We start from the raw sequence: 72089 nt of genomic DNA, 5'->3' as shown, positions 1-72089 counted from the left end.
GCCGCAATAACATATTTCTGTCCCCCTGATCAAATATCAATACCTTCTAGATATTAATTGCTATTGATCAATGGTATTAATTAATCTGCATACCATCAATTACCACCTTCTACAGTCAAGTCGTTATTGTCAAAGCCTCACATTTTGCAGCTGTAATATTAGACGTTAGAACGTATTTCATTTTGTTGTAACATTACAATCAAACTTGCATTGATGCTATGGCACCTGTACCGCGCTGCACGGGTCACTTTCACGATAAAACATTCAGGAAATGTAGCTTTGAGTGAAGACGGAGATTGAAGACGGAGAGTGAAGACTGAGAGTGAAGACTGAGAGTGAAGACTGAGAGTGAAGACTGAGAGTGAAGACGGAGAGTGAAGACTGAGAGTGAAAACTGAGTGAAGACTGAGAGTGAAGACTGAGAGTGGAGACTGAGAGTGAAGACTGAGAGTGAAGACTGAGAGTGAAGACTGAGAGTGAAGACTGAGAGTGAAGACTGAGAGTGGCTCACTGAAGAAGAAAGTGAGAGAGATGCTGAAGTTTTGCTTGAACATGTATTGTGATTTGTTTAATAGTGTCATTTTTTATTGAAGGCTCATTGGTGGGTTCCCATTTAGAATATCCTGTATTGAACATAGAGAAGTGTCATGAACAGATCTTCCTCAAGAAAAAGTTTTAAGCAGGACTTAAACCCTACTTACATTGTACCACCAATAGACCATAGAATGTTGTTGTAAATGTATGAATTCATTAATAACATCTAAAGCATATTACCTGTATCCATACTCAGATTTGATGAAGGCTGTGAAATATATGTTTTTTCTCAATAGCCTTCTTCAACTTGAACAGATAGGAAAGTGAATGGAGGACAAATAGACCCCTTAGCCTTTAGATGAGAACCAGAGAATGTCTGTTTCTATTGACTAATACAGATATTTATTGAAACAGTGCATTGTGTAGAGGAGTTGAGGGCCATGTTTCTGAAGGCCTTCTAGAGTGGGGGCCCTTGTCTCTGATGCACACGACGACCCTGGAGAGAGAAGCCGCTTGACATTGAGAGGTGTTGTCGGGGTGGGCACATGTTTGGGCTTCGATTTTACTGAAGTGGACACTGGAGAATCAGACACTCGTATCCAATAGCGTGCTGCCCTTGGGCTCGGGTTATCTTGTAAATACTCTGCTCCAAGTCTATCAAAGCAGCGTCCTTTAAAGTGGCCAAGGCCAGTCATTCACTTTAAAATAAAAAAGCACTCCGTCTCCGAGCACGGTGGGGGAGAGAGAGTAGGGGTGTGTGTTGTGTCATCCATTATTTGGTGGCTCTGGTCTCCCAGGTTCCACTGTGTGATGGTTTGAATAGTATGAGCAAAAATGGAGAGACAATTTGAACAAGTTGATGTGAAAATATCTCTCTCCCTATCTCAACCTCTCTCTTTTCTCCAGTCCCCTCAGCAGCCCCCGCGCTAGTCATTCTGCTCCTCATCTCCGGATGTGTGAGGACTTTTTCCTTGTTTTCTCCAAAAGCAAAACACAATAATAATAACAATAATAACGAAACAATTAAAAGCAGTATGATAGACAGGAAATAATAACAGACCCCACTTACCGGCAACCATGGCATTAAAATGGCAGTGGTAATGCTGTTTTGATGAAATGCTGTGTTTCGGTAATTTGTGTGTGTGTGTATTTTTTGTTTGAGGGGATATGAGTGGGATTAATCTATTGATTTGATTAAAGTAAAACGAAATACAGTGGGGTCACAGGGAACCACTAATATGTAATCATGTTTCAACAGACTTCAGTGTATTGTTATGACTGGAAGGAGTTCATGTGATGGTGAAGGGAACAGGGAGAAGGCCTACATTTAGATTGAAATAAATCAGTTTGACTGTAGCCTTGTTTCCGTGCTCCGTGAGTGGGGACAAAGTTGTGTAGGCGCGCTGAGTGACCCTGACACCTGCTTTGACCTCTCTTGACCCCTTCCCACTGCAACGGCACATCCGGGCCATCTGACAGGTAAACAAAATGGCCGAAGTGCCCTCAGCGGCCCCATTCAACCGAACGGCCCCACACACCCCGCAAGGCGCCACACATCCCGCACGGCCCCACACAACCCGCACGGCCCCACACAACCCGCACGGCCCCACACACCCCGCACGGCCCCACACACCCCGCACGGCCCCACACAACCCGCACGGCCCCACACACCCCGCACGGCCCCCACACCCCGCACGGCCCCACACACCCCGCACGGCCCCACACACCCCGCACCGCCCCACAAACCCCGCAAGGCGCCACACACCCCGCACGGCCCCACACACCCCGCACCGCCCCACAAAACACGCAAGGCGCCACACACCCCGCACGGCCCCACACAACCCGCGCGGCCCCACACACCCCGCGCGGCCCCACACACTCCGCAAGGCGCCACACACCCCACACGGCCCCACACACCCCGCGAGGCCCCACACACCCCGCGAGGCCCCACACACCCCGCGAGGCCCCACACACCCCGCACGGCCCCACACACCCCGCAAGGCCCCACAAACCCCGCACGGCCCCACACACCCCGCACGGCCCCACACACCCCGCACGGCCCCACACACCCCGCACGGCCCCACAAACCCCGCGAGGCCCCACACACCCCGCGCGGCCCCACAAACCCCGCAAGGCGCCACACACCCCGCACGGCCCCACACACCCCGCACGGCCCCACACACCCCGCACGGCCCCCACACCCCGCACGGCCCCACACACCCCGCACGGCCCCACACACCCCGCACCGCCCCACAAACCCCGCAAGGCGCCACACACCCCGCACGGCCCCACACACCCCGCACCGCCCCACAAAACACGCAAGGCGCCACACACCCCGCACGGCCCCACACAACCCGCGCGGCCCCACACACCCCGCGCGGCCCCACACACTCCGCAAGGCGCCACACACCCCACACGGCCCCACACACCCCGCGAGGCCCCACACACCCCGCGAGGCCCCACACACCCCGCGAGGCCCCACACACCCCGCACGGCCCCACACACCCCGCACGGCCCCACACACCCCGCACGGCCCCACACACCCCGCACGGCCCCACAAACCCCGCGAGGCCCCACACACCCCGCACGGCCCCACAAACCCCGCGAGGCCCCACACACCCCGCGCGGCCCCACAAACCCCGCAAGGCGCCACACACCCCGCACGGCCCCACACACCCCGCACGGCCCCACACACCCCGCACGGCCCCACAAACCCCGCACGGCCCCACACACCCCGCAAGGCGCCACACACCCCGCACGGCCCCACAAACCCTGCACGGGAGATAAACTAATAAGAGCCCCTATCAGGAGCGGAAATCCGATCGTCTAACAAGCAGGACACAGAAAGCTATTCCCCACCTCTGATCTATGCAATAGATAGTTTCCACAAACACTGTCAGATATTGTTACAGCACAGCCGCCCATCACTTCAACATCCAAAATGGATAGAATGAGCTTCGATTACCTTTGAAAAGACTAAAAAATACTATGTGCACACTCAATTGTGTTTAATTGTTTTTACCAGAAATAATTTAACATGATAAAACGGGTGCTTATAGTCCCTGTACTTGCAGAATATTAAATGAGAGTTTGATATTTTATTATCCTGATTTTCAGGATAATATCTTGTTTTGTAAAGTTCCTGTCGATTTAAATGTCACGTCTAGGGGAATTATTAAGCTTTTTAAATGTACGAAATTAAATCAATTTGTTCCAAAACTATCGAAAACATTAGATGTGCCGTGCCTCACAGACTAGACTGAATATAATACACATTTGTACATGTGTGGAATAGGACAAATATCAGCACCCACCAAAGTATTATTATAATAATAGCTATGTATTTCGGTAATAAATTTAGCAAAGGTACAGTGCATTCGAAAAGTATTCAGACCCCTTCACTTTTTCCACATTCTGTTGCGTTACACACAAAATGGATTACATTTAATTTTTTTCCTCATCAATTTACAAACAATACCTCATATGGACAAAGCAAAAACATGTTTTTAGTAATGTTTTATTTTAACTGAAATATCACATATACGTAAGTATTCAGGCCCTTTACTCAGTACTTTGTTCAAGCACATTTGGCAGCGATTACATCCTCAAGTCTTTTTGGGTATGATGCTACAGTTTATCCCATTCTCTGCCGATCCTCTCAAGCTCTGTCAGGTTGGATGGGGAGTGTCACGGCACAGCTATTTTTAGGTCTCTCCAGAGATGTTCGATCGTGTTCAAGTCCAGGCCCTGTCTGAGCCACTCAAGGACATTCAGAGACTTGTCCCCAAGCCACTCCTGCATTGTCTTGGCTGTGTGCTTGGCTGTGTCTTCGATCCTGACTAGTCTCCCAGTCCCTGCCTGTCCCTGTAGGGATGGTATTGGCCAGGTTTTGGGCGGTGCCAGGTTTCCTCCAGACGTGGCGCTTGGCGTTCAGGCCAAAAGTTCAATCTTGGTTTCATCAGACCAGAGAATCTTGTTTCTCATGATCTGAGAGTCCTTTAGGTGCCTTTTGGCAAACTCCAAGTGGGCTGTCGTGTGCCTTTTACTGAGGAGTGGCTTCTGTCTGGCCACTCTACCATAAAGGCCTGATTGGTGGAGTGCTGCAGAGATGGTTGTCCTTCTGGAAGGTTCTCCCATCTCCACAGACGAACTCTGGTTCTTGGTCACCTCCCTGACCAAGGCCCTTCTCCCCGATTGCTCTGTTTGGCCGGGCGGCCAGCTCTAGGAAAGGTTTTGGTGGTTCCAAACTTCTTACATTTAAGAATGATGGAGGCCACTGTGTTCTTGGGGACCTTCAATGCTGCAGAAATGTTTTGATATCCTTCCCCAGATCTGTGTCTCGACACAATCATGTCTCGGATCTCTACGGACAATTCCTTCGACCTCATGGCTTGGTTTTTGCTCTGACATGCACTGTCAACTGTGGGACCTTATATAGACAGGTATTTGCCATTCCAAATCATGTCCAATCAATTGAATTGTCCACAGGTGTTCTCCAATCAAGTTGTAGAAACATCTCAAGGATGATGAATGGAAACAGGATGCACCTGAGCTCAATTTCGAGTCTCATGTCAAATAAAATTTCTTTTTTTTATTTTTAACGTTTTTAAAAACGATTGATGAGGATTTTTTTTTAAATCCATTTTAGAATAAGGCTTTAACTTAACAAAATGTGGAATGAGTGAAGGGGTCTGAATACTTTCCGAATGCACTGTATATGGCCCTTCATGCTCACATCAATGTATCAATGTATTTAGGAATTATGAAAAGAAAGTTTGATTCAAAAATAGGCCATTAGTACACAAGCAATTAAGTGTTGGGGCTTTAAATAATGTACCACAGATGAAAACTAATTATAGCCAGCTTGTTTCTTTGATTCAGTCTTTCTCTCTTACAGTCATTCGAGGTATTACTTTGGCTCTTCAATCAACTACCGTTTGTTTTGAACTATCACAGTACATGACCACTTGTGACAGCATAGAACATTCAGCGACTGGTGAAGGGAAGAACGCATGGTCCACAGCTGCAGAGCAGGTCATTTTCCCCTCAAACACCTTTCGTTCTCTTACCTCATCCCACACCACTGATAACAATAGTGTGCGTGTGTGTGTGTGACTCGCGACCGTGTAAGTCACACAGAGATCAAACAGCCAGTCAATTCCCCTGTGAGGAATCCAGTGGCTGTGACAGGGGAGACAAAGAATCTAGGATCAAATGGACTGCATCTGTTGGCGCTGTCTGTCACTGTCCATCATGAGAGAGGAGAACATAGAACAACCAATAGAGAGGCTTGGAGAGGTGAGAAAACACAGGTTAACCAATAGAGATGCTTGGCGTGATGAGAAAACACAGGTTAACCAATAGAGATGCTTGGCGTGATGAGGTAACACAGGTTACCCAATATAGATGCTTAGAGGGGTGAGAAAACACAGGTTAACCAATAGAGATGCTTGGAGGGGTGAGGAAACACAGGTTAACCAATAGAGATGCTTGGAGGGGTGAGGGAACACAGGTTAACCAATAGAGATGCTTGGAGGGGTGAAGGAACACAGGTTAACCAATAGAGATGCTTGGAGGGGTGAGGGAACACAGGTTAACCAATAGAGATGCTTGGAGGGGTGAGGGAACACAGGTTAACCAATAGAGATGCTTGGAGGGGTGAGGGAACACAGGTTAACCAATAGAGAGGTCTTACAGTGGGGTTATGGGGTCCATTCCTTGATTTGTGGAAATTAGGAGGGTGACCCCTGAATCTTACAAAACTTTAAATTTGAAAAATATGTGGTGTACACAGGTGTTTGATTCATGTACACATTATGATGGTTGCTTTATTGGCAGGAAACAGATGACATTAAAGTTATATCTAATTTTATACAATGAATTCCTACCTGAGATAATGATTCATAAAATAAACATACACATTACGCATTATAACAATAGTCCAGAAATATATATTTGATCTCATTATGTGTTTACTGTATTTAGGTGAAGAGAATATATAATATATTAAGGTATCATATTCAAGCGTTATAAAAACAGCACATCTTAAGAAGTATACAAAAGTGAGCCTTCGAGACACATTTTAATTTGCATACATTATCACAGTGACACCATGACCTGATCACTGGCTCATCATTGGCTCATGAAAAAGATTTCTATTAATTCCCCAACTTTTACTTAAGAGACTGAGGGAGGAAGGGTGATGCCCAATCCACTCAGACTGTTTATAGGAGAGACTGGGGGAGGAAGAGTGATGCCCAATCCACTCAGACTGTTTATAGGAGAGACTGGGGGAGGAAGAGTGATGCCCAATCCACTCAGACTGTTTATAGGAGAGACTGGGGGAGGAAGGGTGATGCCCAATCCACTCAGACTGTTTATAGGAGAGACTGGGGGAGGAAGGGTGATGCCCAATCCACTCAGACTGTTTATAGGAGAGACTGGGGGAGGAAGGGGGATGCCCAATCCACTCAGACTGTTTATAGGAGAGACTGGGGGAGGAAGGGTGATGCCCAATCCACTCAGACTGTTTATAGGAGAGACTGGGGGAGGAAGAGTGATGCCCAATCCACTCAGACTGTTTATAGGAGAGACTGGGGGAGGAAGGGTGATGCCCAATCCACTCAGACTGTTTATAGGAGAGACTGGGGGAAGAAGGGGGATGCCCAATCCACTCAGACTGTTTATAGGAGAGACTGGGGGAGGAAGGGGGATGCCCAATCCACTCAGACTGTTTATAGGAGAGACTGGGGGAGGAAGGGGGATGCCCAATCCACTCAGACTGTTTATAGGAGAGACTGGGGGAGGAAGGGTGATGCCCAATCCACTCAGACTGTTTATAGGAGAGACTGGGGGAGGAAGGGGGATGCCCAATCCACTCAGACTGTTTATAGGAGAGACTGGGGGAGGAAGGGGGATGCCCAATCCACTCAGACTGTTTATAGGAGAGACTGGGGGAGGAAGGGGGATGCCCAATCCACTCAGACTGTTTATAGGAGAGACTGGGGGAGGAAGGGTGATGCCCAATCCACTCAGACTGTTTATAGGAGAGACTGGGGGAGGAAGGGTGATGCCCAATCCACTCAGACTGTTTATAGGAGAGACTGGGGGAGGAAGGGTGATGCCCAATCCACTCAGACTGTTTATAGGAGAGACTGGGGGAGGAAGGGGGATGCCCAATCCACTCAGACTGTTTATAGGAGAGACTGGGGGAGGAAGGGTGATGCCCAATCCACTCAGACTGTTTATAGGAGAGACTGGGGGAGGAAGGGGGATGCCCAATCCACTCAGACTGTTTATAGGAGAGACTGGGGGAGGAAGGGGGATGCCCAATCCACTCAGACTGTTTATAGGAGAGACTGGGGGAGGAAGGGGGATGCCCAATCCACTCAGACTGTTTATAGGAGAGACTGGGGGAGGAAGGGTGATGCCCAATCCACTCAGACTGTTTATAGGAGAGACTGGGGGAGGAAGGGGGATGCCCAATCCACTCAGACTGTTTATAGGAGAGACTGGGGGAGGAAGGGTGATGCCCAATCCACTCAGACTGTTTATAGGAGAGACTGGGGGAGGAAGAGTGATGCCCAATCCACTCAGACTGTTTATAGGAGAGACTGGGGGAGGAAAGGGGATGCCTAATCCACTCAGACTGTTTATAGGACAGACTGGGGGAGGAAGGGTGATGCCCAATCCACTCAGACTGTTTATAGGAGAGACTGGGGGAGGAAGGGGGATGCCCAATCCACTCAGACTGTTTATAGGAGAGACTGGGGGAGGAAGGGTGATGCCCAATCCACTCAGACTGTTTATAGGAGAGACTGGGGGAGGAAGGGTGATGCCCAATCCACTCAGACTGTTTATAGGAGAGACTGGGGGAGGAAGGGGGATGCCCCATCCACTCAGACTGTTTATAGGAGAGACTGGGGGAGGAAGGGTGATGCCCAATCCACTCAGACTGTTTATAGGAGAGACTGGGGGAGGAAGGGGGATGCCCAATCCACAGACTGTTTATAGGAGAGACTGGGGGAGGAAGAGTGATGCCCAATCCACTCAGACTGTTTATAGGAGAGACTGGGGGAGGAAGGGGGATGCCCAATCCACTCAGACTGTTTATAGGAGAGACTGGGGGAGGAAGAGTGATGCCCAATCCACTCAGACTGTTTATAGGACAGATTTCACTTTCCACACAGCACTGTGGCATTTAATCCATCCCTACATCTTTTAAGGATATTACTTTGATTTGTAGCATGAGTGAGCTAACTGTCCTCTCTCCCTCTGCTCACCCTGCGAGTCTGGCGGTCAGGTTAGCTCTGAGAGAAGCCAGTAGGCTGGTGAGGCTCCTTCTCTAAATCAGCGTTCAGAATACACCACTGACAACAATCCATTAGCGTTCACACAGTCTGCCTATTAAAGAAGGAGTGGGCGAGGGCAGTAAAAGGCTGTTAGTAAGCGAGGCCCGGACGCCGGTAGACATCAGCCGCAGAGTGGGCGGAGCTCATACGGGAGTCACCGGAGTGGCCTGGCTCATCAGCATATCGGCACGGAGACACATTCCCGCTGACCCCGGCTCTGGGATCGGGCATTGCAGCTTGCGGCACTCCAGAGTTCAGTGCCGGTTTGAGGTGAAGAAAGGAGAGCCTTGGAATCGATCGCTCCTGAAGAAAGAAAGAAAACAACTTGTTAAGGAGCGATGAGATGGAAAAAAGAAGAGGAGAGATTCCTGTGCTTCAAATTGGATATAAATGATAGATGTGAGGTGCGAGCATGGCTGACTTTGTTTTCCAGGGGAGTGTGTTGTTGTGTTAAGCCCTACACAGGTAACACACTGTGGGTCTGGGGGTTGTTGACTCACTGATTGCTAGGCTAGTCAATCTGTCCTGAGGCAGTGATCATAGACTAGTCTGGTAAACCATGTACAGTGACCGCCCAGCCCAGAACAAACCAGACCAGACCAGACCAGACCAGACCAGCCTGGGCCCTCACCCCTCCATCTCCATTATCACAGCCAGCCAGGTGGTCATTCTAATAAACTTGGGGTCAATATAGCGGCCATCAGAGGACCCTCTTTGGAGGAGACCTTAAAGGTTATTTTTAATTGTATCCCTCCGGCCTGGTGCATGTAGAAGCGAGGAGAGGAGAGAACAGGATGAGAAGAGGAGGAGAGGGCTCTCACTGAACTGGTATCCTGACCCATCAACAAAGTAGCAAGGGCCCCATGAACTGATCTTGTGAAGCTCTATTGGAAACAGGTACATAAGCCTGCTGATCTGGGACTACACGGTGTCCAAAGCATTCCATACCCCTTTCAAAGGCAATCACATTTTTGGTCTTGCCCATTCACGCTCTGAATGGCGCACATACACAAGCCATGTCTCAATTGTCTCAAGGCAAAATCCTTCTTTAACCTGTCTCCTCCCCTTCATCTACACAGATTGAAGTGGATTTAACAAGTGGCAATAAGGGATCATATCTTTCACCTGGTCAGTCTGTCATGGAGCAGGTGTTCTTAATGTTTTGTCCACTCAGTGTATACCCCCAAATGCATAAACCAACAAGCAGTCCCTAAGCATCAACCTGTCTCTCCCTACTACGTGTTCACTACCTCAAACTGTGTATCTATGCTATAATAGAGTATAACACCATTGTATCACACTCTATACCGGTTTCTCGGAGATGGTGTCTGGGTACTGCTTCACAACACATTACAGTATGTTTCTAAGCAGCCTAGCCACCTGCTAGTAGGGAAATAAGTAGAGGTAGGGAGAAAAATTGATAGTTACATATTGGGATATTGTTTTTGACAATATATCGCAATATTATTTTTGCGCTAATCAGCTGTGCCTGCATGAAAACGCAACTATTTTTCCTTCTTATCTTGTTGTCCATCTTTTTTAAATAGTGAGCAATGTTCATAATTTCTCATGCTCTCTTGTCCCTCTGCAGCCGACATATAGTTACCAATATGTTTGGAACATCGAACCATTAAAAAAATTGCAGTATCGAATCAAAATACTTATAAAATTGTTGAGAATCACAATACATATCGTATCAGGAACTAAGTATTGAGATATCATATTGTGAGGTCCCTGGAAATTCCCAGTCCTAGAAATAAGCCATTAGCCACTGGTTGTGATTGGTTGGTGAGGAGCTGGCGGTGGAGCAGCTGCAATAACAGAGGTGTTGTGTAGCAGCTTTCGCATCGACACAGCGAACCCCTGACCTCGGAGAGCCGAGAGGAACCCGAGGCGTGTGTACCAGATTTCAGGCTCCCCATGACCCCAACATGGGAACTGGCTCACCAGGAGAGGGGAAACTGAGCCCCCCCTCAGATCACCTGATACGCTGGCTACCTTAGTGCCTTCTCACCACTGCCTCTTTCAAGCAGCCCTGAGAATGAATGAATATCGGTCCACTGGTTTCGCTTAGTGCATCCATTGTGCATAACTCGCATTAAATTAAGAGACAGACACGGGAGAGTATGGGGTGTGCACTATCAAGAATCAAGTTGGATCAAATTTTAAGACTATCCCGTTGGACTGCTGGGTCAGAAGTTAAAATGGATGTAATGTCCAATAAGCTTGTTGCTTGCAGTGGATACACGCTTAGCCACAGTATCCAGGTTTAGAGGGGAATTACGTTCTCTATTTACAAAATGATTTCTCTCTAGCCTGTTAGGTGTGTGTGGTGTAACAGTAGTGTATATTATACTTTATGTGACTATCCTCCCTCTGTTGTTTCACGGTGGATGGCCTGAGTGTTAAACCTGTCTCTTTGTGCCTATGTATTGTGCAGGTACAGAGCGACACGGGCTGACATCATGGAGGAGTTTCAACTCCATCTTCCAGTTCTTCAGCAAGGCTCTACAGACTGGGGATGAGTACGAGGAGTTCTCCAACACGGTCCCCACACGCAGCTCCCACAGGACCAAACATGACCACAACCACGACGACTAGAACTACACCAACAGGAGGGAAACACGGGGGGGGGGGGGGGGGGGGGGGGGGTCAAATCCTCTCTATTTACCCTCCTTCCTTCCTTCCTTCCTTCCTCCCTCATCTTTGTGTGATCTCTCCCTTCCAGCTGAGCCCATCTCCCGGCTCGCAGATGCATTGTTTTACTGGCCGAGTGCAGGTTGGCAGTGGTGGTGTATACATCCCAATAGCGCTTTGCATTATTTCTAGATGAGTGCAACTGTCAAAGCAATATGGGCTGAGTGTTTGCGCTTACTGTGGGCTGTGGCGCTTGGCTGTGGTCTGGGCCACGGAGCGGCGGCAGCGGCTCAGATTAAGGCTGACAGGCGCTCTGCACAGTGCGCCGTGGTGCACCTCCAACTGTCCTGACATCGCCCTGAATGGGCTAATGCCCCAGCAGCCCTCTCCACCACTCCCCGAGGTCCTAAAACCTGCCTGACCCACGGGTCTCACAGTCCTCCTCAACAAACACCACTCATACACTTAGAATATCTCCCTCCCTCAACCCAACCTCCCACCCTCAACCCAAACCCCCTTCCTCACCTCAACCCAACCCCCCACCCTCAACCCAAACCCCCTCCCTCACTTCAACCCAACCCTCAACCCAACCCCCCTCCTTCACCTCAACCCAACCCCCCACCCTCAACCCAACCCCCCTCCCTCTCTCAACCCAACCCCCCACCCTCAACCCAAACCCCCTCCCTCACCTCAACCCAACCCCCCTCCCTCTCTCAACCCAACCCCCCACCCTCAACCCAAACCCCCTCCCTCACTTCAGCCCAACCCTCAACCCAAACCCCCTCCTTCACCTCAACCCAACCCCCCCACCCTCAACCCAACCCCCCCTTCACCTCAACCCAACCCCCCTCTTTCGCCTCAACCCAACCCAACCCCCCCACCCTCAACCCAACCCCCCTCCTTCACCTCAACCCAACCCCCCCACCCTCAACCCAACCCCCCTCCTTCACCTCAACCCAACCCCCCTCTTTCACCCCAACCCAACCCCCCCACCCTCAACCCAACCCCCCTCCTTCACCTCAACCCAACCCAACCCCCCCACCCTTAACCCCACCCTCAACCCAACACACACCCTCACCACAAACAATGGTTTTAACAGTTATAAACATGTTCCATTAACATTATCATTTTAATGTAAAGCAAATGTGTTGTTTTTATGTCTCCTTCACTTACCCTTACCTTCCCCAAACACACACACTTTTTATAAAGCTACATTTTCCATCAAGTATGGCCCTGTTTATACCTTACTTCGAAGGTTGCACTGCACTGTTTGTGACAGCTAATATACTGTTGGGGTTCGGTTTTCTTTCGCTTGGTTTTTTATCTTACTTTCTCTCAATGTTTAGCTGGATTTCAATGCCCCCTAATAACTTTTTGTATCAGACCAAATAAGGTCCCAGAGTGATTGTCTGTGATTTTTAATTTGTAAAAATGACATTTTTTTACTGTACCTTTTATTCCTGTTTGATATCCATGAAATTGATGTCCCTGGATGATTGCATTTGATTAAACAAATAAAACAACCTTAACCTGTGCTAGAAATGAAGAATTCAAGACACTGAGCAGATTTAAAATCATTTAAAGCCCAGCATCAAAATGAGTTTTAGGTACATCTCATTTTAATAGAAACAAGAAGTCAACTTCAATATATCCCCTTGCACGTGTGGGGAAAACCAAGATTCCAATATTCTCCTACACCTAGATGATATATGTGTTTAGATGTTGGAAGAAATGTAACACATTTATTTTCCAGAACACTTTCCTCACGTGCAAACGGAAAAGTGACAAAGAAATCAGCACTGGCTCAGCCTTGCGTAATCTCAGTCTCCTGGGACATAAACAAGATCAAAAATACAGTATATTTCCACGACGTTTTGGTGAGTTATAAATCACTCAAAGCTTAATAGAATAGCCTTCTAATATGCCCAGATATTAGTCTAAACGAGACAGAAATCTTGTCATACACCTCCCGACACACCCACTGTCTACCCAGACCTGCTTTACCTTTTCACAGCTTCATGTGTTGAGGTATTTATGAGGGGACGATAAGAAATGTTTTGGTATACATTTTACCTTTTTTATTTCGGTGTGAATAACAGCCACTGGTGACATGTTGAGGCTTTTGTGAGTTATTAAACACTTAAATGCTTTTGTTAGTAATGAGAGCGCAGTCTGGGCAGTTGTAATTTTCATATAATTTGTATTAATGACTCTTTGGATGTCACTCAAGAAGTTAACGTGTTTGATTTGGGGAATCTGCATATTAACGGAGTAGTTTAATTTCAGGATACTGTTGACATGTGTGTTCCCTTCACGGGAAGGAAAAAACTGTTGCTATTTTACTTCATTATGCATATATTGTTGCCTTAGGAATAAAGAAGACACTATGTTGACTGGTATTTTTAATAACGACCAACAAGCCATATATGAATGGATCAAAAGTAATGGGAGCAGCCTTAAACCAAATCTAAAGCACAGTGGATATGAAAATTGTGACTAATTCTAACAATTGCTCTTGAATATGTTATTGTTTCAGATTGTATCCGTTTTATTGATCCAATAAGTCATGCTCACTATAAAGACATCCATGCTTTGTGAATCGATTAAATATAGCGTTTGAAAAACATTTTGTACCTTTTGTTTTTCCAATTTTTACATTGACTTTGATGTAACTTAGTTTCAACTATTGCCTATTAAAATGTAATTATTTCTATGTAAAGTTAACTTTAATCATCCACCAATCGTCATGTGTTTCCCATGCACCATTCCCATCGATGACATCTTTTTTGTGAATATTTCAGTTGCTAAAATGTTATTAAAATGTTGTAGTGTCGATGAAGTTTCCAACTACCACGTGGCCCATGGGGATATTTTTCAAATACCCTAATTCATATTTATAATTTTACATTTACGTCGTTTAGCAGACGCTCTGATCCAGAAACAATTAACGTTAAGTGCCTTGCTCAAGGGCACGTTGACTCATTTTTCACCTAGTAGGCTCGGGGATTCGAACCAGAGACTTTTCGGTTACTGGCCCAACGCTCCGCTAGGCTACCTGACCCTGCTTTTTCTAATACCATGGTCAATCTAACAGTTCTATTTGTTCTTCATTTAGGCTATGTTATATATCTCTTTAGAAACCAACAAAAGGCATCGGCGAAGTAACCCATAGATTAGATTACATAATTCGGTAATAGAATAGTTTTTTCTTTATTTTACCACACATAACATGTTCATATAGGCTACGGGGCAGGACCGTAGCCTATATGAGGGGCAGGTTTACTCAAGAGGGAAGTCAAAGAAAGTGAACGTTGAGAGAAGGTCGACCTTGGGAACTCTTTGTAGTCTGTTGAGCTGCCGCATCGGCTCACGAACTTTCACTGCGAAGTGCGCGGGGAAGTTGAGCCTCGAGGAAAAGTGATCCGAGTCATCGTCTCACATAACAACAGCTATGAAACCTGACGGAGGAAGACGGTCCATCACTCAGGACGGATGAAACTAGTCCTCAACAATTGGACTAGTGTTAGCCAAAGTAAATTCCTTCTTAAAAAGTTTCATGATTTTTTTAGTATTAATAACAGTGTCGCTTCAAGGAACGCTGATAGGACTGCAAAATAACATTCCTTGCCCCTATAGCTATATTAAGTGAAGCTTTTTGGTTTCAAGTTTTGGCTGCATAATGTTTATTAGCCTGCACATCTCGCGGAGAAAATATGCTTTTAAACTACAATCTCCAATTACAACAGGTTAAACGTGTTTTAAACATGACGACGGTTAAACATCAATTGGGCTAAAACTCCTCAAAATTGCGATTCATCTTTGCAAAGAGAGAGCTGTATGCCAGCACGGTTTACAGGATAATTTGTTTTCACATGGTGAAAACCGATAAGGTCATTAAACGCCCCCTCAATAAATCTTTAGAAATCTTTCCATTAACCTCCGAAAAAGCAAGTGCCAGCGAGTGGAACCAGCCAAGATCTCTCACACCATGTCAGGTTCCTCGTCAAAAAAATAAAAACATCCAATCCCCCATCTCTATTTGAGAGTTGGTCTCACTTTTCTGACACGTAAAATGTCTTAACACACTTAAATTCAACAGGCAAGTATAGGCGAGGGTTGGCACATAATAACATGATAGCCTTGAAACTTTTCAACAACAAACAAATCTAGTTTCCCAGTTACAGTATATCGATGTAGCCCCATGTTACATTATTCACCATAATGAAGATACATTTTTAACATTGGGGATAAGTTTAACATAACATTGATTAGCACGCGTCAGAAATATCTGCCTAGACCAATTGCATATTTTTTTATCAGTCCTGTCACACTTAACAACATTAAATTGAATTCCAGTTCCCACTCCTGTTTAATTATTTTAAGTATACATGCCTACATATTCATGAGTACATTATCATTCCCTCACATAGGCTACTAGAGTGTCTTCGCTCTTGAAACTTCAAAAGCCTGGTCTCTCATGTCAAATAGCAATGAGATCCCAAAATGATATTTCAATTTTCCAGGAGACTAGTATTGTCACGCTTAGCCTACTCTCACCATCCTCTCCCATGCTCGCCAGCACTGCTAAATATGAACTATTTCCAAAGACGGATAGGCATTAAGCAAAGTTGGAATGTCACCCCCACCAGCTCCTTGTCTTCTTGAGCACTCCACCAGATCACTGTCAGATCTCTATTTGCATAATTATATGCTCCGCTCTGAAGAGAAAACTAACCCCCACATTTTACGGGTCAACAAACTGCAACAATCAATGTTTTATCGTGTAGGTCTATACTAAAAAACGGTCTTAACAGCCATTCAAGTCTCTCTATTTCTCTCTCTCTCTCCCTCTAAGTAGGAGAGCAAATAGTTTCTCATCTATTGACGGAAGAGGAATGTGTAGCTTAAGCTTGTTTGTTCCCCCTCCTTTCCTCGTGTTTTTTTTCCAGAGTATACTTTGTATTTTCTATGCAAAATAAGTCTCCCACCCAAAGAAAGCACTACCCAGTATTGGGTTCGAATGTAACGTCGTCATTACATATTCATTGATTAACCAAACCATGATCCAGTGGAAACCACATCATCACCAACCATCTCTATCCAGCGAAGCCCTTCATATTCAGAAAGCACAGGAATACGGCTCGGGGGAATCATTCAGAAGCCTGCCATACATGCGTCCTACTGCACAACCAGTGAATAGGCCTAAACCCAATGAGGTTATAGTTTTACATGCCGCTGGAAGTTGCACGTTGCCTATCCAATATGATATTACTTAATTATAGATACAATGTAGGCCATTTTCCCAACAGGCTGTTCAAAATATCGACAGGTGTTTGCCATATCCAGCTGAGAGAAAGCCTGGCAGGCGGTATATTCTGGGCTACGTGTAGGACATGTAGTGTACACTCTTAAGGGAAAAAAGGTTCTGTATAGAACACAAAAGGGTTATATGGGTGCTTCATGTTTGACACCCCTTAAGGTTCGAAAATTGGTTCCATATAGAACCCAATATGGAACCCAAGAGTTCTATATGGAACCGTTTTTGGTTCAGCGAAGAAGAACCCCTGGGGTTCTGACCAAATAACCCTATAAAAGGGTTCTATATCGGATATTTAGGGGAGTAATCTATGAAGCAAGCAATAGAACCCTTCTTGGTTCTATCCAGAACTTTTTTTCTAAAAGTGTAGAACTCCCAAAATTCACGGGACCGGTTCTCAAAAATCTTTGGCCAAACATAGCCGTACTCACATCCCGGTGACAAACAGATCAACTATGTTACCAATACAGGTCCCAGGTTGATAATAGGTATAGGCATCACACGCATGCGCGCGCGCGCACACACACACACACACACACACGCACACACACACACACACACACACACACACACTGGCCTCTCGTTGCGATTAATTGGGCCTCACCTGTCTGATAATCTGACAATGTGACATAACCATGGTCACCATAGCCTATGTGTGCGTTGTGTTTGTATGAGCCTGGCACATAGTACACCGATCGTGCCCAGCTGTTGGCAGGCAGAGCCGTTTTATGGTTTGCAGTCCATTTGGCTTTAATAGTATAGCTTTCAGGCGGACGCTACTCCATACCATTACCGCCCCCTCAATTACAGCCCCTCTGATAGTCTCGGGTCGCACAGACTCCGCTAGTAAAAGCCCGCCTCTGAAATGGAATACATTTGAAGAATGGGCTCCGAATTTTAACATTATACTTTCTAACACTTTAGTGACGACACTGTATATTATTCGAGTAGAGATCAAGTAAAGAAAGAGTCAATTTGCGTAGTGCTTATGAGCCCACCGACTGCCTGTTGGAGGAAATTGGCCATTTCGATGTGATGAATGATTGACAATGTGAATGTTTGAAGTGGGTCTGTAATTTGGGCTATTCCTAGGTTATGAGTTGTGATTTTAACGTTCTGTTAAATCATGTGGAAATGCAGTCTAATAGTTGTTTTTTCAGAACCCATTTCATCTACAACATTTGTATTGAAATCCAAATAAGGAACAAATAACGAGCATATAAAAGGGGATTTTGGTCCTTCGTCCAACTTTACTCTATCAAAAAGAACTCCAAATATTTCACAACCAGCTGACTTGGAACACTAAATTCACATCCCACAATTCTAAGTTGAAAAATCAATGCCACTTCAAAATGCATGGCAGTCAACAGGAGACGGTGGTGGAAATGAATGGTGCAATGGTTGGGTTGTGCATAAAGACACATTTCCATTCTCTGTATGTTAATGGGCAATAAATGACATCTTATCTTATATATGACTATACAACTTAATAGTTAATTTTATGATCTTACACTCGATGATGGGCAGTTACCATGTAACTAGGTTGTCTGAAAGGTATACAGTGACTTCAGAAAGTATTCACACCCCTTGACTTTTCTACGTTTCGTTGTGTTACAGCCCACATTTTAAATGGATTAAATGTAGATTTTGTGTCACTGGCCTACACACAATACCCCATCATGTCAAAGTGGAACTATGTTTTTAGAAATTTTTACAAATTAATTTTAAATGAAAAGCTGAAATGTCTTGAATCAATAATTATTCAACCCCTTTGTCATGGCAAGGCTAAATAAGTTCAGGAGTAAAAATGTGCTTAACAAGTCACATAATTAGTTGCATGGACTCAATCTGTGTAGCATTTCGCTACACTCGCAATGACATCGGCTAAACACGTGCATGTGACCAATACATTTGATTTGATTTGATAATCGTTATTAACATAATTTTTGAACGACTACCTCATCACTGTTCCCCACACATCTGTGAGGGCCCTCAGTCGAGCAGTGAATTTCAAACATAGATCCAACCGCAAAGACTAAGGTTTTCCAATGCCTCACAAATAATGGCACTTGGTAGATCGGTAAAAAAAAAAGCAGACATTTAATATTTGAGCCTGGTGATGTTATTAATTACACTTTGGATGGTGTATCAATACACCCAGTCACTACAAAGATACAGGCGTCCTTCCTAACTCAGTTGCCAGAGAGGAAGGAAACCATTCAGAGATTTCAATATAAGGCCAATGGCGACTTTACAACAGTTACAGAGTTTAATGGCTGTGATAGGAAAAAACTGAGGATGGATCAACAACATTGTAGTTACTCCACAATACTAACCTAAATGACAGCGTGAAGAGAAGGAAGATTGTACAGAATAAAAATATTCCAAAACATGCATCCTATTTGTAAAAAGGCACTAAAGTAATACTGCAAAAAATGTGACAAAGCAATTAACTTTTTGTCCTGAATACAAAGTGTTATTAAATTTGGGGAAAATCCAATGCAACACGTTACTGAGTACCACTCTCCATATTGTCAAGCATAGTGGTGGCTGCATCATGTTATGGATATGCTTGTCATCGGCAAAGACTACAGAGTTTTTCAGGATAAAAAGAATGGAATAGATCTAAGCACAGGCAAATCCTAGAGGAAAACCTGGTTCAGTCTGCTTTCCAACAGACACTGGGAGACAAATTCAGCTTTCAGCAGGACACTAACCTAAAACACAAGGCCAAATATACACTGGAGTTGCTTACCAAGACGACATTGGATGTTTCTGAGTGTCCTTTTGACTTAAATCAGCTTGAAAATCTATGGCAAGACTTGAATATAAGCTGTCTACAATCTTAGAGTAAAAGGGTTGCAAAAGGGTTCTTCGGTTGTGTCCCCATAGGATAACCCTTTTGGTTCCAGTTAGAACCCTTTTTGGTTCCAGATAGAACCCTTTTTGGTCCCAGGTAGAACTATTTTGGGTCCCATGTAGAACCCTCTGTGCAAAGGGTTTTACATGGAACCCAAAAGGGTTCTACCTGGAACCCAAAAGGGTTCTACCTGGAACCAAATATTGTTCTTCAAAGGGTTCTCCTATGGGGACAGCCGAAGAACCCTTTTAGGTTCTCCATAGCACCTTATTTTCAAAGAGTGTACCAATGATCAACAACCAACTTAACAGAGCTTGAAGAATGTGCCAATATTGTACAATCCAGGAGTGCAAAGCTCTTAGAGACTTACCCAGAAAGACTCACTGCTGTAATCCCTGCAAAAGGTGATTTTAACCTGCATTTACTCAGGGGGTTGAATACATATGTAACCACGATATATTTGTGTTTTATTTTTCATTATTATTATTTATTTTTTTACAAAATGATAAAATGTTTCTTCCACTTTGATATTACAGAGTGTTTTGTATAGATCATTGACAAATAAAATGAATTACATCGATTTGAATCCCACCTTGTAAAACAACAAAATGTGGTCAAAGTCCAGGGGTGTGAATAGTTTCTGAAGGCACGGTACCTAGTTTCATCTAACAGTGGACTAATTATTTAAACGTGATAAAAATTGTAAACCGCAATATGCACGAATCAGACTAGCTAGGTTTTACAGGCTAAAAATCTAATCCAAAGTGGAACAATAAATAACATTGAAACATGAATCATTATTAAATAGCCTAAAACATTAGTTCTATTATAATATTGAATGAGTTTGTATATTTGTATTATTTAAATGCAATTTCGTTAGATATGCAAGTAAGGCCCAGATGTAGTTTCACTGAAAAACATGGAAGAGTTTCATAGTTCAGTATAGTTTAATATATCTTGAAGTTAATCCGTCAATTATAGACATTTTTTTATGGATAAACACATGCCTTTAGCCTTAAGCAAAATAAGGCTATTTTGTTCAACTCTGCACTGGCCTTTTCGTTTATAATTATTGTTAACTCATCGAGGAAACTGTGCCATTTAAGTCGTTTATCTACATAATTGTTAGTTAACCGAGTTTTGTTGAATGGATAACTATCACTATTCCAGTTAGTTTTAGTACAGTGGTAACATGAAAATAACATGAATACACATGTACAATACATTTACGTTCTAGTTATTTAGTAGACGCTCTCACGCATTTCAAATAATAATACGAATGATTGCCTATGATAATCAACAATAACAATTAACTGATAATGATATATGGAACGAAAATTGAAAGGTTATTTAGTTTTATATGATTTAAGGGAATTATATATCAAGTTTGATTGGACTTAAATACCATTTAAAAATGGACAATGACACTGGTGAAAAGCTGTTGCTGTTATTTCACGGGTTTGTGCATTCAGGCTTTTCCTGTTGTTATTTAAAACCCCCAGCAAGCAACCTGGGTCTTATTGCCGATCTGAATTTATATTCTGTTCTTTTATTGTGGGCTATGAGGAAGTCCAGTCAAAACGTGTGCAGAAACTTCTCTCTCTTTGTAGGATGATATAAAGGGAAAACCAAGTGTTTCCCAACTTCATAACAACAATCATGTAACCATAGAAGATGATGCTAGCGTATACTGAATGTATATGTACATGGGCACAACAATTGGCTTCTCCCTCCGAACGAAACCTAATCTCAGGTAGTTTCTCAAGCCCCCAAAGAACTCTAGCCTCAAATCGATGGCGTTCGGAGGGGGGGAAGAGAGATCAATGTGGGAGACAGACGAAGGCCCATACTCTAACACTCCGGAACCCGGTGTTCATCACTTTTGGCTTGATATGTTAAAAAAAGAGAGCACAACGTGATATTAAATCACACATTATAAATGAGTTTCATCAGCTGAACGCGGCCCTTCGAGCCGAGGCTCAACACACCCGTAGGCTGCGTGGTAGGTTGGCCTTTCCTCCCCCCAGTGTAAGAGACGAGTTATTACTGTCGAGCAGTCCTCATCGGCTCCAGCGTGCATCCTCATTACGGACGCCCCAAAAGATGAAGCTCTAAATTAAGTTATTGCCATCCAATGAACTTAGATTAGATAGGCCGCAGAGATGGCCGCTCGTTTTGATACACCCTGACAGACAGTAAGGTGGAGAGAGGGACGATGGGAGCGGGGGGGGCAGATGGGCAGGTGTGTTTTGTATGTACATTTCATGGTTTCTAGTCCCTTGGTTAATTTGGGCCCAATTGGAATCTCATTGGTAGCCTACTTATTAAAGCTCGCGCTATTAACGGCACCTTCCCGCGCTCTCTTTGATGCCGCTCCCTTTCTCTCTGTTCGATGGGTCTACTTTGTTCCTTCCTATTTCATTTCTTTATCAGACATTCAAATGAAATAGGACATCTCTCTTCTCTCCCTGTCTGACAAGCGTCTCTCTCTCTCTGCCTCTGTCCATAATCTCTCCATCCAGTTGACTAGCTTTCTTCTTGTCGGCGCTCAAATCGTTATTGTGTTTGCTACCTGAGTCAGCAGCAGCAGGAAGGATGAAAAGCGGGGTTTTGACGAAATAGGGAAGTATGCCTGATATTTGTCAGGGGAGGGAGTGAGTGGTGATGGCGGCAGGAACGCCTGAAAGGAGTTGTGTGTATTTGCGATCGGGTGGTTGCGATGCTTCACTCTGTGAAGACAAAAACAGACCAACCAACTGCACTTTCTTAGACTGCTGTTTATCCCTAAAGCAAACATATCAGAAAGACAGTGACAGATTGGGAGCATCTCCCTCCTCCCATTGACACCTGCCCTACCTTAGATACCTTCTCATCTTAACCTTATTGAGAAATTCAAAATATTTTTCAAATAGCCTAAATTATGCAGAAGCACATATTCGTTTACTCTGTGCACTATTATTAAACAACACAAATACTTTGAAGGTTTGGTGACGTTGATTGCATTCGTTTATATTCCTTTTGGTAATCAAATAATTGTCGCCATGTAGGTAGGCTATTTAGGGTAGTAACCATGTGCTTTTGTATATGGCTATTGAAAAATTATACATTTAGTAGCCTCCAATAGAAAGTAAGCTTGGAATATAGGCCTGCATTGTATTTTGATACACAGTCTTTGTTAATTAGTTTTGTAAATATTCAATCAATGTTATTTGGATAAGGATGATTGCAAAAATGCTGTGGAGATTAATTTGTGAAAACTATAGTCTTGCAATTAAAGCATATAATACACTATAATGTGCTGTTTATATTAAAACGTGTTTCATCTGAATATTATCCATTGATGGAGTAGGCCTGTATTACTTTAAAAAAAGAGTCCTGTAGCATTCACAGAACATACCTCGTTCATACCTTATACTTTAAATATATTTAAAGAGAAAGGAAGAAAGTCGCACACTCTATATATGCTCCCAACAATGTAATGAGTAAATATAATTGTCAACGTTTCGGCAACGCAGTGCCTTCTTCAGGGTACTTTTTAAATACCTTCATCAGCTTGTTCAGTTGCTATTACGTTTGCATAATAAATTATATCTCTGTGCAATGTCAACATACAAAGTTCCCCTTACCTTCGATATCATCAACTTTATACATATATATATATAACCCAATATATGTATATATATATATATATATATATATAATATATATGTATATATATATAATATATATATGTATTGTGGTTGGCATTTATGTCCGTTACAATATCACACTAAACAATCATTTTGAAATATTTCTAATAAATAAAAACAAACCAGAACACGCCCCACCTCACTACAATTAACATTGGACCTAAAACAGGTTGATATCTAACGAACCCAATGCTGATGTATAAGCCTACTGTATAAGCTATCAGGTGTGTTTGTACCAATACGTTGACCTGTCAGGGGATACTTGTTAAGAATTTAACTCAAACTGTTGGCGGTCTCCAGACGCTCACGGTGGCATCGATTTGAAACTTGTCCTGTCTAATTTGATGATAGCATCCAGCTACCCGAGATTAGCACCATGGACAGCGCTCTTTCCTGACCTTGCCTTGCTATCAAATTACCCCCGCCTGGGCCACGGTGGGAGACCAACACCAAGTTTGCACGACAAAGATTGGAGAGAGAAGGGGTTCTTTTTTCTCCCTCAACACTGATCTCACAGCTCCCTCCCATCATGATATCTCTCTCTCCATGACTGTCAGTCTGGCAATATATGTTGATAAAATACACCTCCTTACTGATGCTCTGTCCTTAAAGGTGTACCGTGCCTGAATACAGGCAATACGTATACCATTTCTCATTGTAAATGGACTATTCATCTCATTTCTAGCATACCCCCATCGAGTATGGTGGGGTCGTATTGTCTAAATGTCATGCATTCAAATATGTTCCTGATTATAAGTCAATTGTAGTATGTGTGTACATTCATACACACATCATGCACATGTATGCATAGATAGATACATACAGAAAGACATTGAAACCCGCTACACCCATGTCATGCGCACGTGTTGTGAGAAAGAGTTGAGTTGAGAGCTGGATTGGCTCATTTCTAAAGTTGGAATCGGAACCGAAGGCGCCGGTTGATGGCGGATTTGCTGGGGGGGGGGCGAGAGAAGCTATTTGATGGAGCTCTACAGCTTTGAGACAGCTTGTTAATTAAAACCCCACGAGATGAGCCTCTGAAGCCACCGTCCATATCAGAACAATGCTAAATATCCTGACAGCAAGTTATACCAATCAGGCGCGCGGGCAGCTTTGTACTCGCTCTTCAATCCCACCTTTTAGCACATGCTAGCAGTGCGATCATTTCATTCGTTAAAATCCCACGGTGACGGTGGAATATGTTTTTTTTTCTACTGTCTTATTCGTGGAAATGGTCCAAATGACTGCTCCTATACTCTCAAATCCACCCATGTCAGCTTAAAAATGCGTGTGAAAGAGTAATGAAAGAACGTCTTCGTTGGGTGGTCTAAGAACTAAATATTCATAATCACTTTGACAAAATTAAAACATTTAGAAATAAAAATTGAAAGCACTTGTGAGTTTTGGGGTTTACCTTATGAAATAAAGAAACAATAAAAAGTGAATAAAAACGTACGTACTTTAGGTGAGAATGAATGGGATATTATGTGATCAATTTCGGCGAGGTCATTATACGCTTTGTGTTATATGCATTATTCCATCTTAACTGAACTGGCACCCACCCTTTGTCTGCGGGATCTGTGCGTCATTTCATTTTAATATGCATATGTGAGATGATGGCTTGTTAAATCGTGAAAAACAAATACAGAGAGCCTTTTTTAAACACTCAAACGGAGGATGACTCCATGGCCATTCTAGAAAAAGTAATTGAAATGCGTAATTTCTTAATGTAGACTTGAATGTGTTGACCAAGCGTATGCTACACATGTAAATACACCTATATTGTAGAAGAGTTATCGTTCTTAGTTCTGGCGGCTACGCCCTCTTGATTGTGAGGAATGAAACCGAGCAGTGCTAGCAGTGACTCTTTGATGCAGCTTTTTTAGTCCAGGTGGATGATCTAGGAACACGCTCACCTGCGGTGAGATACCATGCACACAGGATCGAACAGGGGGTGACGTGAACTAACGGACAATACATCTCAATCCCTGCTAAAAGATTACTTTCACAATAACGACCACCAGTACACCAGTCTTTGTCACGCCTGCACGATGCACATTATAGCCTCACACTATAGCCCATGCTTGGTGTTTGTATTTCTGGGCCTCATCAAATCTATTAGACTAATCTAGTGCCTAATATTTCAATGGCATAATCAACACGGTTCATTGAAAAAGTATTTTGTAACAGAATTGTATTAATATCCAAACCAACAGGGAAAACAGAATCTGGAAATACATCTAAACAAATGAGCGGTTTGAAACTGCACACAAAACGCATTGTCCCTTACTGGACCAGTCACTATTGCAATGAAAGCCTGTTAAAACATTAGATATGGGCAGTATTTATTCATAACAGGACATATTCCTGTTCTATGAGTCTCTCTAACCTGTTTATTTTATAATCCAGCGCGGTTGCGGCCTCTGCACCTGATCGCCAGTGCCTGGGTCTGAGCTCGCGCTTTTAAGACAGCTGTAAAAAGTTATCTAAGTCTCCAGCACATTCATCAACCTCAGACATGGACAAGACGCTATTTAGTGAATTTGTGACTGCAGCAGTATATCTTGACAGAGAGTGGGCCACTCACTGCAAACAATGCACCTTTCCCCTCAACTGCAAAGGACTATTAAACAAGGGCATGTTTATATTTTTCTTTAAATTATTGTCTTGCCTTGACTACATAAAAAATCGATAGGCTATATTCTATTGCTTAGAATATATAGACTGACAAAAATGTATTTAAATAGCTGTATCTCATGGAATTAGCCTTGTTTTTAAATCAGTGTTGAAAAAAGATTCTGTTCTAATTGATATTACAATATTTATATATATGTTACAAACATGCTCGTTAACAACAGTTTATCACTGTACCCACATTTCAGTTGTTTGAATTAATTAAAATCATATTTAATTTTGAACAAATGTTAAAGACTACTATTTATTTTGGAGGATTCGAATTTGGAGTATGCTTATGCAATATACAATTTCTGGAAACTTCACCTAAAATACAATTAAATGAAACCTAATGAGTAATTAGAATACCTAAGCTTATAAGAAATGCACAATAATCAAAACAAATATCTTATTATCAGTTTATATAAAAAAACATGCATTAGTACTCTAATTTGGTTTATGTGTTTAATCAATCTGATTTTATCAAAATGCAAAACCCATCTGACACATAAAACCATTAATAGTATTTGTCTCATTTACACACACCAACGAAATTAAATTAGGAGCATTTACAGTCGCGGAAAGTATAGTGATATCGCTGCAGACGAGTGGGGTGGCTAAGGCTGAGCGTGGATAGAGGTTGTGTTGTTCCTCGGTCTGAGGGTCCCAGTACCCAGAGCGCCATCTAGCAAACAAACGTAGAAACAAACAGCGCGAGACAGCCTCCATGCACTGCACTGCGCGAGCACTGAAGCACGAGAGCACCATAACAAAGCCGCTTAGAAGCGCCACCAAGGTATTCAGACAAACCTTCTACATCCTGCACTGCCTTCATTCAGCTGTAGACTGCTCTCTATTCACGATTGATGCTTTCCATAAATAAACCACCCTGAAATAGTAGTCAGATTATTAATAAATGAACGAATCAATTAATTAGAACGAAGCAATGTGCGTTTTGCACAGGATAGAATTTTAATGAACCCTGAAGGGTCAAGATGCTAAATAAACTGATCATGTCATCAGTGTTCAAGCTACATGTCAAGGAACTTCTAATGTCAAACTGGCTGACGGAGATCTGGCGAATATCAACTTGACAAAATCGATAGGCCCACTATCATCCGCTAGTCCCATAACGGTGTTTTACTTCACCAAGTGTACCACACAAGCACACAATACATCTTCTGTCGGGTGTGGTTTCGAATCAATTGAAAGGTCTCAAAAGTAGGTTGTGGGATAAGGAGGGCTGGTGAGCTGTGTTGTCTGTCATGCGCTCTCTCCAAGCCACTGACAGCATGAGTAGGCTAGGCTACACCACAGCACCGGTGTTAATGACCACGCTCTCAGTCATCATATAGGCTCCCACGTCACCACTCTTCACCCTCACTATTCCTTGTCCTCCACATCTCCACTGCCATTACTTCAAACACCAACAAATATGACGAATCCAAGATCATATCCTATATCCTAACACTATCACTAACGCCTCAGTGTACCACTGCTAACAATGATAGTGGTCGCAATAACATTTAGCAAGTAGTCATCGTCATAAGCACCTTAATTGAGATTGTCTTAATAATCATAAGACTATATAGCCTAATAACCATGATTAGTATGGCAATCGAAGCGTATAGTCCTAATCTAAAATGGAGACAAAGACTACAGCGTCTCAGTTGAATTTTTATCCAACCCATTTACGCCTCTAGCCTACTGTGCATGCCACTGCCTACAGAGACAGAAGACCTTTCTGATTTGGGAAGGACATTTTACATAATTAGAAATAGGCCTATTATAAATGCTAGAATATTAATATCAGAATATTTGTAATAATACTTTTCTCTAATACTTTCAATATATCCTGATGTCCAAGTGGACTATTAGTAATTGTATTAATTCTAATGAGTGATTAGTCGACGTAGATGAGAACATATACACCAATAGGCGTTCAGAGGGAGACACAGCACAATCGGATGTTATTGCTTTCTTCTACGCAAACCGCAATACGTCACAATTTTCATTGAGCCGCGTGCACTAATGTCAAATTGCAAGGGACTTAAAAAATAACATTCTAGATTAAAAGTAAGGTGTACGAAATATACATATGGGTTTTGGTTTCATGCATATAAGGTGCTACACATCGATATTAATGATAAAAACTTTTGCTCATAGGCTCATAGACACTTATCATGGTTCTCAATGCAGGTGTTTGTGTGTGTGTGTGTGTGTGTGTGTGTGCGCCCGCGCGTGCGTGCGTGTAGGGCATCTTCTCATCAAAATAATCCAGAGCAGTGTCAAGTAATTTCATATAAAACTCAGATATTTCCCTTATGGCTATGCTATGCAGTCAATCTAGCATTGCTGATTTATTATGTGAACAATTACCTAAAGAGTACAATGTTATCCTCGTAAAATTAATCAAATACGATGCGTAGTCTAACCAGATTCCTGAATCTCCTGCTAATCAATTTATAAATGCGATGAACCTGTTGTAGACATGGTCTCTCCAAAGAGAAGGCATTTTGTCAAATGTGGTCATAGGCTACTCGACATTAATATATAGGCTATAGTTAAAAAAAAACTGTGTTACGCTATTCTTTTTCAGGATAAAGTGTTCTGATCCATGTCGTGCTCGAACCCCTGTATTGATTATTTTCAGACACATCTCTATTTTCTGTCTACTGCTCTGTGGTAAACGAGATAGCCCCCCTTTTGCCGCCTCTGCGTGCAGTGGAAAGAGTGAAGATGTGACGGGGCGTATTTGAAGTATGACGAGCTTTGTGGTCAACTCCTTTTCATTCCCCTGCCTCAAATACTCTTTCAAATAAGCCTCCCGGCCACCCCCTGCCACCATGACATGAATGGGCGGCTGACCTTTCGGGCCGTGTCCACTCTCCGTCCAGTTTTATCCAAACAAGCCTCCTTCCCCCACCCTGCCTCATCTAGGATGCCAGCTATTTTTCACTGATATCATCAACGAATGCAAATAATTTGGACGTGGGGGGCTGCATGGAAGGAGCAGTGGTGTAAAGTACTTCAATAAAAATACTTTAAAGTACTACTTAAGTCGTTTTTTATGGTATCCGTACTTTACATTACTATTTATTTATTTTTTTACAACTTTTACTTCACTACATTCCTAAAGAAATAATGTACCTTTTACTCGTTACATTTTGAATGCTTAGCAGGACAGGAAAGTGGTCCAATTCACACTCTTACCAAGAAAACATCCCTGGACATCTCTACTGCCTCTGATGTGACGGACTCACTAAACACAAATGCCTCGTTTGTAAATTATGCCTGAGTGTTGAAGTGTGTCCCCGGCTATCCATAAAATAAGGAATTTGAAATGATTTACACTTTTACTTTTACCTTTGTTACTTAAGTATATTTTAACAATTACATTTACTTTTGATACTTAAGTATATTTTAAACACAATACTTTAAGACTTTTAGACTTCAAGTAATATTTTATTGGGTGATTTTCAATTTTACTTTAGTTATTTTCTATAAAGGCATCTTTACTTTTACTCAAGTATGATAATTGGGTACTTTTTCCACCACTGAGAAGGAGGGTGGGTAGTCATGGACAAATACCACACTAGTTGAGAATGCGCGTGTGTAGATGGAATAATTGAATACCCACCAATATGGGATGGTTCGAACCACCTTGAATTCAAAATTGCAGAGAAAATAGACCTTCCAATTTCTGAATTTCGCACTTTGAAATACCACCAACAAATTCGCCATTCAGATAAGATGCGTTTATTTCTGCATGGCCTTTGAAGAGAGAGGGGTCGAGTCAGTCAGCGAGGAAAGGCCACTCCGTTAACCCCCTCCCTTTACACTCCTCCCTCTCCCTCCCTCAGACCAACCCCCACCTTTTCTTAGCACAGACCTGAGCGCGCGCACACAATTTGACTGTAGCCTATCACGCGGGCTTTAAGGCTACACGGAGGGTAGATTAGAGCGGTGCTTCTCTAGCAAGTAGAAGAGGAGGCACTTCTGTAATCACAGTGGAGGTATGTAGCCTAGGCCACAAAGTGTTAGTAGCTAGCTATAGCGAGAGGAGCAGTCCACGTGCTTTAGGCGAGCAGCAAAACGTTTTCTCGAATGCTTTATAATCATCAAAGCACAATATGTTATTAAAAGAGAATATCTTTTGGACATTTCAAAAGATAAGGCTACTTATGCATGTATAGCCTATCTCAAAAGTGATGTCTGCCTATATAGGCATATTATCAGTTGCCTATATACCAAAGGACATTCCATTTTGATAATATGGACAATGTGTATTAGAAATGTTAGTCATTGTCTAACGTGAAGACAGTCTCGCGTTGCATCCTCGCTCGACTTTACAGTGGTTACAGCGCTATTGGCAGCTTATCTTCGCTTAGACCAATGCTACTGCAGAGACATACATATTGATGGATGATGCTGAGTAAGATCGAAAAAAGACGTGTATTTATCAACAGTCTGCCTTTCCTCTAAGCAGTAGAGAGAGAGAGAGAGAGAGAGAGAGAGGTGTCTGCGCTGCACCAACCTTGGGGAAGCCCTGCCACTGTCAAAACCTGTGACCAATGGCATAGATCAAAAAATGCCCTTTATGAAACGTTTCAGTCAATCAAGAACACAGACCATGCGCCAGCCAGGTGGAAAATAAAGGCTAAATTGCAACAAAATAAACAGCAACATAAATAAATACTAAAGAGCTTGTGTACCACAAATACAGTCCTGGATCATAAAAATATTCTGGCACGCTTCATAGCAAGAAAACAGATGTAACGTTTCCATGTATTAATGGTCTACATGACGTTGGAACGTCTCCAGAATGGCTGTTATTTTCACAACGGCTATTATAGCTCAGACATAGGCCTGTTCGTTTGTTCATAAACATAACAGAAATGAAACAAATTGACTCAAACTCAGCTAGGAGACTAACTGGCCTTTCTTTACCCAAATCAGTGTATATCGATTGCATAGGCCAATAGCCTATAAATAACTATTGTTTTATGTTTTTCCAGTTGAATATTTTGAAGACGTAGCCAATAAGCCTACAGATAGAGACTAGTTAGATAAAATATCAATTGCTTCATAAGCATTATGATTGATTGAGTGATTGGCTGAAAGGTGCAGTGAGTGGCCTATCAACCCAGTTTGGTCAAGCTTCAAGACGTGCTATGTATTTTCTTGTTTTTAATATACCATGCATTGAACGTGGGTACCAGGCCTATAGGCTACATATGCATTTAAGCTAAAAAAAAAAATCCATATGAAAAAGTAACTTCATAGAGGCAATGTGAAAATCCTGACGATGAAGTGAAACATTAGTGGTGACCAAAATTATATTTACATAAACATGCGGCAAAAATAGGTGACCAATGAATTTGGTCTCAGCATTAAGTATAATTGCAACAAAATGCAGCTGAGTAAAATTGAGGAGCTCACTGTCAGCGGTGGTACAGTTACAAACCATCTGGTGTGTATTAGAAAGAGAAGCCGTAAATATTACTGAAAAGCCAGGGTGTTATAAGGTAAGCCCGGTCTTGCTGGCCTCCCATATGTTGACATATTACACCGTGGGGATGTCTATTAAAACGTTTCAAATTAATACATTACCATATTAGTTACATTAATTTAGTTGGTGTAGGCTAGATCTCCCGATGACTTGACGTCACTCTGTTTGTAAACAGTTTGAAGGGATTACGGAATGAATTAGTTGGCGCAGCATGCTGGTGACGTTATGTTTGGACCACTGTGGAATTTTTCGGCCAGCACCTAGAATTTTAAGTGTCCAACAGCAACAGGTTAACTCTTTTCTGACTCAAAACACAATTGCAATTGGTCTTAATGACAACATTTGCCACTGACAATCACAAACATCCCTATAAACTTCTCAAAGGAAATTAAGCTATAGCCTCCTCTTCTCAAAACCTCAGCCCCTTCTCCTCGTTGTCTCGACTCGGTTAACTCGTTTACGCTTTCCCTTTCAAAATCAAACTTTCAATCTCCTGGGTTTCTTTTCCGGTACTGTGATTACCGGAACTTATACATACACTGAAAAATAGCACTCTTGAGTTTAAATGCCAGGTGTTGATTAATTTGTTGTTAATGACAGCCGGAGTCACACACACACGCATAAGCACATCCTTTCCTCTTTCCCTTTCTCACATATCCCTCCCCCTTCTCTCACTCTCGCTCTCTCCTTCTCCCCTCTCCCCTTGCTTATCCATTTCACTCAAACGTGCACACACACACTGTGCATGAGAGACAAAACCAAAACAAGTCTTACTTTTTTTGTGAATCTCCATCATAGTCCTTGATGTTCCAGCTTCTCTGAGCCGTCTCTCTTCACAGATTGTAAAGTCTAAAACATTTGAGTTCGACACAACATCTCGCTTTAATTAATATATTTCTGGGCTCTGTCCCATAGACTATACCCAAAAGCTTAGAGTGAAGTGCAGATTGAGACATATTGAGCCCGCTTTAAAAGGATCATTTCATGTGGGAGGTTGGACACAAAGTTTGGACTCGTGACTGGCATTCCGGAGGGACATGCATATTTTAAAACAACAAAGCAAGATAGAGACGGGGCTCCGGGTGGGAGGGGAAAAAACTCGGAAAGAAGTTACTATCTGATGAACAGCTGTCATTGTTGGGCAAGTCTCGAGCGGGTATTAAGATATAGCCTACATTCCCAAAGCCCCTGTCGAATAATTATCATCGACTGCCCCTCGACGATTATTCTTTTTTATCTCACGCTTCAATATTTGTATTTCACAATTACCCTTTATTTCGTATAATTGGCACTTTATATCACCACCATGTTGTAAACACAACGTTTAGCCAATTAGGCTTGCATAAGTTAATAATATAAAATCCCAATGCATTGTAGCAGTGCCATGGTGGTTGATGTTCAGCAGCAACTCAATGTCCTACATTGAGTAAAACTGGGTAGAATCTTCCCTTGAGGACGTAGCTTATGGTGAATCCACAATTGTTTTCAACATTCTGACGATTCACGTGCCAATCAAGAAAAATATGTTTCCTTATAAAAACACCAAAAGTAGTCTATGTGAGAGTTTGGACAACTTAGTTGACCATGTTACTGTAAAGGCACACACTTGTCATAATTAGCCTACATCCAAATGCTGTGATTTATGGGTTATAACTCGGCTACAAGAGTTTAAATGCCTTAGCACTAGGCCCATTCATGAGTGATAAAGATAACAATTCACAGTCTTATTTTCTATAGGCCTATCGTTAAAATGACTTCTATTCTATGTGGAATCTGTTCAAGGGTAAATGCTTAGAATGTGTTCACTGTGACGAAATCTTTCCGTTGAAATGAAGGGTATGGAGACAAAAGGAGAGAGTGCATGGTGTAGAGCTGGATATCTCTGTTAGTTGTCAGCGTTAGTCCATGGGTATGGAATGCTAATGAGTAAAGGTTCTCTCTCTCTGTCTCACCCCCTCCCTTGCTCGCTCCCTCCCTCGCTCCCTCTCGCTCTCTCTCGCTCGGGGAGAGCAGCGGATCGATAGCTGACCTGATGGTTTGGCCAATGCTTTATTTATCTGGCCAGGCAATGATATTATCAGCCTTGAACGTTATATACAGCAAACGTCTTCCTAAATCAACACAAAGGGATCGCTTACACAGCGATCTGTTCTCGCAACCGACTCCCTCGCTGTCTCTCTCTCTGTCTCTCACTCACTCACTCACACACGCCAGCTTGCACATAAATAAACGCGCGCGCGCGCACGCTCGCAACACACACCGCACGTATACACACACACACACACACACACACACACACACACACACACACACACACACACACACACACACACACACACACACACACACACACACACACACACACACACACACACACACAGGCGTCCCCTTATGTTACGTTCACAACTGGATATATTTTATACCCCTGTAGTATTGGATTTGATCCATGGCTTAAAGCTTGTCTATGAGGTCTGCGGACGGCAGAATTATACTGCGATCATTGAGATAGTTAGGAACAATTGTACGTCATTCCAGGTCGAGTACATATTATCACCATTTCACATAGAAAGCAAACAATCCATTTTATGACACACAAGCAGACATTCATGCACTATATTTAGAAAGCTAGGCTATTTCCCACTGTTTTCAAACATTCACCAGAAGTGTTTGAATTGCCAAGCGATGATGAAAAACGCGATGTCCATTCTCGTGTATGTCTATTCATTATGCATAAGCAAATACCTGAAATAAAAGTTTATAACATTGTCATAGCCCATACTTGAGAAGATCATTCACGCATCCCAAAGCTCCAATTTGAAAATATTTTCTCAAACTGTTTGTCAAAGTGACTTATCGTAGGCCTAACATTGGCGAAATGAACTGATGTTACCACACACAAGCTTGTTATTGCCGTGTGACTGCTCAAGACGTGTGGAACCATTGGTTGCATGAGGTTTTGGAAATAGGGTCGCTGACAACTTAGGATAATAAATGTTTCGCTTTCAGACAGATATCTCAAACGTGAAATCGCACCCAGCTGCTTGTGCAAGCAAACAAATAGCCCCGTGTTAGGAGTCATTCACTTGTGGTTTGATGGATGAAACCAGACAAAGGTAAATTGTTATTTAACTCATTTGGGAATAACACTTTGGTAACCAGAGTTTCCGAAATTACCGAGACACAAATGGGGCCTATAGTGTGTTACAGATCCCGTTGCCTTACCCACTGTCATCAGTCAAGTGCAACAATACGATATGATAGAACATCCCAATCGTGTCACACGTTTATTTCTTCTTCAGAAAAGCAGCTAAAATACCAGCAGCAGACAAGACCCAGAGAGACCATTTGTATAACATATTTGAACGTTGAGTGATCTACAACTATGAAAGACTTCTGCCTGAAAGCTCATCATCCCAAACACTATAGGCCTATGAGGTTAATGGAAAGCCGAAAACCAAACTAGTATGAGATTATATCCAATTGTTGCATATTTAAATTGTCCTAGCTGTTGGACAATGAAAGCAACACACCATCGATTAATAAATATCACTTATAGGTCTACCAAACTGTAGCCTATCATTCCTGTTTGTAGTGAGTCATACTGCTTCATTAACTAGAAACACATGGCTCGAATTATGTTCTTTTGAAATGATTTATATGGCCGGTAGTGTAGAGATTGTACAACAGAATGCGCTCAGCAAAGGATGAAAGTTAGAATTCTAGAGGGGTTTAGAATACATTATGTGAGGACAACCAGTTAAAAGCTGCATTTAATATGCTGGTAAACAATTTAGTCGAGGGCTGTAAATATAGGCTGGAATTGATCGAGACTCGTCATCAATGACACTATTTTCAGTAAATGTTATATTTTTCTAATTAAACATCTCTTCATACGCGGGTAAACATAAACTAGGATATTAGCCAAAAAACGAATAAATATAACACATACAACCAGATTTATAAAATAAAATATTTAGGGGACTACAATCTAAGAAAAGTTGTGGAGTATGAGCAAAACTTCCAAATTAGCCCAAAAGCCTATTTATTTTTCCAATAAGATTAAATGGGTAATTTTTTAAATGCTAAGGTATAATATGTACAATTTTGGCTCTCAGGTGTACAAATTAGTATTTAAAGTGTTAAAAAAATGTGTTTAAGCCTATTAATTTAAAGCAAAACTTCAAGGGCTCATTCTCCAACTGTGAACTGGCCAACCGGCCATTGTTGCCATTGTTAGTTCATAATTATTGATAGCCATATTATTACACATTATTGAGGACATAACACAATGAAGGGTTACGTTGATCTGAGAAATACCGTGTTGAAATATTAGCAGAAGCTATATAGGATGAACACTGCTTCAATCATGACCACAGGTCGACCGGGATCAACTAAGGCCTGCTCATCTTTTGACCAGATGAGACCATGACAACTAGACCTAATAGGGCTACTCCTGTTTTAAAAGCTGTGAGAAAAAACGATTCGAGATAGGCCCTCATTTACGACATTTCACAACATCACTAGTTTAAGCAAAAAATAAGTTACTCGTAAATTAATTAATCAGGGGACATACAATCAAATCAACCGCCGCCACGATACGCCCCCACCCAAACCCAAAATGGTGATATAAATACAATTAAGACATGTGTCTGTCTCCGTTCAGCTTCCATCCTCACGCTAGCTTTCATCGTAGGGAGATCGTTCAAGAAATTGGACGTCTATACATGTCCTCATCATGCTACTATCTCAAGATCGACTGCAAGGCAAAGGCTACAAGACACCGTCATCTTCTTCCCAACATATCCCCAGCGTATGTCCTTATTTGAGTCTGATACCGTATGTGTATTATGCATATGAACAGTATACTGACTTATTTCTGTACGTCAGAGATCTGTTCTCGGGTCCACATTCTTTGTAAAGGGTAAGCAGACATTGTCACTTCACAGACATGCAGCCTCTGTACAGGAAGCTACTATACACTGTGCAGACAAACATCATAATCCAACACGTTGAGGACTTCGTCGATGCATTCATTATAAATGTAGGCTATAGGCAAGCCAAGACTACATACACACTGATTTCCCTCCGCATATTTCCTCTCTCATTTGTCTTTGCACTGTGCACTCCGCGTCTGTCTCTCTATCTCTCCTCCACTCTCTCTATTCCAACACAATACATCACATTCGATGTTTCTATCGTCTGGCTTACATGCTGTAAAATACATTTTCCAGATTGATCATGCATATCACATCTGTTTTACAGCGAGTGCAATCCTTAGCTAAAACGCATGTCAATATTGAAACCATTTTTTCAAAGGGTAAATTTTTTTAACAGGCGAATGCAGATGTTTGGAGTCAGTCATAGTTGAATTGAGAATCACCTTGATTAAGCCACAAGAGGTAGGCTAGAGAAGCTCATGCTTTCATTGCTGTCTGGAAAAGTATGAAACATTAATGCCCTCACAGGCAGCGAGCAGCGTCACTACTGTCTAATTCCGCACATCGTTGTGTTTATACTCAGTCGTGAGTGAGCGACTAGGTGAAACAGTAACATATAGCTAGCTATGCAATGAGCAGCCTACCAGCCATCCAATCTAAACAACGCCTGTTCTATAGCATAACATGATAGTGTTATCTTTTCCCATCGTTCGCCAAGCTCCATTGGGAAGAATAGAGGCAAAATGCCTATAATTAATTAGAATCTTTAGTGTAGTATGCAAGACAAACCTGGAAAACGCACATATAAGGAAAACATATTGCGTAGCCTAAACATGTGTATGAAGATGAGTGGCATTATGCTATCCGACACAATACGCGTGAGTGCGCATCTCGATCTTCAGAAGAACATTCTTGAGAGTGAGACATTGTTGCCTATTTCTTTTTTAATAGTACACTCACCATCACACAACTTCATCAACCGACCCTTCTGCAAAAGCTGCATTATGAAGTAAGCAAATTGAAGGAAACAACCAATAAAATTCAAGAAACAATGAAAATTTCAAGACGAAACAAAGAAAATGTATTTGAAATGATATATTAAAAGTGCTTTTGATTTTCATGTCTCTCCTCTTTGACTGATGATCGACTCCTCAAACACTCATAACCAGGAGCAAGACGTCCTCTCGTCAAAATGTCCACGAGGTCGGTCTGCTGTTGCAGGTCCATAGTTCAACCATCAGTAGTGATATTGTCATAGCGATTAGACTTGTATCTTATTTGTCTAGATTTCTTTATTTTTCTGTTTTAAATTCCCACTTCAACTTTTAATTCTCGGAGAACGTAGCTTCGACAACATATATATCGCACTCATAATAAGAAGCAAAAGGTTATATAAAAATTATTAGTATAGAATCACAGAAAAGCTGGTTTAGAACCAGAAAAAATACAAAACAGAGGGGTACATAGACACAGGACATTTCTTATAATTGCTTGGAAACATTATTTTCCCGCTAAGTCTTGTTTTTCATTTTATTTGTGTTTTTTTTTTTTTTACAAAAAAGGAAAATAAAGACTAGTATTTTACAAAATGAAGAGTACTGTTCTTGAAGATGAGAGTGGAGTTAAACAGGTGTAAGTCCAGTTCCATATTTTCTGTACATAACGTATTCCATCTCACATCTTAGTCCCAGAAGACAAAAAAAAAAACATGTCATGTCTTCCAATATGTTCAGAAAATGTCCTATATATAGTCTTCTTGTACTGGATGCTGAATTTTGGTCCTTTTTCTCTCTTTTTGTCACTCTCATTCGGATCATTGGATGGACATGTAAGGCCAGTTGAAGCTGCTCCCGGATAATAGCATATCCCTGATGAGCGTTTCAATAGGAGTTTTACCTACCAAGCGGACGAAGAACAGCTGCTCAATTACCGATGAGGAGACGGTGCGGAGAGAGGGCAGCCGCAGCAAGAGCTTGCCAAAGCGGCTCGGCTGGTTAGGGTACTGGCTCCTCACGTATTCCTCCAGGGCGCACTGAGACTTCTCCTGCAGGCTTTCGATGTGAGCCGCATCTGACAGGCCGCAAGCGTCTGTGCAGGCAAAAGAGAAACACAAAAGAACCCTGGTTATCGTTCAACATCAACGTTACGTGTTATTGACAAAGTGAAATTAACAAACACACTGCCCAAACATGCTACGTCACGTTGAGTAAGAGGAACTGTCATATAGAATAAACAAGGGCGATCTGTTGAAGTGGGGAGCGCACCACATAGAGGCAGATACCTCTACACGTTCATAAATCAATCAAAACAAAGAATATGCAGCTAACGGGCATGGGAAATGGTGTGCAGCATAAGCCTATTTATTGTATAGCGTTTTGCAGTTCCAATCGAGGGAGCAGGGGGAAAGGTAGACAGGCCCACTCATGGTTTCTGACTCAGGGGACACAAGTCCATGGAAACGTATAAAATACATTGATGAAAATTAAATTGCAATGGTTATAATATGACCTAATTAAGCTACTCTCGATAAGCTGTTAAGCCATTTCTCCGCTCTTTTCTTGATATACCATGCTTGGCCTGTTTTTCAATGTAGCCTAGTAAAGGCCCTGGAAGCAATCACATTTATTAGCAGGGTGAAGTCAATAGTCACGCAAAAACCACGTAAAAATAGGAAACGGAGCCAGTACAACAACACATGCGACATGTGTTTTGTTCGTAGCCTACACAGTCGGGGGTTGTTCATTGCACATTGGCCTAAATGGAGAATGCACTCAATGTTAATGTCTTAAGATATGTTTGTGCATAGTAGTCTACAAACTAAACTGTTTATCGCACAGGCCACGGCATACTGCTGTGCCTAGAAATCCGCATTAAACGGCTGTGCAGGGCCAAGCATAATAGCATTTGGACCGTTATGCATAGGCCTGACCATTTTGTATTAAGCCATTGCTTTGTAACAATACATTAAACACCGGACAATGGTATCCGAGAGGCTTTTAAGCCTCATCTTGATTTCTCAGGGCGATAACTCACTATGGCCAGACACAATAACCTTATGAACTCACGGACTGCGCGGGGGCAACGCGGAGATCTCGGGTTGATTTACTATATGATCTTAGACTAGGCAACACAGTCCCATGTATGCAAATCCGTTTGGATTACCTCTGATAGTCTCTATTCAATACATACAACAAGTCATCAGGGAAAAATGAATGACGTTTTAAAACATCTTGCAAATATAAACTTGTGAAACACAATGATTAAGCTGAAATCATATCGACGACTGAGCTGCAGCGAATGCATGAGTCAAAAGAAAGCTCGTGAAGGGGCACGCGATAGTTCACCAAACATAGAACTAACCCTTACGCCATAATACAACCTGAAAATATCTGCACATAAAGACATCTATTTCATAGATTCACATTGAATAGCTATGTGAAAACAGATTATGAAAAATATCCTACACACAACGACCTAAACTAGGCTACCCCTTATGGGTTTCATGTTTGAAAAATAAATACAAATGTCAACACAGTAAACCTTGACTGCAGCTATAGTTTGTTACGCATGTTGCCTCTTGCTAAAATGGACAGAACCAAGGTTAAATCTAGTCATCAAAAACAACTATCTCTGTAGTTGTATTTTATGTTAAATTGGATATAGCCTAATAACGTAACAACAACTTGGAGCAAGGCACTCAATGTCGTCATGTTATGTTAATGACTAACAGCCTAGAAAAATTCGCATTAGCAAAGGTAGGCTATAGGTAAACCAGAAGGGCTTGGTTGGTATTATAAATGTGCCTAAAAGGGCACAGTCACATGTAGGCCTACAAAACGAGAATGTAATGTTTGTATGCTAAGGACAGAAATGTCCTCACGGGAAGAAAGGGCAGTGGTAAAGTCTTCATGTCACTAAGGAGGGCAAACTAGAGGACTAGAGGAGGTTTATTGGCCATGATCAAAACATGTTCACTGGTCACTCAACCTGTCTGTAGGCTATACAATCCTCACGATTTTTTACATTTTTCATTACAAAATACTTCATATGGATATGTCTAATAATATAATAACCTATAACATAATATAATATGCATAATATAATATTGTATAATATGCAAGGAAATATATTTAGCTATTTAGAGTAGGCTATAGGATATATTTAATAAGCTATAATTCAGTAAGATGCTAATGCTAGGCTACTTTAGGCTAGGCTATAGGTGGTCACTAAGCAAGTGTTTTTTGAGGACATCGAGAGTGAAAAAATGTTCTATAAAATAAAATAAAAACACATATTACAAAACATAATGATGTTCAAAATGTTACTTAATTGTGAAATGTATTGATTGAAATAATGCTATTTAATGAGAATTTGTTCACTTCTAAAGAGCCACATAAGAGCTCTTTTGAGTCACGGTCGATTTAGGCTTCTTTATCCACTAGGCCTACTTACTCTCCATTATCCTTATGCGACTGCTTGCAAATGGTAATGGCAGCAAGTGTCCACAATCAAACCCCAAATATCTATATTATTACACGCGACAGGAACGGTGACCTTGGCTCAGCCAGATCTAGTAATGACCTGTCATATGTAGACTATGGCTTCTTTTCAAAATTTGAAGGTTCTAATATTTTACAAGGAAATAATTGTGAGAGGAAATATCTTTAAACTAAATACATTCCGAATCTATCTCAAGCATACCATTGTTCTGACAGAAATGTATAGCAGAGTAATACAATGACATATTAGGCTATTTAATCAGTATTTCTTTGAATAGGCAGCTAGGGATTATTTCCTGTTTTACCAAGACACATGTTTGTGCGCGCAAAACATGAAAAACATGTGCCGCAACTCATACATAGCCTACATCAAGTGTCATACCGCAATTATGCTTTTCTTTACGCATATAATGTTTAAAACAAAACGCCTGCTACATAGACCAAACACTTGTGTAGACCTAGTTATCAGACTTACAAAACATGTAATGCGATTCCCTTTTTATACTGTCTCACAGTTAGTAAATAGTATATTGTCTTTCAATCTATTCCTACGTGGGAGTAAAATACACATAAAAATTACGTTTTTGAAAATCGGTTTGTTTACTTCTCTTACGCTTTGAGTAACACACAAAATGTATCACTGTGGATATTTGCAGCAAGCCATTGTCAAAACAGCATGGAGAAGCCTGCACTAAACAGCCATGGCCTCTGTGTCAGTGTTGTTCTCCCTGTCTACCCCCTCACTGCCCGCCTATGAGAGAGGAGGCCTCAGTAGCGGCATGGGAAACACTCACCTGATGTGAAGAGTACTATCGCCTTGATGCAGCTGTACTCTGCCGAGTCAACGTGGAGGGCCTTGAGCTTCTCAACCTGCTCCTGGAAGATTCGAATGTGATCCATGAAAGCCACGACTCGGTCCGCAGACATTGGAGAAGCGTGGAGGCCTGCCGCGGCGAGCAGAGGGGCCACATGCAAAGGCATGGAGCACTGAGCCGCGTTTAGCACAAACAATTCGCTCCACGTCAGCCTGAGAAGGGACACCTGGTCGGTGATCTGCAGATCTGGAAAGAAAGGGATGTTCCTCGCCCATTCCACGGCGCTGAAGAGCAAGCGAGCTGCCAGCTCGCAGATGTTCTCAATACCCATGATATTGTTGGGCTGCATGCATTGGCTTCCATATCGGGACGTCGGGTAAGGCTCAGCCCGAAGCAACAACGAGATGTATCCGGAGAGATAGCAATGGCCGTTCAGAGGGTCCCCGTTCGTCAGCCCGTACTGCCCTGGGTTCGGCTGGGTTGGAGGCATTCGTCCTCGCTGAACCGCTGACAAAAAGAAAGAGAAGGAGAGGAAATGTGCATCCAGAACTGATGAACATTGTTGCATGTGCAACCTATGCTGAGAAGCATTAGGCAAGCTAGTGTTTTCTGCTCTGAGATAAGGGAGTAACATTTCCCATCACAATCGAGTTCAAACTGTAAATTATATAGTGTGTAAGATTGTGTGTTGTTTAAATAAATAATAATATTTTCAATATCTAAGAGTGACCGTAGCCTACACGCTAAGTGTTGCACTTTTTACATTAGTATCGACTATGCATGCATCTAGATTAAAACACACACACACACACACACACACACTTATAATATCTAACATGACGGATGCTTTAATACAGGCCTATAATGCCATTTAGACCTATGCTCCATCTAGTTGTTCACTGCAGCCCATGTGTCAGTTTAATTTGTTCTAATGTATTCCTCCATTACATATGTATTATGCTGCACTGAAGAAGAATGGCAAAAATATATCAAGCACAATAAGAGTAAACGCCTTCTAAGCCTATAGTTCAGTCGAGGAAGAATATTTTAATAATGTGCTTTAACAAAGTATAATTGGTTTAATTGTATTTTTGTTGACAATATTTTTGGGGGATAATATTAAATAACATGTATGGTAATTTGGGTGTTAATTGAAAATACGTGTTTTGCTATAATTTGTGCTCCAAAGAGAGGGAAAGTTACGGCCTCATACATTATGAGGCTAAACAAATGTGTACCGCACAAATTCTCTAGCATTAACGTCAGCCTGCTCAAGCTGCCTAATCTGTCTAGTCAGCATATGGAACAGGGAGACGATGTGGTTATGTTGTCTGTTCGTTTTAATGCACAGACAAACAAAACACAAGTCTATCACTACACATGTAAGGACGTGCATTAGCATGTTATCTCTCTCTCTCTCACACACACACACACACACACACACACACACACACACACACACACACACACACACACACACACACACACACACACACACACACACACACACACACACACACACACACACACACTAAAAGCAAATAGTTATGTTTAGTTTTGACGTTCCCAAAAAACGTCAGCTAAATAAACAGCTGCTTTGTTTTAGCCTACGACTCGTACCGGTTCCCTATCTTTTGTAGCTGCATTGCATTTGACCCTCTCTATAGGCTAAATGCGCACACATACACATCCCCTCAAAAAAACATGGATGTGCAATGTGCTCAGCCGTATGTATGTGACCTTTTATGCAACATGGCAGCCCTAGTTGTCAATGAAACGTAGTACGCATGATCATATATGCCATTAAAAAAAGATATTCACCTTCCCGCCGCATTCCCACTTTTAAACATTTCTTCAGCCGACAGTATTGGCACTGATTTCGGTGGTGTTGGTCAATGGGACAGTTCCTATTGGCACGACATGTATACGTTAAGTTCCTTCGGACACTCCTCTTGAAGAAACTTTTGCATCCCTCGCAGGTGAACTGACCATAGTGCTTGCCACTCGATTTGTCTCCGCAAACAACACATTCTATATGCTGTGCGCCACTCTGTCCAGAATTCTGACTCCCTTTGTCTCCAGCAGTCCCTGGTGTTGACGGGGGTCCTGGCTGACTTGGGGTCTGTGGAGTGTGCGGTGCTGCCGACGCCGCCTGCTGTTGCTCCCTCGCCGGCTGAGTTGCTGGATTGGGGCCGCTTGGAGGTCCTCCGACCACGTCTTCCTGCGGATCTCGCCAGACGCTAACTACCATTGCCATATCTCGGGCCCGGAAAGTGCTATAAAGCGAACTGATCGCTGGGATTTATAAAGCAAGGGGAGAAAAACGATCTCAAACACAACAGTGCAAAGTCAAATCGGGAAAAAACAATCTCATAGGAGAAAGAAGGGAGCAGAACACGATCAATACCTTCAAAATACAGGAGGCGATAGAATAGGCACCCGATCAGGATATGCAAGTATCGGGAGGCCAGTTCCAATGTAAATTGCAGTCAGCCATTCAGGAACCCAATCTTGAAGAAAAAGAGAGCTAGCCGTAACAAAAAAAATGCTATTCGTTATAAAATAGCCAGAAAGGAGGCAGGAGCGATTCACATGGGCGTAGAAATGAACATAAAATAGATGCGATCCAAAGTGCTGCGAGAAATAAATTCCCTTCTCCTTTCTTCCTTGCTCCTTACTCCCGTCTTCGCTGTTGGAGGGGAGGAAAAACTGAAGAGCGGAATTTTACATCTATATTCTTAAATACATTTCATTTCGACCAGTAAAAAGACCGCGTCGCCGAAGTGCCCGTGTAGTTTCACCTCTCCAGTAGAATGGAGCGAAGGCGAAAAGATAAAAAAACAAAAAACAACAACTAATAGAATATGCAAGAAGGAGAGACCCAAAAATGAATGCGTTTAAACGGGAAGACCAGCAGAGCTATGTTTCCGAAACGGGGATCTGCGCGAATGTCTGTATATAGTGAACTTTGACACTACTATTGAAACTGACACGTTTCTATGGAGATCGCTACGCCTTATATGGTGCTCGTGTCAAGGAGCCAAGAGAGGGGCTGCTGGCAACTGATAATCAAAGGCGACTGACTGGCCAGAGCCCTGCATTGAGGGGAGAGAGAGAAAATGGGAGGCTAAGGTTAGCCAAGCCTCTTTCTCTCCATTGGTTAGAGTCCTCGTTCCTTGCTACCTACGACTGGGGTCTCTGACAAGCACAATTTACATTGAGCTCGCCCTGCGCTGCTATTTACTTTGAAACCTGATTAGTATGGGCCGTCTATTGTCACAAACAGAGGAGGAAACCCTGGATAGAATAGCCGAAATAAGGGTAAAAGCGAGGACAAAGCTTTGTGCACGTGAAATAAACAAACGTGCTCGGCGAAAGGGACTGGCATAGAATTCCTCAAAGTTTTAAATGGTTTGTTTGGGACTACCATTTTCATTATACATGCGGGGGACATTATTATTGATGTATCGTCGATTTTATTATAGCCTACAGCATTTGGTGGTGTGTAATACTGTATATGCTTCAACTTTACATTTATATTGTCAAAATTCGGGTCCAACGTTACTGGATCAAATTAGGAAAAATTACAATGTAAGAAATTATGCATAATAGATAAGTCGTGTTAGAATAGGCAGACAGGGTACGATGGCGCCAGAGAATTTAAAATTACATCGACAAATAACAAATACTCTATAACAGTTGAGGTTTTAAGGCCTACACAATCACTGAACGGGTGTCATATTACGTTTTATAATGACAATAATTCAAAATCATGTCAAGTTGTTTGAAAATTGCACGGGAATTCCGGATTTTTGTATGTGGATACTGAAGCCTGCATGCGTCTCCAACTCAAAAATGTCTGGATTGGTCTGCCATCTAGCGTACAGTATACAATTACATCTACATAGTAATGCATAACCTACTGTGATCATGCATGTATTCTTATCAACTTTGTAAAATCATAAAAACAAGAAATAAACTCATGAAAATTGCTTTCTTTTTATTCATATTTTTACAGATACTGTGTTCCTGATGAAGATTTCAAACGGAGCAGCTGGTGCCTGTTTTGTAGATTTAGGAAAGACCTTCCAGGGTAAAATCACTTAAAAATAGTGGAACTTAGCACAAATAACATTGACACGGGGTAGTTTGAATATGACAACATTTCGCCCACATGGTAACCAAAGCCACCAGAACTGCATTCAGTGGGCTACTTGCCAGTGGGCTATTGATGCCGACATGCATCCATAATAGCCGAACTTAAATAGAGTATAGGGTATGTGAAAATAAATTGAATAGTTTATGAATACCTTTGTTATGTCTTTCCGAGTGTAGTCAGCTATTAAAAGATAATGGAGCGCAAATATGCAAGTACCCCCCTTGTTAACGCATAGGAGGAATGGGTGTTTTTAAGTATTCAACAACAGAACTCTTCCAATCCCTGTCTCGGACACTGCACTGAGACTCCCGGTCATGTCTCCAGCTCTTTGAAAAGGTGAAACGAATAAGATTAAAATGGACAAAGAATGTTCTGTAAGTGTATCATTAAGATTTTACTCCACAGATCGGGAAGAGAGCTGGACGGAGAGAGAGAGAGAAGGGTGACAGTGAATGAGAGCAGCGGGAAGAAGGCTATAGCACGAAATCAGGAGAGAAAAAGAGAACGTGGACAGCAGGGCATTAAAAGAAGCACCCAGCGACAACTATTAGGCTATAATGGACGGGAAACATCGGTACCTGAATTTGGCTAACACCTGCCAGGCAAGTACAACATTTATTTATCTTCCACCTATTCACAAGAAGCTCTAAAGAAATGAACAATACATTCTAGCCTCGCCACACTACCATGCAACCCATGTAGGCAACCGTTATCTAGCTTATCTGTCTAAATGTCAAACAGCCACTGCTAGGCTACATTCCAGGGCGAAACTTTTGAACCGTGCTTCGGATCCTTTCCTTGACATCCTTACTGATTTGGGGACCCGTTTCTCCGTTTAAAACTGTCGTCAGCAATATATACGAACATCGTTGATGATGTTACCGCAATTCAGGGAACCCTGAATTTTATGAGCATCTCACCTGTGCAAGGCTATTTGTTGTTTGATCACATAATGAAAATATCGATAGCAGCCAGTTTCTCATCGATAGTTTCAACGGATTAAAGGACAGTTATACGACCGAGCTGGTCAGGCATAGTACAGGCATAACGATAGTTCCTTGAACACTTTCTGGCCGTTTTGTTATAATCAAATTATTATTATTTAATTGCAAAGTTTGCAGATACATTTTCAACCCCACTATGTGAGATAAACAGAAAATATGATGTCAATTTAAAAGCAGTTTTTACGATTATTTGGTAGATAATTGATGCATACACACAACTTACATCGAGCGATAATACTGACAAAAGCATAGGCTAGGCCTATATGAAATACGATTTTGGCGAGACTATATTCAACGTCGATTCCCTTGTGTCTCAGATTTTAAGTTGATGCTATAAATGCCACTTGAAGTTCCACATGGCAGGAACTTACTATTAATGTCTATGTTATAGTTTGAGTTAGCCTATATTTCCCTAAAACAAGACGTATATAAATATAATTATGTGACATAAATATGTGTTATTACCAAAAATATCAAATGCCCTTCGCAGTGCAGTACAGTATAGGCAATATTTGCACATGTGGCCTATATGAATCAGATCGTGCATATGGTTCGCTGAGCATCTACCGTGAGTTAGAGGTTAAAATAGCTTAGATATAGGCCTACGTGGGCTTCAAATATATTTAAAAAACATAGGCTAAATTAGGCTAATTTCCAAGTGATGCGGTCTCTCTCTATCCGTTTGTATAACAAATAAATAAATAAATGTCAGGGCAACTGCACCCCATAAACAGGTTTTCGCTTCTGCAAGCAGTCAATCCAGCGTTATGAATTCTTGGACCAGTTGTGAAAGTAATAAAAGGCCATGATAGTCTGACCTCCTACTTCGTGAACACGGGGGCAAATATCAGTCCATCGGCATTTCAGATAATGAATAAACACCTAACAACGTTGAAGGAAAATAGTTAATAATACAATCCTCATTGGTTCAGTTTATGTAGGCGCTTCAGTGTAGGGAATCGATAAAGTCACTACACCGTTCAAAGCTTCCACTCCATCCATTGCTTTCCCTGACGCGTTAGAGGCCTCTGTCGAAATGCCTCCTATAAAAACAAGTATTACGTTTCTTCAGGAGAGGGTAACACACGATCTATGCTTTTCCCATCCACGCGCACCGTTTAGCATCTGCCCATAACTGAACAGCTAACTTTCTAGAAGAAATGGCTGTGGTGTGTTGTTCCTAAAATATATAACTAGCCTATATTTCTGCCAAGGAAAAAAAAAAACAAGTGTAAAATAACTATGAAAAAGTGTAGAGACGTTTCATTAACAAATGAGGTGTGCTGCTGTCAATTTTTGACTTAATATGCATAATAGCCTATGTTACATGTACAACTACATATAACAAAACATCTATTTGTTGAGTGAGTTCCAATAATTACAAATGAGAAAATAACTTAAATTAACATAACTATGTTTTAACAGATAACAGAAACCTCTGAAGACAGATGGTTAAAAAAATCCTTCCTCTGCGTCTTTTCAAACTTTTCCCCAATAGTGTAACACTGACATGATATAAGATAGACCTATTCAATAGTATACTTGAAACAAGTATTGCCTATAGCTAATTGTAAGATTTGTATTTGTTTTGATGTGGTCAGTGTAGCCTAGTTTTGTTATAACTGGCTCTCAACTTTGAACCACATTTACGAATTAATTTGAAAAATAGATGTCGCATAATGAATTACATAAAGACAAAATGAAGATGGCCAGTGCTGCTGCTTTCTTTAGACCCAAGCTGTGCGTTATACTTTAATGTGTGAGTTGGGGGGTTTGCTGAGAGCCCCTCCGCTTTGAGTCGTTACGGGTTGAAAGAGAGGAGGAGGGTTTTTTCCCAATCTGATCCCTAACTATTCGGGGGCTCAGATTGGTGTGAAAGGGACGAAAAGGTCACTTGAAATCGTTTTTTATCCGCAGCCATTTTCTCTATGGATCAGCAACTTTGAATAGACATAATCTAATCGCTCTTAATGGAAAAGCTATTCGTGAGAAATAGGGAAAATATTTTAGAGCCTCACCACTTAAGGTCGCCATGTTTAACGCAGACAGCTTCGACAAAATTACAGACAGATCAAAGTAGCTAACAGGTTGAGTTGGGTTTGTTTCTTCAGAGTTTTATTCACCGGTCAAAATACACCATGATGAATGAAGAACCACACACTAGGATTCTGAGGCCACTGCCACGGCTATAATTGTAGACAATTGAAGCCGAAATGACTTTTCCAATTAGCTTTGTGGTTGAAGTTTAGTTAGAGGGACTGTCAGTTTATGCGATGGGTAATGGCTTTATCGCTCACAAAACCATCATATATTTAGAGCATATGTGCTAATTACATTAAATGGTGTCAGAGACCGAGATCATAAATCCATTAGCACTGAAAATCCTTATGTTCCTGCTGTAATATTGTAGTTCACCAAAAACCCAACTGGAAGCACCAGTAGCGACATCAAAGTAAACACATTTTCTGAGCTGTTGACGTGGTTAGACGGTCGAAGTGACATACATTACGCGGTTCTGTATAAGAAGGGGTCAAATGAATGCGTAAGGTAGGCCTATAACGAAGTATAAAGTGTGCATCACGCCATTCAAGGGAGACAAAATCCTTTCAAAACACCTATAGTGTCTTAATGTGGTAGCCTATATACGCCTAATACCATGGTGGCGAAGAAAGAAGACATTAGCAAAACACAGCCAAATAATAACTTTGAATGGGAGACGACACCATATTAAGGAATGCAACCAATGGCCAAGCACTTATAGGCAACTTGTGATAGCCTACTGTCAATGTCTTGAGACTTTTTAAATCACCTCAATCAATATAATATGAGGACACACCCTTTACCCGATGTTAAAGTGCTTCAAAAGTTTTTGAAATTAGCCTGGTTAAAGGCGGAAAAATGAACCGAAGCAGAATTCCATTTTCTCTACTACTCGACTACTACATGGATTCTACCTACAGGGACCAAGGCAACACGAACACAGGTTCCAAACGCAGTGCATAAAGGCATTTCACCCGTAACACTCATTTATTTCAGGGAAACAGGAGGGCAAAGGTGAAATTCTCGAGAAATTCAACAAGTATAGAGGAGCTTCTGCACGCGAATTACTTTTCATCCTATCGCCAAATTATCCGACAACACACTGTAGATACAACTGGAGTAAAGAGAAAAAGGAAAAGACAGAACATAGACAAGTGGCTTGTCTCATTTGTTCTCCCTGAAACTGGGAGGTGAAATAAAATATGACATTTCCAACTTGCCTGCGTCATTGCGCATCTTTTGTAGTTAAATGAGTGGCATCACCTCAAGTATCCGTAATGGTTTTCTTAAACCAACACACAGCACGCGCTCAATTAGAATGTTGTCTGTCTGAACCGCCACCATGCTGTAGCCTAATAGGGGGTGACTGAGCACGTTTAGACTAACGGTACATTAAGACAGAACAAAATCATTCTCAAGTTACATATCATTCATTTGTGATCATTTCTCATATTTTATAAGGCATGATATTAAAACGCGTGCATAGCCTAATTTGCATGTAGACATTCCGTTTCCAAACAGTAAACGTTTTGTGAGCCATAGCTTAAGCAAGATACTGAACAAATTAATTTGAAAATCAACGATATCCTTTAGAAAACCAAACATGTATGAACACAAGACATGTTAAATAGCAAAGTGCATCCACAAACAGTATAAAAGAGGACTGTATCCACCTATCATTACATCCCACTGGACACACACTGGTTGAATCAACGTTGTTTCCACGTCATTTACATCGAACCAACGTGGAATAGACGTTGAAATGACATCCGTGCCCAGTGGGATTGTACTAATCATGCAGATGAGTGTAATAAAAATAATAATAATACTAAAATAATGTCATTACGGTATTTAACACGCACACACGCACGCACACACACACACACACACACACACACACACACACACACACACACACACACACACTCACACTCACACTCACACTCACACTCACACTCACACTCACACTCACACTCACACTCACACTCACACTCACACACACACTCACACTCACACTCACACTCACACACACACTCACACACACACTCACACTCACACTCACACACACACACACACACACACACACACACACTCACACACACACTCACACACACACACACACACACACACACACACACACACACACACACACACACACACACACACACACACACACACACACACACACACACACACACACACACACACACAACACACAACACACACACACACACACAACACACACACACACACAACACTCACACTCACACTCACACTCACACACACACTCACACACACACACACACACACACACACACACACACACACACACACACACACACACACACACACACACACACACACACACACACACACACACACTTCGGTATCTTGAATCTTATATGGGGGGGTGTAATCATTAGAGAAATAGATGCCAGCAAAGTTTGTGAAATGATCAGAGATATTAGCTGGATCTGAACATCCTGAAGTCCAGCGCTAGTGCTGGGCCAGTGATGGGCTAGTGATGGGCTAGTGATGGGCTAGTGCTGGGCTAGTGATGGGCTAGTGCTGGGCCAGTGATGGGCTAGTGCTGGGCCAGTGATGGGCTAGTGATGGGCTAGTGCTGGGCCAGTGATGGGCTAGTGCTGGGCCAGTGATGGGCTAGTGCTGGGCCAGTGATGGGCTAGTGCTGGGCCAGTGATGGGCTAGTGCTGGGCCAGTGATGGGCTAGTGCTGGGCCAGTGATGGGCTAGTGCTGGGCCAGTGATGGGCTAGTGCTGGGCCAGTGATGAATCGAGAACATGAAGAAAGAGAGTCTGTACTATTCCTGCTCCAAGTGCTGTAATTGCTTGCAGGACACAAAACAGAGACCGTTTTGGCCATGGTAACCTTTTTAAGGTGCTTTGATGACAAAGGCACAACAGACCATATATTTTCAGATTGATTTGGAAATGGTGTGAGTGTATCCATCAGTGCAGGTGTGTGTGTGTGTGTGTGTGTGTGTGTGTGTGTGTGTGTGTGTGTGTGTGTGTGTGTGTGTGTGTGTGTGTGTGTGTGTGTGTGAGATCAAGTAATTCCACAGCTATTGGCTGACTATATTATCTGACTATTAGAGCTATGCCGCACCAGGGGCAGTTTGACCCTTTGCTCGTCTCAGCTGGATGTGTGATGTGTGATGTCTCTATTCTGCTCCTTAAAAAGGGAGCAGAATACAAATGTCCGTTGTTTGCTGCTACCAATGGAAAATAAAGTTGTCTTGTATTGTATTGAATCTTTGATATTGCTACTCTGAGCAAGGCAGTTAACCCACTGTTCCCCGGGCTCTGAAGACGTGGATGTCGATTAAGTCAGCCCCCCACACCTCTCTGATTCAGAGGGGTTGGGTTGAATGCAGAAGACACATTTCAGTTGAATACATTCAGTTGTACAACTGACTAGGTATCCCCCTTTCCCTTTCCCTTTTTGGGACCTTTGGCCTCAAGTAAACCAATGTCAGGTCTCTCCTGCCAAACGATGGTAAACATAACTCTGTGTTACCTCACCTGTTGATCTGAACATGATATCTCCGCACCTTTCAGATAGGGTCAAACGGGTTAAACCATTTCGCTTTAGGCTGCATCAAATACTAATTACAACTAAAGCAACGTAACAGACCAGTGCCTGCACACACCTACTGAAAAGCAACTTTGCTGTTCAATATTTTTTTATTCTCAAGCTCACAGTCTGTCCTTCCCTCTCAGAGTAGATTCATTCTCCATAAAACTGAAAATACTTTTGTTTGATGTTTCTGCCCAAGGAAAGCCAGAGGGGTGAAAATTAAGAAAATATCTAAATTCAAAATCAAACTCAACTTTGGACCAGACAATATGTTATTACGATATTGCAATAGCCATACGTCATGTTTCTGTGTGTGTTCTCATCATCAAATAAGGAACTAATTGTGTTTTTTCCTGACAGGGTGTGAGCGGCTGTGCAACATGATCGTGCCATGTAAGTTCCACTGCTGCTACACAGGCCCTGTTCACCAATTCACTGAGACATCTCACTATCACTAATGGATTCGTGGATGGAATAATTTACCAAAAATATACATTTATTATATTGGTATAACTTGAACACTCCCTGAAATTAGATCCGTAATATCATCTTGATCCCTTGAACAGGGCATGGCCAAAGTCAGTCCTCATTTTGACTCAGGAAGCCAATCAGAAGGCAGCATGAATCACGCATGGCCAATGATAAGGCTGTTTGCTCAAGAGGCCCCCACACTTCCTCCAGCTAGCTCTCCTCACCAACGTCTCTGTGTTGTTTTTTTCTCTCAGATTTAAATGAACGTCGTGGCAAGTCCCCCTTCCTTTGGAATAAAGAGCATCACCGTGTCACATGGTCAGAATCGACAAGTCTTCTCCTAACGTAATCTTCAGTAATAATAAAAAAGGAAGAAAATACTGTTTATCAAAACCCCAGCTTAGGTAGGTACACCTGTGATTTATGGATTGTGTACAAGGTAAGGATTGCTACTAGGAGCTTGTGTCTGTAAGTAAAGCGCAAGACAGACCAACACGCACGCCGAACGTGCGCGTTAGATCACCTGCTGGGTGTTGATGAACAGTGGCGATTCAACATGTAGAATCATCTTGAAATGAACAGAAAATGTCTGATGTTCTGTAGTCAGAGGTGATAGGAAGGCCACCAGCTGCACACGGGCAACAGTTGCGTTGGTCTGTCTTGGCCTTAAAAGACAGGTATTGTCTGCAGTTGAAGATATCTAATGTGCTATGAGTTATGCTGCTCTTCTGCCCTCACTGCCCTGGCCTGGCATGGACCCAGAAGACATATCCTTAACAGAGTGTATTAACCTCACTCAGTTAACCTTGACCCCTTCTACCCAGCAGCTCACACAGCCCTGATGGTCAATGGAAGCGGAGTAGATTCATTATGAGGATGTGTAGTTGCTTTTAAGAAGCTATACATGAAATAACATTCTCAAGACCTAATGTATTTGTGATGCCATTAGTGTTTTATTGTCAATGTTCTTATTGTCATATTTAGAAATTAATGTGCAGCTATTATACTGTGCTGGGAAAACAGGATTTTGACATAGTTGTGCCTCTCCTTCACTTGGATTTTCATTTGTATATGTGTATGTGATTCTGTGTTTGTGTGTGTGTGTGACCACACGGCAAGTTTACCTCGGGTGACCCCCGCTGACCTGAGGCATCCCAGCGGAGGTCAAGCCTTGACAAATGAGTTCAGGCGCAGAACAGCAAACATTCCACAATATGTTCTTCCTCAACAACTCCCCCTCTTCTCCCTATTTCTCTATACTCCTCCTCTGAACATCTATCTCGTCAAAAGGTTGTAAGAATGAGCTTATCACACATAAACATAATGGCAGAAGGTTGTGGAAATGTTCCAGAACATGAACTTCAGAGGAGGACAAACCTTAATGTGCTACTTTTATCTAATGCTCTACAAAGTTCTGTCTTGTTTACAAATGAATAAGGAAAAATAAAGGGATGGCAGTTGAAAAAACAAAGTAAACCCATTGGATGTTAGTATCAAACTACTCTTTATCAGTGTTTGGGGCTTCAGAACTGGGCAGTGATGTAGAGGCTGAGAAAAGATATAGTGTTTAAACAGGATGTGTAGGATGTAGCATTTCTGGCAACATCCCATTCTCCCCCCCCCCCATCTCTCGCTCTCTCCCCAGTTTCTCTCTGATTTCCCAGCATGCTGCTGTCACCTGTGTCAGGCTATTGGTATTCTTCTTTGAGAGGCTCATTAAGGTAAGTGGCACCCCCCATTACGACGACAAGGCGAGCAAAGGCTCCTCTTGTCCCGCGGGTCCCCCAGGGAGTTCTCCTACCATCTCCTCCACCCCAGTCATGCCCACTACTCACTACATTTTTTAAGAGCACATGCGGTCGCCACAGGTGAACCACTACGTCACAGGCAGATCCATACTGGAACAGAGGAAGCTAATGCAATGCAGTGCTGGGATACCCTACATAAATCATGATTGTGTGTAATAGCATTACTGTCAGAGAAAGCAACATAGCATGTCTGAATAAAAGGACCAATAAATATCACTTCTATTTCTATGTTTAGTTTTTTGGGTATTTGCATTGACATTCTTTTGTTGTCTGATACTACACACTGCAATAGAATAAAGCTGCATGCATCTATGAAGGGAGGGATGATTCCTGCTGTGGGTCATGTGCTTAGATCTCAGGTCTCTAGTTGGCTGAACTGAGGCGTACCAATGGCACATGTACTGTAGCTGCCATACGTGCATGGAGCTCTAACCTTTGTATGGCAGTGGGGTTTGCATTTCCACTTGTGGAGGGGGGGGGGGGGTCCTTGTAATGCTGTGGGTGGTGACACCTGGCCTTTTCATGGGTGGGCCTGGGACCGAGCCATTGGAATCTGCAATGCAACAGAATGCATCATCACTGGAACAATGCAACAGAATGCATCATCACTGGAACAATGCAACAGAATGCATCATCACTGGAACAATGCAACAGAATGCGTCATCACTGGAACAATGCAACAGAATGCATCATCACTGGAACAATGCAACAGAATGCATCATCACTGGAACAATGCAACAGAATGCGTCATCACTGGAACAATGCAACAGAATGCATCATCACTGGAACAATGCAACAGAATGCGTCATCATTGGAACAATGCAACAGAATGCGTCATCATTGGAACAATGCAACAGAAAGCATCATCACTGGAACAATGCAACAGAAAGCATCATCACTGGAACAATGCAACAGAAAGCATCATCACTGGAACAATGCAACAGAATGTGTCATCACTGGAACAATGCAACAGAATGCGTCATCACTGGAACAATGCAACAGAATGCGTCATCATTGGAACAATGCAACAGAAAGCATCATCACTGGATCAATGCAACAGAAAGCATCATCATTGGAACAATGCAACAGAAAGCATCATCATTGGAACACTGCAACAGAATCCGATGGAATTGGAACAATGCGATGCCACATGGTGAGGTTGTGCTCAATGTGCCCTCCCTACCTCCCTCCCTGTCCCTCTCCCTCCCTCCTCTGCCCACTCTATCCTAGCATTAATTAGCAATACACAGGCTATATGTCCACCGTAAATAAATGATCAAGATCACCTATCAGTCTTCCCATTAACCTGGAGGGGCATAACAAGCTGGAGGCAGGAGGAGAGACTGGTGTGTGAAAGAGAGATAGACACTGTGTGTAATAATGGCTGTTCATGGTAATGCCCTCCTGATTGTATTTATCCCTGCTCTGCTCTCTGCTCTCTGCTCCCTGTAGACAGACAACACCGCTGCCCTGGTCTTGGCATTGCGTGGTTTTCTACCCCGTCCCCTGGGGCTCTCTCCCCCCGCCCTGTTCCCTGATTCGCTGTGTAAAAGCGGTCGTGAATGATGGATGACTGTGTCACCACAGCCTGCAAAGGATTAATTTGTTTCATTGATTTCTCTTTAGGCAGAATGCCAGCGTCTGCCGCTTCCCACCTTTCCCCCAAGACTTCTAGCTGTAATAGACGGTAATGGCCTAAGACAAATCAACCCTATATTTGTAAAAATAGCACCAAATAACCCCTGACTCTAATCACGAGCACATTGGGGAGAGCCGCTCTATGCGCTGGCCACAACACCCCGGTAGTATTAACCCCATGGAGAACATCCAGGCCCATTCTCACAGCCATAAGTCTCCCATACTTACAGCTCCATCTCAGGTCTCACAATGGATGGGTAATGACTGGCTGTCTGGAGAGGCTCGGGAGTGGGCTATTCTTACTGTAATGGAGGCATTTACAGCTTTTCCCTAGTCCCTACACACCTGTAGAACCAGCTAACTGCTAACCACATGCTATATGGCAGGCCTTGCTACACCACTTCACCACAACATTCTTCTTAGTAGGTTATTTCAAGTTATTTCAGGTTATTTCAGGTTATTTCACACTCTATATTAAAGTGTTTCCCTGAATTCCGGCATATGCACACACCTATTTAGTGATATGACTAAGAGACTGTGTGACTGATGTCCCAATCAAAGGAAGATCTTCACTGATGTCACAATCAAAGGAAAATCTTCACTGATGTCCCAATCAAAGGAAGATCTTCACTGATGTCCCAATCAAAGGAATATCTTCACTGATGTCTCAATCAAAGTAAGATCTTCACTGATGTCCCAATCACAGTAAGAACTTCACTGATGTCCCAATCAAAGTAAGATCTTCACTGATGTCCCAATCAAAGTAAGATCTTCACTGATGTCCCAATCAAAGGAAGATCTTCACTGATGTCGCAATCAAAGGAAGAACTTCACAGATGTCCCAATCAAAGGAGGATTTTCAGTGATGTCCCAATCAAAGGAGGATCTTCACTGATGTCCCAATCAAAGTAAAATCTTCACTGATGTCCCAATCAAAGGAAGATCTTCACTGATGTCCCAATGACAGGAATATCTTCACTGATGTCCCAATCAAAGGAATCTTCACTGATGTCCCAATCAAAGGAAGATCTTCACTGATGTCCCAATCAAAGGAAGATCTTCACTGATGTCCCAATGAAAGGAATATCTTCACTGATGTCCCAATCAATGGAAGATCTTCACTGATGTCCCAATGAAAGGAAGAGCTTCACTGATGTCCCAATGAAAGGAATATCTTCACTGACGTCCCAATCAAAGGAAGATCTTCACTGATGTCCCAATCAAAGGAAGATCTTCACTGATGTCCCAATCAAAGGAAAATCGTCAATGATGTCCCAATCAAAGGAATTTCTTCACTGATGTCCCAATCAAAGGAAGATCTTCACTGATGTCCCAATCAAAGGAAGATCGTCAATGATGTCCCAATCAAAGTAAGATCTTCACTGATGTACCAATCAAAGGAAGATTTTCACTGATGTCTCAATCAAAGGAAAATCTGCCTCCTAATGAGATCTGTAGGACATGGTTGTGGCTAGAGAACACAGAATATAAAGCATCGAATGTGAAATCTTTTGGGCACATAGCAATCTGACTTACTATGTGTAAGTACCTGTGCCCCTGCAGCATCAGTCATGCCCTCCGTGCCCTCTCAGTGCCATTTCTATTTTAGATATTTTTTTATTTAACTTTATTTAACTAGGCAAGTCAGTTAAGAACAAATTCTTATTTTACAATAACGGCCTACCCCGGCCAACCCCTCCTCTAACGACACTGGGCCAATTGTGCGCCGCCCTATGGGACTCCCGATCACTGCTGGTGATGATACAGCCTGGAATGTAAGTAGGGTCTGAAGTGACGCCTTTAGCACTGAGATGCAGCTGCGCCACTCGGGAGCCCAGGAAAAGAACCTCACCACAATCTGGCTATTGAAGCACAATTCTGCGTCCTGCTACTAGGTGATCGTTATCCATCATTTTTTGATTATTGACCATTGACAAAACTGGTATTCCACTGCTGATTCTGTGGCTTCCCCTCAGGTCTACCTCTCCAATAACCCTTCATGGTGAAACCTAATCCAGTGCACTGAGGGGGCAGTACCTCCAGGGCAAACCATGGTGCAGTCAGCGTGGGCGAATAAGGCCCTACCTACTCTGTTAATGAATGCAAGTGCTTGGACATCTCATCTGCTACATGCAATCAATTTAACACTGTTTACCATGCCATCGGTGAGGTTATGTGGATGGGACAGACAGACTGGTGCTCTGTGCACCTCTCTGGGGTAAACCTAGCCAAAGCCCCCTTCACGTCTGACATGAACAAGCCCTTCAACTGGGATGCTCTGAGGATTAGGTAATCTCACCATGATACCGTCTCTCTCTTCCTCTCTCGTCTCTCAGTTCCTTCTAACCTCTCTCTCTCTCCATGGCTCACCACTCACCACTCTATCCTTTCTCTTTTTCATATCTCCCCCTCTTTCTCTGTCTCTCTCAATCCTCTCTCCCGCCGTCACTCACCTCTCTCTCTCAGGCTGTTCCACTCAGGGCAGAGCTATCCTCAGGGGTCCTTACATCCTTAAGTGCCTCCAGAAAAGGTTAGTTGGCAGGTAATTGTCCAGCTGTGGTCGGGCTTATCTTAATCGTAGGTGCTTCAACACAAGCTATACTTCCTGTGATGAAGAGGCTTACTTCAAGTGAAGGGAGGAGAATGGAGAGGTGGAGAGAGGGATAACATGTTTTGAACGTTGGTAGGTATGACAGTGCTCTTTAGGTTGACAATGTGGTTTCAACGACCCTCTGATATCACAACGGCCATTTAAACTATTTTGTAGATGTAACTGTCACACTGAGACTATTGGAGAAGAAATTATGTAACTCACAATGGTGGTATCTACCTGAAAACAGTCACACAGTATTCTGAGCCAATGGTGCATAAAAACTGATGCAAACATTTCTGGAATAATTTTTCATTATATCTTCTAAACACATTCTTTAAATATGTTTTCAATGTCCACCAATATTATTACCATCACTACAAATGTTGATGGTCAGTCATTTAGCAATAAAAACATACAAACATGCATAGCGACACATGTCAACATAAGGCTACATTTCTGTTGATGGCGACTAGCATACCTTGCAGTTGAACTAGGCCCATATCTTGTGGGAGGGACCTCATTTTAGGGCAGAGGCATTCCATTGTCATTGCAAAATTGCGTATTATTCAAAAGAATCTGGTGACCAAAAACATTTTGCTGTACTTGAGTATGCACGTAATTACAATCATGTGAGGTCTATTTTTTCAAGGGCACATGCAGTGCTGACGTGTTTGATTTAAGCTAAGTGCTCAAAACACATTTCATTCTATTTCCTAATGATTACAAATAGTCTATTGACAGAAAGCAGTGTAGCTTACAGAGTAAAAAAAATCCTGTTGTTTTTTACGGTAACGTACTGGCAGTCATGCAACGAATACAATAGGTGTAGACCTTACCGTGAAATGCTTATTTACAAGCCCTTAACCAACAATGCAGTTCAAGAAATAGAGTTAAGAAAATATTTATTAAATAAACTAATGTAAAAAATAAAAGTAAAAAAAATAATTACTTAACAATAACAAGGCTATATACAGGGAGGTACCAAGTCAATGTACGGGGGTACAGGTTAGTCGAGGAACTTTGAACATGAAGGTTGGGGTAAAGTGATAGATAATAGATAATAGATAATAAACAGCGAGTAGCAGCAGTGCAAATAGTTTGGGTGGGTCAATGTAAACAGTCCGGGTGGCCATTTTATGAATAGATCAGCGGTCTTATAGCTGGGGGTAGAAGATGTTAAGGAGCCTTTTGGACCTAGACTTGGCGCTCCGGTACCTCTTGCCGTTCGGTAGCAGAGAGAACAGTCAATGACTTTGGTGACTGTAGTCTTCGACAATTTTTTGGGCCTTCCTTTGACACCGCCTAGTATATACTGTGCCTTCGGAAAGTATTCAGACCCCTTGACTTTATAAATAAATCCTCATCAATCTACACACAATATCCCATAAGGATAAAGCAAAAACATTTTTTTTTCTTTTTAGTTGATTGATTAAAAATAAAAAACTGAAATATCTAATTTCAGATCTCTCCAGAGATTTGGCCACTCCAGGACATTCAGAGACTTGTCCCGAAGCCACTCCTGCGTTGTCTTGGCTGTGTGCTTAAGGTCAGTGTCCTCTTGGAAGGTGAACCTTCGCCCCCAGTCTGAGGTCCACGCTACCATAAAGGCCTGATTGGTGTGGTGCTGCACACATGGTTGTCCTTCTGGAAGGTTCTCTCATCTCCACAGAGGAACTCTAGAGTTCTGTCAGTGACCATCGGGTTCTTGGCCACCTCCCTGACGAAGGCCCTTTTCCCTGATTACTCAGTTTGGCCGGGCGGCTAGCTCTGGGAATAGTCTTGGTGGTTCCAAACATCTGATGATGGAGGTTACTGTGTTCCTGGGACCTTCAATGCTGCAGAAATGTTTTGGTACCCTTCCCCAGATATGTGCCTCGACACAATCCTGCCTTGGAGCTCTACAGACAATTACTTCAACCTTATTGCTTGGTTTTTGCTCTGACATGCACTGTCAACTGTGGGACCTTGTATAGACAGATGTGTGCCTTTCCAAATCATGTCCAATCAATTTAATTTAACACAGGTGGACTCCTATCAAGTTGTAGAAACATCTCAAAGATGATCAATGGAAACAGGATGCACCTGAACTCAATTTCGAGTCTCATAGCAAAGGGGCTTAATACTTATGTAAACGAACAATAAAAAAAAAAAAAAAAAGTATTCAACAAATCTTTTTTTGTGTTGGAATTATGGGGTATTGTGTGTATATTGTTAAGGATTTTTACATTTTTTAATCAATTTTAGAAAAAGGCTGTAACGTAACAAAATGTGGAAAAAATCAAGAGGTCTGAAAATGTTTCTGAAGGCACTGTAGGTTCTGATGGCAGGAAGCTTGGCCCCAGTGATGTTTTGGGCCATACAAACGACCCTCTGTGCACCTTATGGTCAGATGCCGAGCAGTTGCCATACCAGGCGGTGATGCAACTGGTCAGGATGCTCTCGATGGAGCAGCTGTAGAACTGTTTGAGGATCTGGGGACCCATGCCAAATATTTTATGGGGAAAAGCTGTCTTGGTGTGTTTGGACCATGATAGTTTGTTGGTGATGTGAACACTAAGGAACTTGAAGCTCTCAACCTGCTCCACTACAGCCCCGTCGATGAGAATGTGCTCTGTCCTCTTTTTCCTGTAGTCCACAATCATCTCCTTTGTCTTGATCACGTTGAGGGAGAGGTTGTTGTCCTGGCACCACACTGCCAGGTCTCTGACCTCCTCCCTATAAGCTGTCTCATCTTTATCGGTGATCAGGACTACCACTGTTGTGTCATCAGCAAACTTAATGATGGTATAATAATGACTTAATGATGGAGTCATGCTTGGCCACGCAGTCGTGGGTGAACAGGGAGTACAGGAGGGGACTAACCACACACCCCTGAGTGGCCCCGGTGCTGAGGATCAGCGCGGCAGATGTGTTGTTGCCTACCCTTACCACCTCGGGGGCGGCCCGTCAGGAAGTCCAGGATCCAGTTGCAGAGGGAAGTGTTTAATCCCAGGGTCCTTAGCTTAGTGATGAGCTTTGTGGGCACTATGGTGTTGAATGTTGAGCTGTAGTCAATGAACAGCATTCTCTCATAGGTGTTCCTTTTGTCCAGGTGGGAAAGGGCAGTGTGAAGTGCGATTGAGATTGTGTCATCTGTGGATCTGTTAGGGCAGTATGCGAATTGGAGTGGGTCTAGGGTTCCGGGATGATGGTGTTGATGTGAGCCATGACCAGCCTTTCAAAGCACTTCATGGCTACAGACATGAGTGCTCATTTAGGTAGGTTACCTTCGCATTCTTGGGCACAGGGACTATTTTAATTTTATTGAACTTTTTTAACTAAGCAAGTCAGTTAAGAACAAATTCTTATTTTCTTACGGCCGGTTGTGATACAGCCTGGGATCAAACCAGGGTCTGAAGTGACGCCTCTAGCACTGAGATGCAGTGGCTTAGACTGCTGCAGTGCCTTAGACCACTCTATGGTGGTCTGCTTGAAACATGCGTATTACAGACTCGGTCAGGGAGAGGTTGAAAATGTCAGTGAAGATACTTGCCAGTTGGTCCGCGCATGCTCTGTGTACAGGCCCTGGTAATCCGTCTGGCCCCACGGCCTTGTGAATGTTGACCTGTTTAAAGGTCTTGTTCACATCGGCTAGGGAGAGTGTGATCACACATTCGTCCAGAACAGCTGGTGCTCTCTTGCATGCTTCAGTGTTGCTTGCCTCGAAGCGAGCATAAAAGGAATTTAGCTCATCTGTTAGGCTCGCGTCACTGGGAAGCTCATGACCGGGTTTCCTATTGTAGTCCGTAATAGTTTGCAAGCCCTGCCGGTGTAGTAGGATTCAATCTTAGTCCTGTATTGAGCCTTTGTCTGTTTGATGGTTCGTCTGAGGGCAAAGTGGGATTCCTTATAAGCGTCCTAGTTAGTGTCCCGATCCTTGAAAGCTGCAGCTCTAGCCTTTCGCTAGGTGCGGGTGTTGTCTGTAATCCATTGCTTCTGGTTGGGATATGTACATATCGTCACTGTGGGAAAGACGTTGTCAATGCACTTGTTGATGAAGCCGGTGACTGAGGTGGAACATTCATTTCCAGTTCAGTTCCTGTCGCGCGCGGCATCGCGGTACCGCTAGCAGCATTTTAGCCCTATACTGTTATGTGCTAGCTGTCTGTGTTTCATAAATATACAACTAGCATTCATCCAATGACATTGAGGAGTATTCCACCTCAGTCACCGGCTTCATCCACAAGTGCATCATTCAAATGTCAACATTCACATACTGTACTTTTTGTTTTTACAGTAACTTACAGATAACTGCTCGCCAGTAAGTTACCGTTAAAACAGCAGGATTTATTTTACAGGGTACATTTCGCTAATCTAAATCCCAGCTATCTATCTGATAATATGTTCAGGTCAATAGGAGCTTGCGGGGGGGGGGGGGTATGTTTAGTTGGCCCGAGACAAAGGTCACTCTGACCAATTAAATATTTCCAACAGTCCATCAATAACAGTGACATGCAGACTAATACAGTATGGACTAGTAGGGGGGATGGACATAACCCATGGTTGCATCAGGCTCAATTGAAGAGCAAAAGGCCAAAAGGTTACTGGACAGACATTGGCCCTTACCCTGCCGCCCTCTCATATGTGCACTTGATAGCGACAGCTGCAATTACTAAGGTACAGTATACTTCAGACAGGTCAAATGGGAGAGGACAAATAGAAAAACCTTTAAAGCGGTGGCTGAAGTAAAAGGTTAGGATGCCCATACGACTACATGAGGTGCTGCTGGGCTCTCATAATGGAATCCAAGATCTGCGTCTAGAGGGACAAGAACTAACGAGTAACAATAGATGGACCTCTCCTTGGAAGCTCACTTTAGAATGTACCTTTATATTAGGCACACTTCTAATGTGACCACGTCTCATCATGACAATCTTAATCATGGCATATGTGTGTGTCTGTGTGTATGTGTATGTTGTGTGAAGAACCATCAGCCCGTATGGCTATTAAATATGAATGGCCAAGGTCAGGGGGGTTGCTGCACTCATTTAGCATGGGTGACCAATGCCAAATGTAAAGGTCAAAGTGGAATTGCCTGTGTTGGAGCCATACGAAGGGACTTGGGCCCATTTATGCATCTCATTGGCAGTGATTTATGGCTGGAGATAAACTTAGGGATGGGAAGAAAACTCTCTCTTTTTCCCATGCTTGTGTAAATACACAACTTACTCATATCAATCCCTGTGAATCGCCACTGACTGTATGCTTCCTGCCCAGATTAGTAACAGCCTTTGTCTCATTCCCCCAGCTCCTTTCTACATTGGGGAAGACACAACTTGTATTGTAGCCATGTTGTGGCTTGACGTTAGCATTTTCAAAAGCAGGAATTGTGATATGAATGTTTTTCTTTCTTCTGGCAGTATTGTCTGGTAGATGTGACCGACTGGTGTGAATATTCTCTAATGATTTCACATATTAAACAGACTCATATTAAAAAATATTAAACATACATATTAAACATATCAAACAGACATATTAAACATATTAAACAGACATATTAAACAGACATGTTAATCAGACTCATATTAAACAGACATATTAAACATATTAAACAGACATATTAAACATATTAAACATATTTAACAGACATATTAAACATATTTAAGAGACATATTTAACATATTAAACATATTTAACAGACACATTAAGCATATTAAACACATTAACAGACATATTAAACATATTAAACATATTTAAGAGACATATTAAACATATTACACATATTTAACAGACATATTAAACATATTAAACATATTTAACAGACATATTAAACATATTAAATAGACATATTAAACATATTAAACATATTAAACATATTTAACAGACATATTAAACATATTAAATTTTTTTAACAGAAATATTAAACATATTAAATAGACATATTAAACATATTAAACATATTAAACATATTAAACATATTCAACATATTAAACAGACATCGTAAACATATTAAACAGACATATTGAACATATTAAACATATTAAACAGACATATTAAACATATTAAACATATTAAACATATTAAACAGACATATTAAACATATTAAACATATTAAACAGACATATTAAACATATTAAACATATTAAACAGACATATTAAACATATTAAACATATCAAACAGAAATATTAAACATATCAAACAGAAATATTAAACATATTAAACATAAATATTAAACAGACTCATATTAAACAGACATATTAAACATATTAAACAGACATATTAAACAGACTCATATTAAACAGAAATATTAAACATATTAAACAGACATATTAAACAGACATATTAAACAGACATATTAAACATATTAAACATATCAAACAGAAATATTAAACATATCAAACAGAAATATTAAACATATTAAACAGAAATATTAAACAGACTCATATTAAACAGACATATTAAACATATTAAACAGACATATTAAACAGACTCATATTAAACAGAAATATTAAACATATTAAACAGACATATTAAACAGACATATTAAACAGACATATTAAACAGGCATATTAAACAGACATATTAAACATATTAAACATATTAAACAGACATATTAAACATATTAAACAGACATATTAAACATATTAAACAGACATATTAAACATATTAAACAGACATATTAAACATATTAAACAGACATATTAAACAGACATATTAAACATATTAAACAGACATATTAAACATATTAAACAGACATATTAAACATATTAAACAGACATATTAAACATATTAAACATATTAATCATATTAAACAGACATATTGAACATATTTGTCACGCCCTGGCCTTAGTATTCTTTGTTTTCTTTATTATTTTAGTTAGGTCAGGGTGTGACATGGGGAAATGTTTTGTGTTTTGTCGGTTTTGGGTGGTTATATGGTAAAGGGGGTGTTGGGTGTTGTGTATGGGTTTGTGTTGAGTGAATGTGTCTAGCTGTGTCTATGTTGGGTGTAGTTGTCTAGGAAAGTCTATGGTTGCCTGAATGGGTTCCCAATTAGAGACAGCTGATTTCTGTTGTCTCTGATTGGGAGCCATATTTAAGGTAGCCATAGGCTTTAGTTTGTGGTGGGTAATTGTCTATGTCTGAACGTTTGTAGCCTGTGTATGTGCACAACGTTTATTAGCTTCACGGTCGTTTATTGTTTTGGTTAGTTTGTAAGTGTTTTTGTTTCGTTTTTTCCTTCTTCTCAATAAAAGGAAGATGGCTTATTTTCCAAATGCTGCGTTTTGGTCCGTCTCTCCCCCACACGATCGTGACAATATTAAACATATTAAACGGAAATGTTAAACATATTAAACAGAAATATTAAACATATTAAACAGACATATTAAACATATTGAACATATTAAACAGACATATTAAACATATTAAATATATTTAACAGACTCATATTAAACAAACATAAACATATTAAACAGACATCGTAAACATATTAAACAAGAAGTACACCATCCCAACCGTAAAGTGTGGTGGTGGCAGCATCATGTTGTGGGGGTGCTTTGCTGCCAGAGGGACTGGTGCAATTCACAAAATAGATGGCATCATGAGGAATTAAAATTATGTGGGTATATTGAAGCAACATCTCAAGACATCAGTCAGGAAGTTAAAGCTTGGTCGCAAATGGGTCTTCCAAATGCACAATGACCCCAAGCATACTTCCAAAGTTGTGGCAAAATGGTGGCTAAGGTGTATGTAAACTTCTGACTTCAACTGTGTAGTAGTACTGTGTTCATGTCCTAGATTCTGACTTCAGAGGACCCAGGCCCTGCTCTCTGCCAAAGAAATTAAGACATGGTTTGCTTGGAAAATGAATCTAAGGAAATGGACCCAGATCCACTGTGCCTTTCAGTTACAAGCAGATTAGTCTATGGCGTACTCTTAACTTGTAAATCAATTCACTACTGATTAAAATACATTTCTCTGTTTCAACCTCCCACCAAAGGACTTTTATGGGCAGTGCCAAAACGTGGTTTCGCCTTTCGGGAGCGGCTGCAATCGGGGCAGCCGAGGCTGAGGCGGTCTATTACTCTACACCCAGGCTTCAAGCGTTTTGTCCCTTAAATGGGAAAACCAGCCTGCAACATGGCCTTTTGGAACAGCCCCCAAGTGGTTCAGAGCTCAGCCAGAAAAAGAAGAAAAAGAAAACGTGTTTGAACTGTGCTCCGAAGTGGAAACATTTTCTCCTGCATCACATTCTAACCTGAAGGTCTATTTTCCTTCCCTCCAATTGTAATACATTTGGTTTTCCTACTAATGCCCTGTTTTATTTTTCCATGAGAAGATGAAAGAATGATAATGTGCTACACCATAGACACCAGTGTGTATTACATAGCCCCTCCTTTCCCCTTTGTTACTGTCATAGCACAGCCATTGTCATAGATCACCTAAGTAATCAGATACCATATAAAGCATTGGAAAAACTAAACACCACAATAAAACATGATATACTTCACGTTGCTCTTGAATAAGACAACGGTGGATTAAAGTGTCTTGGAGGAATGGATTGTGAGGGATTGGGCATTTGAATACCAGAAATGACACATTAGACTACTCCCTTCCTCCCTCCCCGTCTGAACACATCAGCTCCAGAGGCAGTTTATATACAGTGGTTCTCTCTGTGTTTTGTCACATTCATCTCTATTCCCGTTTACCATGGGGCATTAGAGCCACATCAGCCTCCATTACCGCCACGCAGATTCAACCACCACTGACAATACAAATCGTGATAAGATGAAGCCGACGCCCCATAAACACCATCATATATATGACATCATACCAGCAGCTGGATAGGAGATCCCACTTGTCATCTCTACGTGCTTACTCCCCCAGTATAGCATAGAGATGTGGATTTCATTATTTCTTTATTTGTCTTTAACTGTATTACTACAGATATAGGATCTTAATTTGAGCCAATTTGTTACAACACGAAAATAATCCTGAATCAACAGGAAATGTGAATTATTATGTGGATTATAATTAATGGACATATTTGTAGGGGTTGATACATTTTTTGTTCGGGCAAATCAAGCCTGAAAATTCAAAGTGGAAATTACAAACCTTAGAAGCATAACCTGCAAGTTTGCATTTCCTGCCGTGCAGGAATATTATCGGCTACTAAAGAGTGACATCTGTGGCACCATCTGAATAGTTGTTTGTATGCGAGACAGTATTTATCTTTGTTTGGTTCACATCCATCACTCAGTAGTGGGAGGCCCTGCATGGCTGGCATGCTTGTGCGGAGAGATTTACGCCGTAATGCGTCAAATCAACAGACCTTACAGTGAAATATGTTTTTTTATCAATAGGGATGATCAATAGTGCAAGCTGGCCATTGTATAATTATTAAGGTCAGGGCGTATCAATAAAGCTGTCTCACCCCACCTCATGATGCCAGAGGCTGCGATGGATGCTGTGGAACAATAGACTCACATTAAAACAATACTACAATGTACTATAGAATACTACAGTACTTACTATAGAATGATGTAGTAGACTGTAATATACTGTAGAATACTATAGTAAATACTATAGTACTATCCACATTTTTTTTTACTGTAGTAGATACTACAGTAATGTCAGCAATAACACTACATTTTTTAAAGGATAGTAAATACTACAGTATTTTATTTGAATGTGCCCTGCCCATTCCCCTCCCATATATCCCAATATCTATCTATCTATCTATCTATCTATCTATCTATCTATCTATCTATCTATCTATCTATCTATCTATCTATCTATCTATCTATCTATCTATCTGTCTATCTGTCTATCTGTCTATCTGTCTGTCTGTCTGTCTGTCTGTCTGTCTGTCTGTCTGTCTGTCTGTCTGTCTGTCTGTCTGTCTGTCTGTCTGTCTGTCTGTCTGTTTACAGGTTATTGAAAATGTTCTCTTTTAGTATTTCTCCAATAGGTTTTCTCAAGGAGAAAGCCTCCACTTCTATATAAAATACAATAAAACAAAAACACTATAGTAAAATCCACTGTAATTTCTGCAAAATTGCCACATTAAATAATAAAAAGTATACTACTGTCTGCAAAAACACTACAGTAAATACTACATTCTGCAAAACCAATACAGTAATTGCTGCAGTCTACTACAAAACTACATTTTAATTACTTAAGCTGAAATACTATAGTTTTCTTTTACTACAGTAAAGTCTGAAAAAACATCACAGTGAATACTATAGTATTTATACCATAGTATATTATTCTATTCATATGGGGAGGGTTGTTGCTTCGCCGTACTGGGATGGAGGCCCTGAGCAATAGGTCAAATCATTACAGTGCCATTACATCCTATGTCTTTTTGGCCATAGCAGAACAGTATGAATGAGCTGTGAGCTGTTGAAGTTTTGTGTCAATCTCTCAGAAACACGACCTCCATCTTCATAAGCCAGGCCAGATCTATTCCCTCTATTGCCGTAAAGAAGACTGGGAAGCACACATTGTCTAATACTCATGGGATAAATGGTATTCTGCACGTAACAACCATGTTACAGTTCAAATAGAAAACATATACAAGGCAGGAAAAACAGATCAACGGTAAAAATCAATACTTGTCTTGATCCCTCTGTGGAAGACTTTGGGATGTCACTGTTATGTGGAATTATGAGAGGGATCCCGTGTGGCCTTACCAGCAGCTCTTAGAAGTAGTAGTTACACGACGGTGTTGGAAATGTCATGTTCTTCACTAAAGTGTGAATCATTTGTCTCAAAGAGTGACAATTCAAGCAAGAGGTCCCTATTATCCCCTGGGTGTGAGGCTGCCTGCTGGTCTCCTGGTCCTGGTCCACATCCTGGTCTGTGGCAGTGGGTGTGGCTGGGACAGGGAGCATTGCCAGGCTGGGCTTAATGACCAATGTGCTTCTGGATGGCTTTCCTTCTGGGGTTCATTACACCACCACCATAAACACCATCACCACCACCTCCTTCAACATCAACACCACTACCACCACTACCTTCACCACCGTCACCACTAACACCCCTACCATCACCACCATCATCACCACTACCACCACCATCACCACCACCTTCAACATCAACACCACTGCCACCACTACCTTCACCACCGTCACCACTAACACCCCTACCATCACCACCATCATCACCACTACCACCACCATCACCACCACCTTCAACATCAACACCACCACCACCACTACCTTCACTACCTTCACTACCGTCACCACTAACACCCCCACCATCACCACCATCATCCCCACCACCACCACCTTCACCATCACCACTACCTTCACCACCATCACCACCACCGTCACCATCACCACCATCACCACCATCATCACCACCACCACTACTTTCACCATCACCACCACCTTCAACATCAACACCATCACCACCACCTTCAACATCACCACCATCACCACCACCTTCAACATCAACACCATCACCACCATCACCACTACCTTCAACATCAACACCATCACCACCACCTTCAACATCACCTCCGTCTTCAACATCAACACAATCACCACCATCACCACCACCTTCACCATCACCACAACCTTCAACATCAACACCATCACCACCAACTTCAACATCAACACCATCACCAACACCTTCAACATCATCTCCATTACCGCCTTCATCATTACCACCACCTTCAACATCAACACCATCACCACCATCACCACCACCTTCAACATCAACACCATCACCACCACCTTCAACATCACCACCACAATCAACATCAACACCATCACCACCATCACCACCAACTTCAACATCAACACCATCACCATCACCAACACCTTCAACATCAACTCCATTACCGCCTTCATCATTACCACCACCTTCAACATCAACACCATCACCACCATCACCACCATCACCACCACCTTCAACATCACCACCACAATCAACATCAACACCATCACCACCATCACCACCACCTTCAACATCAACACCATCACCACACCTTCAACATCAACACCATCACCACCACCTTCAACATCACCACCACAATCAACATCAACACCATCACCACCATCACCACCAACTTCAACATCAACACCATCACCAACACCTTCAACATCAACTCCATTACAGCCTTCATCATTACCACCACCATCACTACCACCATCATCACCACCGTCACCGTCACCTTCACCTTTACCTTCACCATCACCACCACCATCATCGTTAGCGTCGCCACTACCGTCACCACCACCATCACCACTACCATCACCACCACCATCATCATCACTACCATCACCACCAACAACAATTTGGAGTTAATGTCTAAACTTAAACTCATTGAAATTTGATGTTTGAGAAACATGGATGAACGTCTAATTCTGAAAGGAGACTGTGAGATCTGGTAGCTCTGCCACCCCTCCTCCATCCCCCCAAGGCCCCACCGACCTGCCATCCTCCTTTTCATTCCAATCTCCGCGTGGCCATTTCCTGTCCTGTCAATCTCAGACGGGGTCCACGTCATGTCAACCGCTGGATCACGTAATGGTCCGTTTCCCTCTGTCTTCCCCTGTATCTTTCCCTCTCTTTCTCTCCCTCTTTTTCTCTCCCTCTTTTTCTCTCCCCCTCTTTCTCTCCCTCTCTCTCTCTTCCTCTCTTTCTCCTTCTCTGTATTTTTCTGTCTCAGGGCACCTGGTTTCCCCTGGTCATCAAACGAGGCGGCTACAAGCCCAGCTGAGCAGCCGGGGAACGAGTGCGGAGTCCACCCTCAGCGTGGTTAACAGGGACCTGGGTTTGTTTGCAGGCATGTGTCTGGAGGACGAAGAAATAGTGCTCACACTAATAGTCTAATTACAGTACACACACACACACACACACACACACACACACACACACACACACACACACACACACACACACACACACACACACACACACACACACACACACACACACACGGTAGCTCTTAGAAATAGTAGC

The 72089-nt window shown here is 42.1% G+C and overlaps 2 protein-coding genes, 2 long non-coding RNA genes and 1 other non-coding gene across 5 annotated transcripts in view; 4 read left to right on the top strand and 1 right to left on the bottom strand.

Annotated features, from left to right (window-relative positions):
• Window positions 1-11507, top strand: part of LOC129853430 (cotranscriptional regulator FAM172A-like) — a 363623-nt gene extending 352116 nt beyond the window's left edge. Inside the window, exon 10 of the mRNA XM_055919456.1 lies at window positions 11326-11507. Coding sequence (XP_055775431.1) covers window positions 11326-11486 — 161 coding nt within the window. The 3' untranslated portion in view covers window positions 11487-11507. The remainder of the gene's footprint in view (window positions 1-11325) is intronic.
• Window positions 11508-37434: 25927 nt separating this feature from the next.
• On the bottom strand, window positions 37435-44881 carry LOC129853427 (nuclear receptor subfamily 2 group F member 1-A). Its single transcript, XM_055919455.1, has 3 exons — window positions 43646-44881; window positions 41804-42331; window positions 37435-38598 (listed from the first exon to the last, which is right to left on the bottom strand). Exons 1-3 carry the CDS (start codon window positions 44079-44081, stop codon window positions 38324-38326), a joined length of 1239 nt encoding a protein of 412 aa, XP_055775430.1. The 5' UTR covers window positions 44082-44881; the 3' UTR covers window positions 37435-38323.
• Window positions 44882-45023: 142 nt separating this feature from the next.
• On the top strand, window positions 45024-46583 carry LOC129853429 (uncharacterized). The gene is made up of 3 exons (XR_008759125.1): window positions 45024-45235; window positions 45843-45917; window positions 46389-46583. It is a non-coding gene; the product is annotated as an uncharacterized LOC129853429 (long non-coding RNA).
• A 6395-nt stretch (window positions 46584-52978) lies between these two features.
• On the top strand, window positions 52979-55119 carry LOC129853428 (uncharacterized). Its single transcript, XR_008759124.1, has 2 exons — window positions 52979-53017; window positions 53350-55119. It is a non-coding gene; the product is annotated as an uncharacterized LOC129853428 (long non-coding RNA).
• Window positions 55120-69057: 13938 nt separating this feature from the next.
• On the top strand, window positions 69058-69110 carry LOC129854640 (U7 small nuclear RNA). Its single transcript, XR_008759349.1, has one exon. It is a non-coding gene; the product is annotated as a U7 small nuclear RNA (small nuclear RNA).
• The last annotated feature ends 2979 nt before the right edge of the window (window positions 69111-72089 follow it).

Source organism: Salvelinus fontinalis, chromosome 4 (assembly GCF_029448725.1).
Source record: "Salvelinus fontinalis isolate EN_2023a chromosome 4, ASM2944872v1, whole genome shotgun sequence".
In the NCBI taxonomy this organism is placed as follows: Eukaryota; Metazoa; Chordata; class Actinopteri; order Salmoniformes; family Salmonidae; genus Salvelinus; species Salvelinus fontinalis.
The sequence above is the reverse complement of the archived record's forward strand: the minus strand, read 5'-3'. Positions and strand labels throughout refer to the sequence as shown.

Excerpts from the sequence above, each read along its gene's own strand:
- LOC129853427 (XM_055919455.1), bottom strand. The coding sequence starts at position 44,081 with ATGGCAATGGTAGTTAGCGTCTGGCGAGATCCGCAGGAAGACGTGGTC. Across the intron at positions 42,332-43,645 it reads AGTGGGAATGCGGCGGGAAG|CGGTTCAGCGAGGACGAATG; the intron begins GTGAATATCTTT and ends TCTTTTTGTCAG. Across the intron at positions 38,599-41,803 it reads GATAGTACTCTTCACATCAG|ACGCTTGCGGCCTGTCAGAT; the intron begins GTGAGTGTTTCC and ends TTGCCTGCACAG.